Source organism: Microcebus murinus, chromosome 23 (assembly GCF_040939455.1).
Source record: "Microcebus murinus isolate Inina chromosome 23, M.murinus_Inina_mat1.0, whole genome shotgun sequence".
Classification (NCBI taxonomy): Eukaryota; Metazoa; Chordata; class Mammalia; order Primates; family Cheirogaleidae; genus Microcebus; species Microcebus murinus.
The window spans coordinates 4,871,100-4,943,188 of NC_134126.1; the positions used below are offsets into that span (position 1 = coordinate 4,871,100).

The 72,089-nt window shown below is 39.7% G+C and overlaps 3 pseudogenes; 2 read left to right on the forward strand and 1 right to left on the reverse strand.

The window, feature by feature from the left end:
- Positions 1–26,697: 26,697 nt before the first annotated feature.
- LOC142864007 (uncharacterized) lies at positions 26,698–26,835 on the forward strand (annotated as a pseudogene).
- A 6,021-nt stretch (positions 26,836–32,856) lies between these two features.
- On the reverse strand, positions 32,857–34,023 carry LOC105875403 (RNA-binding motif protein, X chromosome-like; annotated as a pseudogene).
- Positions 34,024–36,352: 2,329 nt separating this feature from the next.
- Positions 36,353–58,773, forward strand: LOC105875404 (heterogeneous nuclear ribonucleoprotein D0 pseudogene; annotated as a pseudogene).
- The last annotated feature ends 13,316 nt before the right edge of the window (positions 58,774–72,089 follow it).

Below are 72,089 nucleotides of genomic sequence, written 5' to 3' on the forward strand. Positions count from 1 at the left end.
GAGGAAAGGGGTGTGTGCTTTCATAGCGTGTGTGGTGCACACCACTGGGGGATTGGACACATCGGGGGAGGGGGGGGCAGGGGCAATATTTGTAACCCTAACAATATTTGTACCTCCATAATATGATGAAATAAAGGGAAAAAATAAATAAAGCTCTCTTAAAATAAAAACAAAAAATCCTCAGCCAGCGGGATGCCATCAGGGAGTGGAAAGATAACCTTAATAGTGACATTTAAAATGCCAATCATACGAACGATTTACTTCCTTTTATGAATGAGAACATATTCAAGGTCATGCTCTGAATAGTACCACTCTCTCATCCACTTGCTCTCCCGTCCGCCTGCTGACGTTGCAGGAAGTAGTTGGAGGTGCAGGTAGAGTGAGACGTAGGCTGTAACTTACGTTTCCTCTGCCACATCTCTTAGTACGCCGTCGTCAGTGATATGCCATTAGAAACTACAGCAATTGTGAATTATTTTTGTGCTTTTGGTGATGATTTTGTAGTTACTTCCATTTTCATTTCAGTTTTACCCATGGATGAAATTGGGGGGTCTCTTTTTTGGGGGGGCCTTGCGAGGCATGGGACTAACAGCAACCCACCCCCTGGGCTGCTCTTCCCTCTGTTCTGGCACTGGGCGCAGGGGAGCTCAGACTGGCAAAGCTCAAGGGGAGGCGAGACACATGGGCCTCCCGAGCACCCTCTTCCCTGGAGGCCAAAGGCTAGAGACTCAGTGCCCAGCTACACAGGACAAAGAAGCCTGTAACCTGTATACAGTGTGGCCACCACGGATGAATTTTTAATAATACAAGAGAGATAGATAAAGAAAGCTTAAGGTCCAGAAGAAGTGGCTCTCAACTGTAACCCCAGCAATTTGGGAGGCCAGCGAGGAAGGATTGCCTAGAGTTAGGGATTCAAGACCAGCCTAGGCAACATCGCAAGATGCCATCTCTACAAATAGTAGAAAAATTAGCCAGGTGTGGTGGTGCACAACAGTAGTCCTAGGTACTTGGGAGGCTGAGGTGGAAGGATCACCTGAGCCCAGGAGTTGGAGGTTGCAGCGAGCTGTGATGGTGCCACTGCACTCTAGCCTGGGCGACAGAGCAAGACCCTGTCTCTAAAAATATAAAATAAAATAAGGTTTTATTTTAAAGAAAGCTTAAAGAGGAAAAGTTTAAGAAGTGCATCTATATCATGGGGTTTTAAATATCTTTCTTTGTAATATCTCCTTTTTTCAAAGGAGGATTTTTGTAGAATTCTGATATTAAAAAACAGAGAAACATGAACCTGCTCTAATTCAGACTTGGGCAGGGGACTGTGCTGTCCACTTGAGCTCTTACTGCTCCCTTTGGTGACACCTGAGGCTCATCTACAGAGTCTCAGTGCTCCACGGACCATCGCTGGAACCAGCGACCTGATAGGAGAGCCACATGGTGCCATGACATCGGCAGTCCAGAGGACCAACCACATGCAGACCAGTGGTGATGCCAGTGGCACTAGCCATGATGTTATTGGTGTGATGTGGTACAAATTTACGTATTCTTAACTAACAAGAAGATTTATTTAATAACAGCACCTAATTGCTCACCTTAATATTGCCTACAGAGTAGAGATCAGGAATAAAATAGCACCACTTTTTAAAAACTGTAATGTTTTAAAATATTAGAGACCATATTTCTTTATTCTTATGAAAGAGTAATTGAATAAATATTTAAAAAACTGTTTTTATCATTCGCCACTACAAAGTTTTTATACTTGCATACACTTTAGATACACAGATACAATGTCTATAGTACTAGTTGTTTCATTTCTCCATAACTCTTTTAGGGGATCAAAATCTGGACATGCCTATTTGAATGTCTTGTGAGAGAAACAGAATATATAGGAATAACCTATTTCTATCATTTGAAGTACTTATTCTTAATCTACCCTATATTTATTACCCTTTTATTGAAGGCCTACATTCAATTGTTACCAAATTGCTTCAATGAGTTACCAAAAATAGATGTTATATTTTAAGTAATTTATAAAATTAACCACATACCAAAATGTATCAGGAAAGAAAAACTGTCACAGAAGGATGCATTTTAAAATAGAATCTTTCACATTTAGAAGTCAGCAGATTAGAAAAATAGTACTGAGTTCAGTATTCTCCATTATTTTTCTAAGATTTTTTTTCTAGAAACTATACAGTCAAAAACTTTGCAACAATGTCAACATGATTTTCAGTAGCTTTTTCCTCCTGTGATAGAACCTTCCTGTCACCTACTTCACACCACTCTCTGGGACGTGTAAGCAAGCCCCATGGAAAACAAAGATCTAGCCACGCTTTGTACTTTTCAGTTTTGTAATGTGACTGTTTCAGTACACATAAGATAAGAGACAAGAAGAAGAAGAAGATTATTTCACTCTTAGTTTAACCTTACTTAGAAAGTAGGCAGGAGTAGAAATCATAAATTATAAATAAAATTTTAAAAGCAGAAATTAATTCTGTCTACACACACCCAAATCTTCCTAAAAGTTCTCTCTCTCTCAAAGTAGGGTCTTGCTATTCTTTTTCCACATTCAATTTTCAAACGGCCAAAGTAAGACTTATTCACAGTGTGAAGAAAAAAAACCTTTAGAGAAGTGCCTTAAAGTCAGAAAATAGACTAAAGCTAGACAATAAGTACCTAAAAAGTAGATCCTGAATTTCCCTAGCAAAGTGAAAACTGAACAGTAAGTGCTCAATATATGCATTTGTTCAATTAATTCATTTTAAATATTTCCCTCTCTCATTGGCTTCATGACAACACATTGGATGAGAAAGAGAACACAAAACACTTAATCTAGCCTGAGCTTTTCTCCTCTTCCTTCTAAAAGATAAAGAAGCTTTCTTTCTCTTCCTTTTCCAAAAGGTAAAATTTCTCTTTCATCCTTAGAGTTATTGGAGAGATTCCTTTTTTTCATTTTTATTCATCTCTCGCTCTCTTCATGTGTTCTTGATGGATCATATACACATTACTCAACTCTTCATATGTACAGAGATAAACTTTAGAATAAGATGTAGACTATTTGTTTTGCTCCAATATTGGACTGTTAGCATTTTCAATATTTTTAATTATGTATTTAACTATATCCCAATTTATCCAAAAGGGGTTTGAAATTTCTTATCCTCCTGAGTCCTGTGTGTACCTGATTTAATGAATCATACCCAATACTTACCCAAGTACTATGGGGTTTAAAAACATGAAGAATGCATTGTCCCTGTACTCTAGGAACTAATAATCCAGAAGGAATAAAAAGGCATGAATATAAATCACTCTGAAGAGACAGATTCTGATAACTGATATAGAGTTACAGATAAAATGTACACTATAAGAGTACCAGGAAGGAAAGAATCATTCTACCAGTAAACGAGCTAAAACACATGGTCGTTCTGCTCTGTAACCCCGAGGGTTTGCCAGTACTGATCCATCTCAATGTTCCACATATATAACCAGATATAAATGTTTATTTATAAGGACATTTTTGAATCATCAAGATGTTAAATTACTTAATTTTATTTTTATACTAAAGTCAGAAAGAATACAGTTTTCAGGATTTCAATGTAATCAGGTTGAGATTATATTTTAGCTCGATTTTTACTTTCAGATGTACAAAAATGTCATTAACCAAAATACTTAATTCCCCGAGGACTCTGGATAAGATGAGTGTGGCTGTGAATTTTTATTTTCTCACTTTATACTTTAATTCTTTTCAACATCCTTTCTTTAAATAAGAATGCTCAATAAAATTACATGCATTGTTTAATAAAAATGAAGTACTTAGGTATAAGTCTAATAAAATATGTATAAGACCTATATGAGGGCCGGGCACGGTGGCTCACGCCTGTAATCCTAGCACTCTGGGAGGCCGAGGCGGGCGGATTGCTCAAGGTCAGGAGTTCAAAACCAGCCTGAGCGAGACTCCATCTCTACCATAAAAATAGAAAGAAATTAATTGGCCAACTAATATATATAATATAAAAATCAGCCGGGCATGGTGTCTCGTGCCTGTAGTCCCAGCTACTCGGAAGGCTGAGGCAGGAGGATTGCTTGAGCCCAGGAGTTTGAGGTTGCTGTGAGCTAGGCTGACGCCACGGCACTCACTCTAGCCTAGGCAAGAAAGCGAGACCCTGTCTCAAAAAAAAAAAAAAAAAAGACCTATATGAGGAAAACTATAAAACTCTAAAGAAATTAGGGGAAATAACATCAGCAAGATGGCAGAATAGGAGTTCTCTGGCTTCATTCTGCTACCGCCTACAGGAATCCCAATTAGTAGTTATCCATGGGCAAGAATACCATTGTGAATATTCCAACTTGGTAGTGAGGCTGAGACACCCTCTTGGACCACAGAACTGAGAAAAGCCATGGTCAGATGGTAAAGTAGTTCTTTCGGACTGTGGCTCTGCCCCTGTCCCAAGCTGGCACAGCACCACACAAAGAATTCCCCTGAACTCTACAGTGGAATACATGAGTTGGAGGTGGATATTCAGCTTCCACACTATTCTGGGACCCCTTGCATGATACTTGTGTCTTGTCACACGGGAAATATTGGGAGTATTCACAGGGCTAAACTACCTGGGGCCAGTTCAAAACAAAGAACAAGGTGGACCTCACAGTCACCAGCACATGGATCTTGGTGGTTGTTCTGTATTCCAGCCAACGGGTGTGCCAGCAGCATCACACTGCAGGAAATATGATCCTCTAGTCTTCCAGGCTCAAATCCCTAGCCAACTTCCCCATATAGCATGGTATTCTCATTAAGTCTTTCTCAGCTCAAGAGGCAACTTCAGGTCAGTGATTATTTGCAGACAGAGCAAGACAGAGGCCCCACCCAACCCTAGTAATGGAGAGGTGATCCAACTAACTTCTGGTGTTTGCATTAAGTCTTCTACATATCAGAAAGCAACTGGAGGTCAGCAATTACCTGTGGAAAGAACATCTGGCCCCACCCAACACTGGCAGTGAAGAAGTGATCAAACGAAGCCTTGGTGCTCTTGTTAAGCCTTCCCCAAGGAAAGAGGCAAATTATAGGTCAGGGATTAGCCGCAAAGGGAGCATCTGGCCCCATCCAACCCCAGCTGCTGAGTGATGACTCCACCAAACCTCAGTGCTCTGCCTAAACCTACCCTAGGCAAGGAGGCATGCCCAAGTCCACACATACCTGGTACACAGCCTCTGGCCCTACCCATCCTGTGTGGCTGAGGAGAAACCCCTGAGATTTCACTGAGTCTTGAAGCCCATCACACTACTGTGCCCAACTACAGATTCCAAACAATAGTGCCAACTAGCCAGGAAAGACACCTGCCTGACCAAAGACTATTGCAAAGACCAGCCAACAGGCCCACCTGAGGGTATAGGCCAGCCAGTGGTATCACTAGACTATAAAGCACAGCCAGCAGTACCATTAAACTTCAGAGCCCAAGAAGTGACTCAACCCTAGAGAATCTGACAGCAAGGTTTGCCTGTCCAAGGTTGCTACCAATCAGCCCATCCAGAATCCCAGGCTAGCCTAAACATTAAAAAATCAACCATCACCAAAGAACACCTGCAAATGTTGGAATAAGTGATCATCACCTCAAATGTGCAGGCATCAACATAAGGACACAAGGATTATGAAAAATTAGGGAAATATGACACCACCAAAAGAAACTAACAAAATTCCAGTAACAAACCCAGAAGAAAATGGAGATCTATAAAATAAAGGACAAAAAAATTAGAATAATCCTCTTAAAGAAGTTCAGGAAACTTCAATAAAATTAATATAGAAAATTAAATGAAATTTGGAAACTAATTTATGAACAAAATGAGAACTTTGACAAAGAAATAGAAACAATTAAAAAACAAGTAGAAATTCTATAGATAAAGAACACAATAAGTGAACTAAAAAGTTCAATAGGAAGCTTCACTGGGAGACTTGATCAAGCATAAGAAAGAATCAGTGATCTCAAGGACAGGACATATGAAATTATTCAAACAGAGGAGCAAAAGAAGAAAGAATCAAGAAGGCCTCCAGGAATTATGAAACATCATCAAGCCAATTAATCTTTGCATAATAGGATTTTCTGGAAAAGAGAGAAAAAGACCTAGAAAACATACTTAAGATAATGGCTGAAAATTTCCAAAATCTGGCAAAATATGACAATACCTAGGTACAAGAAGCTTAGAGATTGCCAATCAAATTCAACACAAACAGGAATTCACCAATATGTGTAATCAAATTACCAAAAATCAAAGACAACGAAAGAATGCTGAAGGAAACAACAGATAAGAAACACACCACATTCAAGTGAGCTCATCACAGCTTCAGCAGAACCTACTCGCAGGAGAGAGCATGAAGACATATCAAAGCATTTGCTGAAGGAAAAAAGGCTGCCAACCAAGAATCCCTTATACGACAAAGCTGTTCTTCAGAAATGAGAAAGAAATAACTTTCCCAGACAAACAAAATCTAAAGTAATTCATCACCACTAGTCCAGCTTTACAGGAAGTGCTAAAGTAAGTCTTTTAAGCCCAAATTAAGGACTATTAATTGAAAACAAAAAACATATGAAATTAATAAATTCAATGGTATAAGTAATACATAGTCATCTTCAGAGTTCTCTAATACTGTAAGAGTGATGTATAAAGCAATTTTATCCCTACTAGGAGGGTTAAAAGATAAAGCTATTAAAAACAATTACAGCTACAATACGTTGTTAAGGAATACAATTTGTGAAAATAAATGGAAATTTTGACATCAAAATCATAAAAGGTTGGGGCAGGGAGTGAAAATGTAAAGGTTTTGTATGTGAGTAAAGATGAGTTATCAGCTTAAAGTGCCTATTTTAAAAATAAATATTTTATGTAAGCCTCATGGTAACCACAAAAACCTATAGTAGTTGCATAAAATATAAAACTTATAGTAGTTGCATAAAATATAAAAAGAAACAGAAGAAAAAGAAAGGATTCAAAGCATACAACCACAGAAAACCAACAAACCAGGAAGTATCAAGAGAGGAAAAAGGAAACAGAGAACCTATGAAATAATCAGAAAATGAATTACAAAATGGCAGTAGTAAGTCCCTACCTATCAATAATTTTCTTGAATGTACATGGATTAAATTCTTCAATAAAAAGACGGAGTGGCTGAATGGATTTTAAAAATGCAATGCAACTATATGATGCCCACGAGAAACTCACTTTACTAGTAAGGAAACACATAGGCTATAAGAAAAGGAATAGAAAAAGATAGTCTGTGCAAATGGAAACAAAAAGACAGCAGGGTAGATATACTTACATCAGACAAAATAGACTTTAAGTCAAAAACTATAAAAAGAAACAAGAATTTCATTACAGAGTGATAAAGGGCTTTAATTAACTAACAAGACATAACCATTGTAAATATATATAGCTACCCAACCAACCTCAGAGCACCTAAATGCATTAAACAATCATTAAACAATCAGAAGGGAGTGAGAGACAGTACTAGAATAGTAGGGGAACTCAATACCACACTTTCAACAAAAGACACATTATCTAGACAGAAAATCCATAAAGAAACATTGGACTTGAATTCCACTTTAGAGCAAATGGACTTACATCATACAGAACATTCCATTCAATAGCAGCAGAATATACATTCTTCCCAAGTGTACACAGAACATTCTCGAGGATCTATCATATGGTAGGCACAAAACAAATTTTAACAGATTTAAGAGAATTAAAATCATATTGAGTATCTTTTCAGATCACAATGGCATGAAATTAGAAATCAATAGACAGAGAAATCTTGAAAAATACACAAATATGTTGAAATTAAACAATGTGTTCCTAAAAAACCAGTGGATCACAGAAAAAAATCAAAAAAGAAATACTTTGAAACAATTGAAAATGGAAACACAACATACCAAAACTTATGCAGCAAAAGGAGTCCTAAGAGGGAAATTTATAAGAATAAATATGAATGTCAAAAAGAAGAAATATCACAAATAAGCAATATAATGTTAGATCTGAAGAAATTAGTAAAAGAACAAACTAAACATAAAATATGCAGAAAAAGAAAATAACAAAAATCAGAGCAGAAATAAATAAAAGACTAGAAAAATAACACAAAAAAATCAATGAAATGAACAGTTAGTTTTTGAAAAGATAAATAAAACCAACAAACTGTTAGCTAGACTAGGAGAGAGACTATGCAAATAAATAAAATCAGAAATAAAATACAATACATTGCAATTGATACCATAGAAATACAAAGGATCATAAGAAAGTACTATGAAAAATTATATGTCAACAAATTGGATAATCTAGAAGAAATGGATAAATTCCTAGACATGTACACCTACCAAAACTGAATCATAAAGGAATAGAAAATCTGAACAGACCAATGATGGGTAAGGAGATTGAACTGGCTATTTAAGTCTCCCATCAAAGAAAATCTGAGGACTGGATGACTTCCCTGCTGAATTCTACCAAATATTTTAAAAAGAATTAATATCAATTCTCATCAAACTCTTCAAAAAATAATTGAAAATGAGGGAATACTTTCAAACTCATTTTATGACAAAGCTAGACAAAGACACTATAAAAACAATTACAGGCCAATATCCCTGAGAAACAAAGATGTAAAAATACTCAATAAAATACCAGCAAACCAAATTTAAGAACACATTAAAAGAGTAGGCCAGGCATGGTGGCTCATGCCTATAATTCTAGCACTCTGGGAGGCCAAAGCAGGAGTTGGAGACCAGCTTGAGCAAGAGTGAGACCCCATCTCTACTAAAAGCAGACAAATTTAGCCAGGTGTGGTGGTATGTGCCTGTTGTCCCAGCTACTTGGGAGGCTAAGGCAGGAGGGTCACTTGAGCCCAAGAGTTTGAGGTTTCCGTGAGTTAGGCTAACACCATGGCACTCTAAGCCAGGTGACAGAGCAAGACTCTTCTCAAAAAAAAAAAAAAGAAAAAATTAGCAAAAAGAATACATTAAAAGAATAATTCAACAAGATCAAGTGGGATTTATTCCCTGAATGTGAGGATGGTACAACATAAGCAAATCAATCAATACTATGCCCACATTAACAAAATAAAGGATGAAAATAATATGATCATCACTATAGATGCAGAAAAAGCATCTGACAAAATTCAACATCCTTTCATGATTAAAAAACTCTCAACAGACTAGGTATAAAAAGAGTGTACCTCAACACAACAAAGGCCATAGCTTACAAAATCATAGCTAATATTATTCTCAATAGTGAAAAGTTGAAAGCTTTCCCTCTAACAACAAAGACAAGATAAGAATGCCCACTCTCACCACTTTTTTTCAACATAGTACTGAAAGACCTAGACAGAGCAATTAGGCAAGAGAGAGAAATAAAAGGCAAAGAAAGAAGTGAAATTGTCTCTATTTGCTAACAATATGATCTTTTATATAGAAAACCCCAAAAACTCCACCAACAAACCGTTAGAACTCATAAATTCGGTAAAGTTGCATTATACAAAATAAACATACAAAAATTAGTAACATTTCTATATTCTAATAACAAACTATCTGAAAGAAAATTAAGAAAACAATCCCACTTACAATAGCAAAAAATGTTAAATATATGTAAGTGTAAATTTAACCAAGGAGGTAAAAGACCTCCAAACTATAAAATACTAATGAAAGAAATTTAAAAATATATAAATAAATGAAAAAATATCCCATGTTCATAGATTTGAAGAATTAATATTAAGAAAATATCCATAGTGCCCAAAGTGATCTACATATTCAATGCAATTCCTATCAAAATTTTAATGTTATTTTTTTACACAAAGAGAAAAAGCAATCTTTAAATTCATATGGAACCACAGAAGAGCCTGCATAGCCAAAACTATCTTGAACAAAAAGAACAAAGCTGTAGGCATCACACTCTCTGATTTCAAAACATATTATAAAATGATTGTAACCAAAATGTCATGGCACTGGCCTAAAAACAGGCACACAGACAATGGAATAGGATAGAAAACCCAGAAATAAATCCAAACATTTAAGGTCAACTGATTGTTGACAAAGATGCCAAGAACACACAATGGGGAAGGACAGTCTCTTTAATAAATAGTGTTGGCAAAACTGGATATCCACATGTAGAGGAATGAAATTAGACTCTTATCTTACCCCATATTAAAATAAATCCCAAATTGATTAAAGACTTAAATATAAGACCTTAAACTGTAAAACTACTAGTAAAAAACATAAGGGAAAAGCTTTATGACACTGGTGTAGGTAACAATTTTTTGTTTATGACCCTAAAAGCATAGGCAACAAAAGCAAAAATAGATAAATGGGATAAAATCAAACTGAACACCTTCTACATGGCAAAGGAAACAATTATCAAAGTGAAAAGACAATCTATAGAATAGAAGAATATTTTTGCAAACCATACATGTCCAAAACTTATAAAAAACTCAAACAACTCAATAGCAAGAAAACAAACTGATTTAAAAATGGGCAATGGGAGGGGGGCGGAGCAAGATGGCGGACGAATAACACCGCCAGACAGAGGGTCTCTGCAGAAAAGACCGATTCTAGCAGAAACTAGAGAAAAGAAGCAAGAAGACGAGCATACAGCGGACAAGGGCCGGAAGGAGGGGTACCTGAGACCCCGGGAGACTCCACGGGAGGAGGCTGCGGAGGAGAACCGGAGGCTGAGACCACCGGAGCAGCCCGGAGACCAGCGGCAAGGGTAGGTGGATCTGCTATTTCCCCTCCCCTGCATTCGGGACTGCTGGTGGGCTCCCCAGCGGGTGGAGAGACCTGCGGACATCAGCCCAGAGACTGCCGCCGCCTGCCAACGGTGAGCCTGTAGCAGACGTGGCACCAGGTTCCCAACTTCCTCCGGGCACCTCCGTGTGCACGGAGAGCCGCGCGGCAGGCGCCATATTGCCTCCTCCCCCCCTCCGCCGACCCTACCCGCGGCTGCCCAGAGAGACAATACAGCCACCAGCCGGAGGCACCTCCAGGGAACGGGACCTTCCCGTTTGGGACCCCGCCCGCCCTCCCAGGTGCTGCTGGCACCTTGTTCCCAGGAAAACGGTGCCGACTCAGAGGCTGAGAGACATAGACCCAGCTTGGGCTCCCTGTGGGTGAATTAGGACCGGAAACCCTCTCCCTGGTGGGAATACAGTTTGAACTCTGGGACCCAGAGGTCGGACCTGCAGACCAGATCCCCTGCACCGAGGGCTAGCATTGCCCGGGGCACAGAAGGATTATACGTGAACAGCCTACTGAGGTCTGTGTGCCTCCAGGGGCGGATCGGCATCCTAGAGGTCTGTGTGCCTCCAGGGGCGGATCGGGCGGAACGTCCCAGGAGGAGGCCGTCCCAGGAGGAGGCCGTGCGCCCAACCCAGGTGGCGTTCCTGTGCAGGGAACCTCCCCGCCGGCATCACAGTCCGGGGAGGCCTGGTGGCTTGTGGTCTGGCCTGCTGGCAGAGGCTCAGGAGTAGCTGCGGAGTTGGGGAGGGTGGAAAGAAGCGAGGCCTGCTGCAGACTGTGGGTCTCAGACAGCCCCACCCCCACACCCAGACTTTCTGGCTGAGCGGGACCATCCCAGCCCCGCCCTGACAGCAGAGAACAGAACTTTGACCCCTGCTAACGGCCTGAGGGCAGGCTTACCCAACCCAGTTCCGCCCAGAACGAGAGCTGATAACAGGACTCAAAATCAACACCATAGCCTGTTCCTCCAAGCAAACGCCACCTACTGACAGGGACAGCATCTTGCACAGCCTTTCCACGGCACCCACTGACTCAATATACAGGGAGTGGTCCAATTTCACCCACAGGCACCACCTAACGCCTCAGAAACTAAACAAGGTGTGTGAATACCCAAACAATAACCTAAGGAAAGAAACAACAACTGATCGACATGGGAAGAAATCAGCGAAAGAACTCAGGAAATATGAAGAACCAAACGGAAAACACACCCCCAAGGAGGAGCACCAGCCCCCTAGAAACGGACACCGACCAAAATCAGGCAACCAATATGACAGAAAAGGAATTTCGTATGTGGATCATAAGAACACTCACCCAGCTGCAACAACAACTCAATAACCAACACCAAGAAAACACAAAAAACCTCCAAGAAATGGAACAAAGGTTCAACAAAGAGATTGACACAGTGAAGAAAACTTTAACCGAAGTCCTGGAGATGAAGAATCAACTCAGAGAACTACAAAATACTGTGGAAAGTCTCAAGAACAGGGTGGATCAAGCAGAAGAAAGAATCTCAGAGCTTGAAGATAACACCTTCCAATTAAATAAATCAGTCACAGAAATACAGCAGAGAAACAAGAGAAAAGATCAAAGTCTACAAGAGCTGTGGGATTATGTGAAAAAACCTAACGTGAGGGTCATAGGTTTAGCCGAAGGGGAGGAAGACAGCACTCAAGGGCTGGACAAGCTTTTTGAAGATATAATAGAGGAAAATTTCCCAGGTCTTGCTCAAAATCTCGATATACAGGTTCAAGAAGCCCAGAGGACCCCTGGGAGATTCAATGCAAACAGGAAGACGTCACGTCATGCAGTCATCAGACTGACCAAAGTATCAACTAAAGAGACCCTTCTAAGAGCTGTAAGACAAAAGAAGCAAGTGACATACAAGGGAAAGCCAATTCGAATAACATCAGACTTCTCTAATGAGACTTTACAAGCAAGGAGAGACTGGGGCCCCATTCTCACTCTTTTGAAACAAAACAATGCCCAGCCTAGAATATTATTCCCTGCAAAACTAAGCTTCATATATGAAGGAGAAATAAAAACATTCGCAGACAAGCAAAGGCTCAGAGAATTCACCAAGACAAGACCAGCCCTACAAGAAGTACTTAAAACAGCGTTATGCACGGAACATCATAATAATAATCCACGGATATAAAAACAACCAAAACCCAAAGATATTAAAGGCCAGATATTACAATGGCTCAAGACACAAATCATAGCAACAACATCCAACCCAACAGAATGATCAGTAATCTACCTTACCTATCAGTTCTCTCAATAAATGTGAATGGCTTAAACTCTCCACTCAAGAGACATAGGCTGGCTGAATGGATAAGAAAATACAGGCCAAGTATATGCTGTCTTCAGGAAACACATTTAACCTGCAAGGATGCACATAGACTAAAAATAAAAGGGTGGAGATCAATATTCCAAGCAAATAGAAGCCAAAAGAAGGCTGGTGTGGCAGTTCTAATTTCAGACGATTTAGTTTTTAAACCAACAAAAGTAGTAAAAGACAAAGAGGGTCATTATATAATGGTGAAGGGCACAGTCCAACAAGAAGAGATAACAATTTTAAATATATATGCACCCAACTTAGGTGCACCCAGATTCATAAAGCAAACCTTACTGGAGCTAAGCAAATGGATTAATAGCAACTCCATAATCGCCGGGGATTTCAACACCCCACTGACGGCACGAGACAGATCCTCCAAACAGAAAATTAATAAAGAAATAATGGACTTAAACAAAACTCTAGAACAATTGGGTCTGACAGACATCTACAGAACATTCTACCCAAAATCCACTGAATATACGTTCTTCTCATCAGCTCACGGGACATTCTCTAAGATTGACCATATCCTAGGACACAAAGAAAATCTCAAGAAATTTAAAAAAATAGAAATCATACCATGTACCTTCTCAGATCACAGTGGAATAAAACTAGAAATCAACCCTAACAGAAACTCACATTTCTACACAAAAACGTGGAAATTAAACAACCTCCTACTAAATGATTACTTCGTAAATGAAGAAATCAAGACGGAAATAAAAAACTTCTATGAAGAAAACGACAATGGAGAGACAAGTTATCAACTCCTCTGGGACACAGCTAAAGCAGTTCTGAGAGGAAAGTTTATCTCCATAAATGCCTATAACCAAAAGGCAAGAAGATCACAAATAGACAATCTAATGAAACGACTCAAAGAGCTGGAAAAAGAAGAACAGACCAACCCCAAACCCAGCAGAAGAAGTGAAATCAACAAGATCAAATCAGAACTAAACGAAATTGAAAACAGGAAAGCTATTCAGGAGATTAATAAAACAAAAAGTTGGTTCTTTGAAAAAATAAACAAGATTGACACGCCGTTGGCTAAGCTAACGAAAAGCAGAAAAGAGAAATCTCTAATAAGCTCCATCAGGAATAAAAAAGGAGATATCACAACTGATCCCAAAGAGATACAAGATACAATTTATGAATACTACAAAAATCTTTATGCACACAAACTGGAAAATGTGGAGGAAATGGACAAATTTTTAGAAACACACAGCCTCCCTAGGCTCAACCAGGAAGAAATAGATTCCCTGAACAGACCAATCTCAACAGCTGAAATAGAAACAGCAATTAAAAATCTCCCTAAAAAGAAAAGCCCCGGTCCAGATGGCTTCACACCTGAATTTTACCATACTTACAAAGAAGAACTAGTACCTATCTTGCAGAAACTATTCCACAACATCGAGAAGAACGGAAACCTCCCCGACACCTTTTATGAAGCGAATATTACCCTGATACCAAAACCAGGAAAGGATGCAACAAAAAAAGAAAACTACAGACCAATATCCCTAATGAATATAGATGCAAAAATTTTCAACAAAATCTTAGCTAACCGAATACAGACACTTATCAAAAAAATAATCCACCACGACCAAGTGGGCTTCATCCCAGGGATGCAGGGATGGTTCAACATACGTAAATCTATAAATGCAATTCACCACATAAACAGAAGCAAAAATAAAGATCACATGATCCTTTCAATAGATGCAGAAAAAGCTTTTGACAAAATTCAACACCCTTTCATGATACGAACACTTAAGAAAATAGGCATAGAAGGGACATACCTAAAAATGATACAAGCCATATATGACAGACCCATAGCCAACATCATACTGAATGGGGAAAGATTGAAATCATTCCCACTTAGAACTGGAACCAGACAAGGCTGCCCACTATCTCCACTTCTGTTCAACATAGTGCTGGAAGTCTTGGCTACAGCAATCAGACAGGAAAATGGAATCAAAGGTATCCAAATAGGGGCAGAAGAGATCAAACTTTCACTGTTTGCTGATGATATGATATTGTATCTAGAAAACCCCAAGGATTCAACCAAGAAACTCCTGGAACTGATCAATGAATTTAGTAAAGTCTCAGGATACAAAATTAATACACAGAAATCAGAGGCATTCATATACGCCAACAACAATCTAATTGAGAACCAAATCAAAGACTCAATTCCCTTCACAATAGCAACAAAGAAATTAAAGTACCTAGGAATATATTTAACCAAAGAGGTAAAAGACCTCTACAGGGAGAACTATGAAACACTGAGGAAGGAAATAGCAGAGGATGTAAACAGATGGAAATCCATACCATGCTCGTGGATCGGCAGACTCAATATCATCAAAATGTCTATACTACCCAAACTGATCTACAGATTCAATGCAATACCTATTAAAATCCCATCAGCATTCTTCACAGATATAGAAAAAATAATTTTACGCTTCGTATGGAACCAAAGAAGACCCCGAATATCAAGAGCAATTCTAGGCAACAAAAACAAAATGGGAGGCATTAATATGCCAGATATCAAACTATACTACAAAGCTGTAGTAATTAAAACAATATGGTATTGGCACAAAAACAGGAATATTGACCAGTGGAACAGATGTGAGAATCCTGATATAAAACCATCCTCATATAGCCATCTCATCTTTGACAAAGCAGACAAAAACATACGCTGGGGAAAAGAATCCCTCTTCAATAAATGGTGCTGGGAAAACTGGATAGCCACCTGTAGAAGGCTAAAACAGGACCCACACCTTTCACCTCTCACAAAAACCAACTCACGCTGGATAACAGACTTAAACCTAAGATATGAAACTATTAGAACTCTAGAGGAAAAAGTTGGAAACACTCTCCTAGACATCGGCCTGGGCAAAGAGTTTATGAAGAAGTCCCCAAAGGCAATCACAGCAGCAACAAAAATAAATAAATGGGACATGATCAAACTACAAAGCTTCTGCACAGCCAAAGAAATAGTCATGAAAGTAAACAGACAGCCTACAGAATGGGAGAAAATTTTTGCATCCTATGCATCCGATAAGGGACTGATAACTAGAATATACTTAGAACTCACGAAAATTAGGAAGAAAAAATCAAATAACCCCATTAAAAAGTGGGCAAAGGACTTGAACAGAAATTTTTCTAAAGAAGACAGAAGAATGGCCAACAAACATATGAAGAAATGCTCAACATCTCTAATCATCAGGGAAATGCAAATCAAAACCACAATGAGATATCACTTAACCCCAGTGAGAATGGCCTTTATCAAAAAATCTCCAAACAATAAATGCTGGCGTGGTTGCGGAGAGAGAGGAACACTCCTACACTGCTGGTGGGACTGCAAACTAGTTCAACCTCTGTGGAAAGCAATATGGAGATACCTTAAAGCGATACAAGTGAATCTACCATTTGATCCAGCAATCCCATTGCTGGGCATCTACCCAAATGATCCAGTGACACTCTACAAAAAAGACACCTGCACTCGAATGTTTATAGCAGCACAATTCATAATTGCAAGGCTGTGGAAACAGCCCAAGTGCCCATCAATCAAAGAATGGATTAATAAAATGTGGTATATGTCCACCATGGAGTACTATTCAGCTCTAAGAAACAATGGTGATATAGCACACCTTATATTTTCCTGGTTAGAGCTGGAACCCATACTACTAAGTGAAGTATCCCAAGAATGGAAAAACAAGCACCAGATATATTCTCCAGCAAACTGGTATTAACTGAGTAGCACCTAAGTAGACACATAGGTGCTACAGTAATAGGGTATTGGGCAGGTGGGAGGGGGGAGGGGGGGCGGGTATATACATACATAGTGAGTGAGATGTGCACCATCTGAGGGATGGTCATGATGGAGACTCAGACTTTTGGGGGGAGGGGGGGAATGGGCATTTATTGAAACCTTAAAATCTGTACCCCCATAATATGCCAAAATAAAAAAAAAAAAAAAAAAAAAGAAATTAAAAAAAAAAAAAAAAAAAAATGGGCAATGGACCTGAACAGACATTTCTCAAAAAAAAAAAAAATATATATAAACATGGCTAATAGGTACATTAAAAATGCACAGCATAACTAATCATTAGGAATATGCATATTAAAACCACAATGAAATTTTGCCTTATACCTATTAGAATAGCTTTTATCAAAAAGATAAAAAATAACAAGTGTTAGCTGGTCTGGCAATGAACAGATGACTAAGTATGAAATGGCATGTGCAATTGCAGATGCCTTCAATCTCCCCAGCAGTCACTTAAGACCTATTACTGACAGCCCTGTCCTAGGAGCACAGCGTCCAAGAAATGCTCAGCTTGACTGCTCCAAATTAGAGACCTTGGGCATCGGCCAGCGAACACCATTCCGAATTGGAATCAAAGAATCACTTTGGCCTTTTCTCATTGACAAGAGATGGAGACAAACGGTCTTTCATTAGTTTATTTGTTGTGTGCGGGGTTTTTTTTTTTAATGAAAAGTATGTGGCACTTTTTAAAGAAAAAAGGAAATAGTTTTGTATGAGTACTCTTTAATTGTGATTTATGATCTTTCAGGTAAATGATACTCTTGCACTAGTGAAACTGTCTAAAGAAATGAAAGGGCAATGATGCCTTGTTTGCGGTAATGGTTTTTCTGTTTATCATTTTGTTTGTTCTGGCTAAACTTGCATTTTGAGTATAGTAAATTATGATTCTTAACTATTTGAAAGCCAGCATAAAACACATCTGCTGTAGACTTTTTTTTTTTTTTGGATGAGATGCATTGTTCATTCCCATAACCTCCATATTTTCAGGGTTTTTGAAACTATTGACCTTTTTATGTTGATTGTTTTAAAGTATGTGAAATAATATGAAAATCACTGTTCATTATTTGCTTTGCTTGAGCTCAGATCAAAATGTTTGAAGAGAGAAACTTTATTTTTGCAACTTAACATATGGTTTTTATGCTTGAGATATTTCAACATGTTATGTATATTAGAACTTCTATAGCTTGATGTATATTAGAACTTCTATAGCTTGATGCCTCCTGATTTTGTAGCAGTGTATGGTGAGCACTTGAGAGAGGGTGTGTGTGTACGTGTATTTTTTAAATATATAACTGTCCTTTTCACTGTGTCGCTATGTGATATTTCATATATGTGGTTATACTCATAATTATGGGCCTTGTAGTCTTTTGACCATTCATGAATAATAATAAATATATACTGCTGGCATGTAAAAAAAAAAAATAACAAGTGTTAGAAAGAATACAGAGAAAAGGAAACTCATACATTGTTCGTGGGAATGTAAATTAGTACAGTTATTATTAAAAAATGATAAGGAGTTTCCTCAAAAAACTAAAAATAGAACTACTGTATGATCCAGTAATCCCATTACTGTCTATATATCCAAAGGAGTTGGAATCAATATATCAAAGGGATATCCACATTCCCATGTTCATTGCTGCATTATTGAATGAATGGATAAAGAAAAGATGGTATACAGAAAGTCCCTGACTCAGGATGGTTTGACTTACAGTTCTTCAACGTTATGATGACATAACCCCATTGTAAGTCAAGGAGCATCTGGACTTAGAATTGTTCAACTTATAATTTTTCAACTTTATAATGTGTTTATTGGGTTATTAAATGCATTTTAGCTTACTATATTTTAACTTGCAATGGGTTTAGCAGGATGTAATTACACTGTAAGTTGAGGAACATCTGCATATACACATGGAATAATATTCAGCCTTACAAAGGAAGAAACTCCTGTCATTTGCAACAACATGGATGAATCTGAAGACATTATGCTAAGTGAAATAAGCCAGGCACAAAAAGACAAATACCACATGATCTCACTTATATTTGGAATCTAATATAGTTGAAGTCATAGAAGTGGAGAGTAGGATGATGGTTAACAGAAGCTGGGAGGAGAAGGAAAGGATGGAATAGAGGGATGTTGGTAAAAGGTATAAAGTTTCATAGACATAGGAGGAATAGATTTTGAGATCAATTGCACAGTAGGGTAACTATAGTCAATAATAATGTATATATATTTCAAAATATTAAGAGTAAATTTCAAATGTACCATAAAAAATGATAGATAAGCAAGGTGATGGATATGTTAACTAGTTTGATTTAATCATACCACATTATATACATATAGCAAAACATCATATTGTACCCATAAATATATATAATTATGATTTGTCAATCAAAAATAATATTAATAATTTTTTTAAAAAGAACAGAAACCAGGGAAGAACAAAATAAATGAAATAATATTCTATGTTCATGGCTAGAAAGACTCATATTATCAAGACGTCAGTTCTTTCCAACTTTATCTATGGATTCAGTGCAATCCCAACCCAAATCCCAGCAAGTTATTTTGTGGATATCAACAAACTGCTTCTAAATTTTATACAGAGAGGTGAAAGACCCAGAATAGCTAACACAATATTGAAGGAAAAGAACAGAGGACTGACACTACCTGACTTTAAGGTTTACTATAATGCTACAGTAATAAATAGAGTATGGTGTTGGGGAAAGAAAATACAAAGAGATCCATGGAACCTAATAGACAGCCCAGTAAGAGAGCCACATAAATAGTCAACTGATCTTTGACAAAGGAGCAAAGGCACACAATGAAGCAAAGGTAGTCTTGTCAACAAATGGTGCTGGAACAATTGCATATCCAAGATGAATCCAGACACAGACCTTACACCCTTTAGAAAATTAACCCCAAATCGATTATAGACCTAAATGTAAAAGGCAAAACTATAATAACTCTTAGAAGATAACATAAGAGAAAATCCAGATGACATTGCATTTCACAGTTATACTTTTTAGGTATAAAACCAAAAGTAAAATCTATGTTGCTATTTTGAAGGGACCCTAGGAATATATTTAACTAAGGAGGTAAAAGACCTCTACAGGGAGAACTATGAAACACTGAAGAAGGAAATAGCAGAGGACATAAATAAGTGGAAGAATATAGCATGCTCATGGCTCGGCAGAATCAACATTGTTAAAATGTCTATACTACCCAAAGTGACCTACAGAGTCAATGTAGTCCCTATCAAAATGCCACCATCATTTTTCACAGATATAGAAAAAATAATTTTATGCTTCGTATGGAACCAGAGAAGACCCTGTATAGCAAAATCAATCCTAGGCAATAAAAACAAAATAGGAGGTCAATCAATTTACCAGACTTCAAACTATACTACAAGGCTACAGTCATTAAAATAGCTTTGTATTGGCACAAGAACAGGGACATTGACCAGTGGAACAGAACCAAGAACCCAGATATAAAGCCATCCTCATATAGCCAACTAATCTTTGACAAAGCAGACAGAAACATACACTGGAGAAAAGAATCCTTATTCAGTAAATGGTGCTGGGAAAACTGGATAGCCACATGTAGAAGACTGAAACAAGACACACACCTTTCACCTCTCACCAAAATCAACTCATGCTGGGTAACAGACTTGAACCTTAGGTGTGAAACTATTAGAATTCTAGAGGAAAACGTTGGAAACAGTCTTCTAGACATTGGCCCAGGCAAAGAATTTATGAAGAAGACCCCAAAGGCAATCATAGCAGCAACAAAAATAAACAAATGGGCCCTGATCAAATTAAAAAGCTTCTGAACATCCAAAGAAATGGTCAAGAGAGCAAACAGACAACCCACAGAATGGGAGAAAATTTTCGCAAGCTACACATCCAATAAAGGGCTGATAAATAGAATCTATTTAGAACTCAGGAAAATCAGCAAGAAAAAATCAAACAACCGTATCAAAAAAATGGGCAAAGGACATGAACAGAAACTTTTCTAAAGAAGACAGAATAATGGCCAACAAACATATGAAAAAATGCTCAACATCTCTAATCATCAGGGAAATGCAAATCAAAACTGCAATGAGATATCACTTAACTCCAGTGAGAATGGCCTTTATCAAAAAGTCCCCAAACAATAAACGTTGGCATGGATGCAGAGAGATAGGAACACTCCTACACTGCTGGTGGGACTGCAAACTAGTGCAACCTCTATGGAAAGTAATATAGAGATATCTTAAAGTGATACAAGTAGATCTACCATTTGATCCAGCAATTCCACTACTGGGCATCACCCAAATGATCCAATGATACTCTTACAAATGGGACACCTCCACTCGAATATTCATAGCAGCACAGTTCACAATCGCAAAGGTATGGAAACAATCCAGGTGCCCATCAATAGATGAGTGGATTAATAAAATGTGGTATATGTATACCATCGAGTACTATTCAGCTTTAAGAAACAACGGTGATCTAGCACCTCTTGTATTTTCCTGGTTAGAGCTGGAACCCATTCTACTAAGTAAGTATCTCAAGACTGGAAAAACAAGCACCACATGTACTCACCAGCAAATTGGTATTAATGAATCAACACCTCAGTGGACATATAGGAATAACATTTATCAGGTGTCGGGCAGATGGGAGGGGCAAGTAGGGGATGGGTATACACAAACATAATGAGTGAGATGTGCAACCTTTGGGGGATGGTCATGCTTGAGGCTCTGACTCAAGGGAGGAGGGGAGGCATGGGCAATATATGTAACCTTAACACTTGTACCCCCAAAATAAAAAATTTTTTTTTAAACTGAAAGGTATAATCTATGAAAGAAAGAATTAGTAAACTGGAATCTACTGAAATTTGAAATGTATGCTCTGTGATAGTCACTGTCAAGAGAATAACAAGCAAGGCACAAACTGGGAGAAAATATTTGCAAAACACATATCTGATAAAAGATTGTTAGCCAAAATACAAAAAGAACTCTTAAATCTCCACAATAAGAAAGCAAATAATTAAATTAAAAGTGGACAAAAGATCTGTCCAAAAAAAAAAGATATATAGGTAGCAAATAAGTATATGACAAGATACTCAACATCATAGGTCCTTAGGGAATTGCAAATTAAAACAACAATAAGATACCTCTCTACACCTATTTAAATGGTGAAAATCCAAAATGAATGCTGCCAGAAATATGGAGCAAACAGGAACTCTCATTTATTGCTTGTGGGAATTCAAAATGTTAACATCCACTTTGGAAGAAAGTTTAGCAGTTCCTTACAAAACTAGCATACCTTTACCATACAATCCAACAATTGCACTTCTTGGTATTTATCCAAATGAGTTGAAAACTTATGTCCACAAAAAATCTGCTGTGGATGTTTATAGCAGCTTTATTCATAATTGCCAAAACTTGGAAGCAACCAAAATGTCCTCCAGTGGGTAAGTGGATAAATAAACTGTAGTATATGCAGACAATGGAATATTGTTCAGCACTGAAAAGAATGAGCTGTCAAGCCATGAAAAGACATGGGAGAATTTTAAATGCATACTACTACGTGAAAGAAGCCAATGTGAAAAAGGCAACACACTGTCCAATGCCAACTGTATGACATTCTGGAAAAGATAAAACTGTGGAGCCAGTAAAGAGATAAATGGTTACAAGAAGACAGAGGAGAAGAAGCGACAAACAAGTGAAGCAGAGAGGCTTTTTAGAGCAGTGAAACTACGCTGTATGATACTATACTAGTGGACACATTTCATTATACATTTCTCACCACCCTATAGAATGTACACCACCAAGAGTGAACTCTAATGTAAACTAGGCCCTCAAGTGATAATGATGTATCAATGCAGATTGCAACAATGTACCACTCTGGTATGGAATGTTGATAGTGGAAGAAACTACGCGTATGTGGAGGCAGGAGTTCACTGCTCAATTTTTGCTCTAAAAAATAAAATCTATTTGTTAAAAAGTATAAATAAATATGAAATATCGAATAATAAACCAACATGCCAAAACATAGGAAAGACATGTATCCTCAAAAGTACAAAACACTGCTGAGAGAAATTAACAAATACCTAAGAAAATGGAGAGATATAATATTTCATAAAGCAGAACACTCACTATTATTAACATTTCATCTTCTATGGAATCAGCCTAAGTGCCCATCAACCAAGGAGTGGATAAAGAAAATGTGGTGCATGTGTGTGTGTCTATGTGTGTGTGTGTATATATACACACACATATATGTAGAATACTACTCAGCCATAAAAAGGATGAAATAATTTCTTTTGCAGCAACTTGGATGGAACTAGAAGCCATTATCCTAAGTGAAATAACATAGGAATGAAAAACCAGATACCGTACATTCTCACATGTAAGTGGGAGCTAAGCTACAGGTAACCAGGGGCATACAGAGTAGTGCAATGAGCATTGGAGACTCAGAAGGGGGAAAAGCAGGAGGGAGGTGAGGGAAGAAAAACTACCCATCAGGTGCAATGCACACTATTTGGGTGATGGGTACACTAAAAACCCAGACATCACCACTATACAATTCATCATGTAACCAAAACCACTTGTAACTAAATCTATCAAAATATAATTTTTCTGAATGTACAAAAAATATAAGTAAACAGGCAGAGGCAAAAAAAAAAAAAATTTAAATTCCCCCTCACAACCAAAATCCCAGCATACTTTTGTGTAGATATTGACAAACTGGTTCCAGAATTCGTATAAACACGCAAAGAACTTAGAATAGCCACAATAACTTTTTTTAAAGAAGAAAAAAGTTGGAGGATTAATATTATGTGTTTTTTCAAGACCTATTATAAAGCTACAGTAACCAGAACAGTGTGGTATTGGCAGAAAGGGAGACAAATAAGTCAATGAAACAGATTGTAGAATCCAGAAACAGATCCCTTATATGGGGAACTGAATTTTGACAAATTTGATTTTATCAAAATTACAAACTTCGGTTCTTTGAAAGAGATGGCTAAGATAATGAAAAAGTCATAAACCAGGCAAAATTATTTGCATATGTCTGATGAAGGATTTGTATCCAGAATATATAAATACCAATTAAAACTCAATAATAAAAAACAAACAACCTAATTTTTTTTAATTGGAAAAGATTTGAATAGGCACTTCAACAAATAAGATGTATCAATGGAAATTAGCACATGAAAAGATGCTGAACATCATTAGTCATGTGCAAAATGCAAGACAGAACCACTGTTAAGATACCACTCCACACTTAATTAAAACGGCTAAAATTTTAAAAAGACTAACCATAACAAGTGTTAGCAACAATATGGAGGAAATGAAACTCACACACTGCTAGTGGAAATGTAAAATGGTACAACCACTTTGGAAAACAACTTGAAACTTTCAAAAAATATTAAGCCAACACATTTCATATGTTCTTGTCCATCCATTTCTAGGTAGTTATTCCAGAGAAATAAAAACATATGCTCTTATAAAAGCCTGTATGTACAGGAATATTCACAGCAGCTTTAGTTTCAAAGCTGAAAACTGGAAACAACCCAATGTCCATCAAAAAGTAAACAAATAAAGTGTGGTATATCCATAAACTGGAACACCACTCAGCAGTAAAAAAATGAATGACATGTTGATACCCACAACAACATGGATGAATATCAACACAATTATGCCAAATGAAAGAAGCCAGATGAAAAACAAGTACATACTATATGATTCCATTTATATGAAATCCTAGAAAATGCAAGCTAATCTAAAACAACAGAAAACAGATCTTTGGTTACTTGATATAAGGAGAAAAAAAGGTTTAAAAGGATCTCAAAAGGACACAAGGAAATGTTTGGTGTGGTGGATATATCTGCTACTTAATTGTCACTATCTTGATGATTTTACAGGTGCATATATGTGTCAACATGTATCTAGATATGTGTAATTTGTTGCATGTCAATTTTATGCCAAGCAAGCCATGAAAAATAATAACTACTGAAGCCTAATAACAAACAAAAAGTCTGCTCACTGCCCTTCTGGACCGCTCACTTATGCTGGTAGCAGCAGCCACCAACTTGCTGCAGCCTGTCATCGGAAAGCAGTGTGTGAGGCACTGCCATTTGTCCTCTCGCACCCACTGGCCCCTTAGGAGACTTCCCTGACACCCTTATACCAGCACTAAGTTTTTCACACACCTCTGGGATAGCATTCATCATTCTGAACTGCAATTATTTTCTTATATGTCAAATTTCACTGCAAATAATACACCTAATGCCTTGACCATCTTTATCCCCAGGTCTAACATGTCGCTTGGCTGAAGAATGAATTTCTAAATCAGGAAGCAAACTGTTACAATCTGTGTGTCTGTGCCGAGTTTTTCCTTCTAAGGTGTTGACATTCATGTTGGAGAGTTTACAGTTCTGAGAAATGTTTTTTTCCCCTTTGGCCCTCTGTAATAAGCTGTGCCAAAAATAAATTCAGAAGCTAAAAAATAAACTAAATCAGAATTTATGGGGTTATATATAAAACTCAGACTCCAGAAGATCTTTCACAGTCCCTCAGCTCAAAATAAAAAAAAAAAAATTTAACTTTTGACTCTGCTGATACTACAGTGTTCAACACACAGCATGGTTTAGAAAAGCCATAATCGACACTGGGTTCCAAACAGTCGTTCTTCCTCCTTGTGCAAATGGCCATAAGTGAGGACCATTTGACTCTGATGAAAACAAAGAGCAGGTGATTTTTTCACTCAGAAAATCACTGAGAGATATGGTTAAGCTGTGTGAGAGGAAGAACACAGAACTGGCAGGCTGCACAGGAGTTGGTAAAATACAAGAAGAACTCAGGTAGAATGTCCAAAAAGAGCTGGGAAAGGGCTCTTAGCTTAAAAATGGGGAGGAGTGATTTGCCTCGTAACCCGAAAGCACATTTGCCATGTTAGTGCCGTCTCTGTTCAATTCAGTTGAATAAACACCTCTGCAAGCACCAGCCTGTCCTTCATAAGCAGGCGAAGAAAAGTTTCACAGCAGCAGCCAGACAGGCAAGCATCTTTTTTTTTTCAGGCAAGCATCTTGGACAAGGAGAGATCATCTTCTGAAAAGATTGTTTTATACTTGCTTTGTATGATAACACACTCTATAATTTACGAAGTGTTTTAAAGGTTTAATTTCAAATGCTGTTTACCCTAAAGTCATGAGAAAGACAAGGCAGGTATGGATACCTCAATTCTACAGGGACTTGGACAGGTTAAGGATCATGCCTGAGGTCATACTGTTAAGTTGATGATTGAACCTGAAACACATCTGATTCTTAAACCTGTACTTTTTCCATTGTCTTCTTTCTCTTTATTCTTGCTGACCTTCAATACATTTAAGGATGTCGCCTTCTGGGGGGAAAAAAGCACCTTGCTTAACACGCTTCATTTTCTCCCCTATCTCTCTTTCCTCTCCTTGTCCACCTAGCTTCTTAAGAGAATTCCTTGTGATACAAGCACTCCTGCACCAGGCTCCCCACACACCACTCAATGAAATTGCTCTCTTGAAAGTCACCAGTAACTGCAAAATTACATTACCATTCTCAACTTCATTGTTCCTCTATCTTTCAGTGTTTGGCCCTTAACCATAAGTTCACTTTCTTAAAAAACTCAAAATCTAAGACATCAAGCAGGTAAAGGATTAGGAAAAATGAATTATTCAGGAGCTTTCTAGTCTTTGAATAACAGCAGTAAGTTATTTTTAAAGAACCTTAAAGAACCTTCTAGACAAGTGCTAGATGATTTCATATATTTGGTCTCATTTTATCGCTTCTCGGCGTTTTGGCTAAGATCAAGTGTAGTATTTGGTCTCATTTTATTTTCACAATAATCCTGTGAAGCAGACATTACCATTTCTGGTTTATACCTGAGAAATGTTAGGTTCAGAGAAATTAAAAACTAATCCAATGTAACAAAGTTGATAAGTGGCCCCTCTCCTGACCACAGTGCTCCTTCTGTCACAGTACAGCACCTCTCCTGTCCATTAACCTGTTAGAGGTAAGACACTTTGTATGTGTCACTTTTCCAGACAGTCAACAATTTTAAACAAAGGGTTTTTTATTTCAATAGATTTAGGGGGTACAAGTGTTTGTGTTACGTGAATGAATTGTATGATGCTCAGTCAGGGCTTTCAGTGTACCTGTCACCACAACAGTGTACAGAATACCCATTGGGTGACTTTTTACCCCTCACCTTCCTCCCACTCTCCTCCTTCTTAGTTTCCAATGTCCTTCACACCACTTTATGACCATATATATCCAACATTTAGCTCCTACCTACAAATGAGAACATATGGCATTTGTTTCTCCATTCTTGAAATACTCCACTTAGGATAATGGTCCCCCATTTCAAAAAATTTGCTGCAAAAGATCTTATTTTATTCCTTTTTATGGCTGAGTAGTACTCCATAGTATACATATACCACATTTTCTTTATCCGATCATCAATTGATGAGCACTTAAGTTGATTCTATATCTTTGCAATTGTGAATTGTGCTGTGATAAACATTTGGGTACAGGGTGTCTTTTTGATATAATGACTTCTTTTCCTTGGGTAGATATCCAGTAGTAGTGTTGCTGGACCAAATGGCAGGTCTACTTGTAGTTCCTTGAGGAATCTCCATACTGTTTTCCACAGGTGTTGCACTAACTTACATTCCTAGCACCAGTGCATAAGCATTCTCTTTTCACCACATCTGCACCAACATCTTTTTTTTTTTAACTTCTTAATATTGGCCATTCTGACAGGGGTAAGGTGATGTCTCATTGTGGCTTTAATTTTCATTTCCCTGATCATTAGTAATGTTGACCATTTTTTCATATATTTTTGCCCATTTGTCTATCTTCTTTTCAGAAGAGTTTGTTCACATCCTTTGTCCACATTTTAATGGGATTGTTTTTTTTCTTGCTGATTTGGTTGAGTTCCTTGTAGATTCTGGATATTAGTCTTTGTCAGATGTATAGTTTGAAAGTATTTTCTCCCATTCTGTAGGTTGTCTGTTTACTCTGTGGACTATTTCCTTCACTGTGCGGAATTTTTTTAGTTTAATTAAGTCCCATTCATCTATTTTGGTTGTTGCTGTATTTGCTTGTGGGAACTTAGTCAGAAATTCTTTGTTTAGGCCAATGTCCAAAAGAGTTTTTCTTACATTTTCTTGTAGAATACTTATGGTTTCAGGTCTTACAGTTAGGCCTTTAATCCATCTTGAGTTAATTTTTGTGTATGGTGAGAGATAGGGATCCAGGTTCACTCTTCTGCATGTGGCTGTGCGATTTTCCCAGCACCATTTATTGAGTAGAGCATCCTTTCCTCAGTATGTGTTTTTGTGTGTGTTGTCAAAAATCAGTTGGTTGTAGCTATGTGGTTTTATTTATGGGGTGTCTATTCTGTTCCAGTGATCTATATGTGTCTATCTTTATACCAATACCCTGCTGTTTGGGTTACTATAGCCTTGCAGTATAAATTGAAGTCAGGTAATGTGATGCCTCCAGTTTATTCCTTTTGCTTAGGATAGCTTCAGCTATTTGGTCTCTTTTTTGATCCATGTGAAATTTAGGATTGTTTTTTCCAGTTCTGTGAAAAATGATGTTGGCATTTTGTTGGGAATTGCACTGAATCTGTAAATCACTTTGGGCAGTAGAGACATTTTAACAACATTGATTCTTCTAATCCATGAGCATGGGATGTTTTTCTACTTGTTCATGTCAACTATGATTTCTTTCATCAGTGTTTTCTAGTTCTCCTTGTAGCTTTCACCACCTTGGCTAAGTATATTCCTAGGCACTTTATTTTCTTTGCAGCTATTATAAACGATATTAAGTTCTTGATTTGACTCATGGCTGTATTGTTATTAGTGTATAGAAATGATACTGATTTGTGCATGTTAATTTTGTAACCCAAGACTTTCCTGAATTTATTTATCAATTCTAGGAGTCTGTTAGAGGAATTTTTAGAATTTTCTAGATATAAGATCATATCATCAGCAAACAGGGATAGTTTAGCCTCCCCTTTTCTGATTTTGATGCTTTAGACAAAGGGTTTTTAAGTCAGTTTTTACAGCTACCATTCCAAAAATGTTTTCTTAAATATTAGATACGTAATTTAATATATTCTTAATGCCACAGTCATACTATAAACATATCTTGGTATAGTTTGTATAATAATAATGTTCTCTGCCCACTTCTTTGTATTTTTGCCTCCTCATTCAGTCTTAGACTCTTATGTCCTGCTGACATTTTGACTTTTCATAATTATTTCATATCACCTCTATTCCACACTGGTATTTAAAAAACAATTAACTGGAAAATAACATAGTCAAAGTATTAAGAGCTTCTTGAAAAATACAAGACAAATAATTTTTTCGCACAAGAACATCAAGAATACTGTGTTTGCTTTGCTTAGGAGCTGCTTTGAGACATACTTTTTGGCTTTTGAAGGTGTTTGGGGATTTTTTGTTTTAGGAAGAGGGATATTGCCCTGTTTGGTGTATTTGATTGGGGTATTAATGGTGTTTCACTAAAAAAGGATTGCAGGGGCAGATATTAATACAATTGGAAAACGTTGCATGCTGCTTTTTAGCCTTGGATATTCATAACACATTTTAGCATATTTTTTTAACTGTGAAAAATACCAGGGTATTTTATATTTATTCTATAGCTAAAGATGATAGATGCAGATAACAGATATAGAGATAGTTATAGATATCTTGGGAATAGAAGCCAATATATAGCTTATAGTCAGTAAATGCTAGCTATGAATTTATATTAAATAACCATTGAATAACAGATATTTAGAAAAAAACATTTTTAAGAAAAACAATGAAATAGAATAAAAACATTACTAGCCATCAAATTTTACCAGCTCACAGCGTTTTCACCATCTCGTTCAACATTTTCCATTATCATAATGATGCTATGATTGCTATTATTACAGGCCTCGGTGATCTGAATAACTGTAATAATATTAGTATGTGTAATAATACCAAGTGAATTGGAATGTTGGCTCTCCCACAGGAAAACTTTTTAAATATTCATGATCCTTAGAAATACATAGTAGACAAGTGGCAGAAGGGGAAAGGCAAGATAAGACAGGGAAAAAATGTATTCATCCAAGAAAGATTTGGATGCCATTTCACAAAGAGCAGCCATGTGGTTAGGGCGTTGGGACTTTGAGCCACGTGGTAGCAGCCAGGGGAGGGAGGCAGGAGACTGTCCTGCCTATGTGATGGTGCCCCAGTTAAAACTCTGGAAAGGTCTAATCTCTGAAAGAGATTAAATGAGCTTCCCTAGTTAGTAGTACTATTGAGTACTGTCACACATCAATGTGCTGGGCAGAGGAAGTAATGTTCAGGACTCCACAAGGAGAGTATGACTGGGAGCCTTGCATTTCGGTTCCTCCCAGACCTTAGTCTATGCATCTCTCCTTTTGACTGGGTCTGATTTGTATACTTTTCCTATAATAAAACTGTGATCATATGTACAGGCATACCTCACTTTATTGCACTTCACTTTATTTTGCTGTGAAGATATAGTGTTTTTTTACAAATGGAAGGTTTGTAGCAACCTGCACTGATCAAGTCTATCAGTGCCATTTTTCCAACAGCATGTGTTCACTTAATGTCTCTGTCTTACATGTTGGTAGTTTCAGCAATATTTCAAATTGTTTCCTTATTATTATATCTGCTGTGGTGATCTGTGGTCAGTGATCTTTAATGTTACCATTGTAAATGTTTGGGGGCACCATGAACCATGCCCATATAAAACAGCAAACTTAACTGATAAACATTATGTGTGCTCTGACTGCTCCACCAACTTGCCATTCCCTCAAACTTGCTCCCTCCTCAGGCCCCCTATTCCTTGAGACACAGCAATATTTAAATTAAGCTAATTAATAACCCTAAAATGGCCTCTAAGTGTTCAAGTGAAAGGAAGAGTTGTGTGTCTCCCACTTTATATTGAAAGCTAGAAATAATTATGCTTACTAAGGAAGGTAGGTCTAAAATCCAAGACAGGCAGCTAGGCCTCTTGAGCCAGTTAGCCAAGTTGTGAATGCAAAGGAAAAGTTCTTGAAGGAGAGAGAGGGGTCAAGATGGTGGAATAAAAGCAGCCCGCGCACGCCACTCTCACAAAGAGGACTGAAAGTGCCGAGTGAATATCCAACTTTAGATAGATCGTCTAAGAGACAGCATTGCAAATCAAGAGAGGTGACAGGAGACACCCAAAATGAAGGCAAGGGAAGAGAGGCAACGTGCTCTGCGGGATTGCAGGCACACAGGGACAGCAACTGCACGTGAGAGCGTATTGAAGCTCCACAGTCCCCCACAATCATTGCTATTCAAGCGGCAGTAGGGACACTCCACTGCAGAAAGCCACAGGACTGACGTGAGGAGCTAACTGGAGACTTGCAACAGCACTGCTTCAGAGAGAAGGCACAGCAGAGCTCCACTGGCTTGTGACCCTGGGTGCTGTGACTAGCACCATTTTGAGATCCCAGCCCCAGAGCACTGCCTTTACCTGGGAATCAGATCCATTGCTGCTGCCTCCCCATCTCCCCTGCCAGACCAGGAAAACAGTGAGGAGGCCAGGCACTCTCATGAGTCCTGTGGGTGGTATCCAAGTACCACCGCTGCCACCAGAGGACCTGGGTGGGGCTGCACTCAAGCTGGTGCTAGTCAACAAATGTTTCTGCCCATGGATCTGAGCACAGCAGCTCTCAAGCTGGAATGGGCTGACAACTGCCACTGCCCATTGACATGGGCAGGGCTACACTCAAGCTGGCACAAGTCAATAAACAACTCTGCCCACATATCTGAGTGAGGCAATGCTAAAGCTGACACAGGCCTATAATCACCATGGCTGGCAGAACTAGGTGTGGAATTTACTCACTCTGCGATGGAGGGACAGCCAGGGACAACCATGGGAGAACAGTGAGACAGGAGACACAGGACAGCCACAGTGTTAACACTGACAGTGCATCCGCCCATCTCAGGATGGGTCAATCCTCCAGAGTAGGACACAAATGCATCAACCGGGGACCTCTTCTTCTTTGCAATAAGTAGGAAAGTTCCCAGCAGAGGAAAATAGGTGACCACAAGCTTATCGGTCTTCAGCTAAGAGAAGAGGTTTCAGATGAGAAGGAACCAGAATAAGAAGTCGGGCAATATGAAAAACAAGCTATTTTGACACCCCTAAAGGATTACAATCGATTCCAGCAACAGATCATAACCTAAATAAAATTATTTTTGTTTTGTTTTGTTTTGGCCAAAATTTTTATTTAGTATTCTGTAGTTGTTTAACACACACTTTAAATGGTTTTACTGGGGGAGGAGAAAGGGGAGGTTCTTGCAGATTCCCAAGGAAATGTCAGAAAGGCAAAATATGGCCAGCATTATCCATTTGTTTTGGGTTTACTGGGTGCACAGCATTTTCCTTACATAGGCATTTGATCTCAGGTTTTTCATACTGAGAACATTTTGATTTCAATTTGAAGACACCCTGAAATCCTAGAAATAGTACCCAACCACCCTCTAATAGCTACTTGTTTGTATAGGCAGAAGGATTCATCTCTCCATTTTAGATGGCTAGATGTTTGTGGAAGATCTCAGAATTGCTTGCCTCATTTACTGGGAAAAATCAGATAGGAAGTGGCCTTTAGGGACACTTTTACTTGGAAAATTGCAACACTAGTACAACAAGTCTTACACATTTAACATTTGCTTGTTGAAAGCAATGTCATAAAGTCAAATAAAATTTAACATGTTTTACTTTTTTCCTCACAAGAACATAAAAATTATGGAGGGGAACTTAACAGGAAATTTTAAAAAGGTAACACAATTTTTCCTTTTAGTAGTGCTTGGGTAGTTATGATAATAGTTTCCACCTTTTGTTTCTTTGAACAGGGATTTTGGTTTAAAGTTTTGTTTGTTTCTAGTGTCTGCTTCTGCCTCCCCCTCTATCAGATCAGCTTCTTCTACGGCCACCACCTCTTGGTGCTCCACAGCTTGAACTGCTGTAGGAATCACGTGGAGGAGGGTACCCCCTTTCCACAGAAGGGGAAGCCCTCTTTCTTGTCTGCCAATCCGATCACGACAACTTCAGTAGAGATCACTTCGGCTGCTTGAGTAACTATCTCGACTTCCACCATATCCGTCAGGTGAGCTGCTGTAATCGTCAGAGCGACTGCTTCCACCATAAGATGGTGGGGCCTCGTGTAGGTGGAGCACTACGTGAGCTGCCACAACTCTCATGTGAATCTCTGTGGGAGCCTCCACTTGGATGATCTGAATAGTCACCATCACAGCCATATCCATCTCTATCACCATAGCCTCTTGATGGAGAGTCATCACGTGAACTGGAATGACCATAATCACGGTAAGTATAATCTCTTGGTCATGGTACATAATCTGTGGTATCATGAGAACTTGGATAATCTCTCCTTGAATAGCTGTCTTTAGTAGAATATCCATCATCTTTTGGGGACAAATGAACATCTCTACAAGAGGGCAGGGGTTCCCTTCGAGGTGGGCCTCCATAACTATCTCTTCCACGTGATACAGGAGCTCTTCCTCCCATTCCACTTCTGCTTCAAACTGGTCCTGAAGGGGCAGATCTTTTAGGAGGAGGACCCCCACTTTGTGGTGGTGGTCCTCTTTTTACTAGGAGTGGTCCCCTGGAAAAACTCATGTTAAAATCCATGGAATAGCCACCATCATCCATGTGCCCTCCCCGTGAGGAAGGTCCCCTGGTTCCTTCACTTCCTCCTCTTCCACCCCTAAGACCTCCTGGAGGGCCTCTGCTTCTTGGAGGTGGTCCACGTCTACCACTTTCAAATGATGGTTTGGTGGCTTGTTCCACTTTGATGGCTTTTCCATCTAAAGACTGTCCATTCATGTCTCGGGCTGCATCCTTAGCATCTTCTGGGCTTTCAAAGGTGACAAAAGCAAATCCTCTTGATTTGTTGGTTTCTCTGTCTTTCATTAAGAGTACTTCCACTATTCGTCCATATTTGCCAAATACCGCTTCAAAGGCTTTCTCATTTGTTTCTGTATTAAGCCCACCAATGAAGAGCTTTCCTGGGCCATCTGCTTCAACCATTTTTCCCCCAGTGAGTTGAAGGCGTGACAATGGTTTCCAGCTCCTACGAGCTCGCTGACAGGGATTCCTAGCAGCTCAGCACAAGCGGCAGCTGCCGGGCTCAAGGACGGAACACAGAAGCCACTAGCACTACTGCGCAATGAAAGGTAAAGAAAATTTTTTAAATGTCAGAGATGGAATTCAGAATATTGATGGCAAATAAGGTGAATGGGATTGAAGAGAAAGTTGAAAACCAAAACCAAGAAACAAAAAAAAATATTTCAGGACATGAAAGAAAATATGAACAAGTAACTAAAGAGATAGAAAACATAAAAAAAGATATAATAGAACTTAAAGAAATGAAAGAATCATTTATGGAATTTAAAAATACAGCGGAAATCTTCAACAACAGGCGAGACCAAATGAAAGAATTTCAGATCTTGAAGACAAGGCTTTCAAACTAACTCAATAAGTCAAAGATGCAGAAAAAAAGAATAAAGAAGAATGAACAGTCACACAAAGAAATATAGGACTATGCAAAGCAAGCCAATATAAGAATTATAGGTATCCCTTAAGGGGAAAAGAAAAAGAAAAAGGCACGAAAAACCTATTCAAGAAAATTATGCAAGAGAACTTCTCTAGTATCACCAGAGGTTCAGATATCCAGATACAAGATGGTCATCGAACACCAGGAAGATTCATAACAAATAGTACATCTCTAAGACACATAGTCATCAACTTGGCCAAATTCAAAATGAAAAAGAAAATTCTATATGTTGCAAGATGAAAACAACAAAGGAAACCCCATCAGGCAAACAGCAGACTTCTCAGAAGAGGCCTTACATGCTTATAAGAAGGGATAAGGGCCCATTTTTAGTTTTTTAAACATATCAATTGCCAGCCAAGAATTGTATATCCTGCAAAACTAAGTTTCAAAAATGATGGAGAAATTAAGACTTTTCTAAACAAGTAAACATTAAGGGATTTTGTCACTACTGTGTTTCCCTGAAAATAAGACCTACCCATAAAATAAGCCCTGGCAGGATTTCTAAGCATTTGCACAATATAAACCCTACCCCAAAAATCAGACCTAGTGATGGGCGTGGGTACGCAGCATATCTGCCCAACCCATGCATTTTATCACGGAGAGGTAAATAAGATGAGCAGCCCTCCTCATCTGCCCCATGAGAGCTCTATTGCTCAACATGAGAGATTGGGGTCAATGGTTCTAAAGGAAACAGAGTCGCAAGAAATTCAGGATGGAATTCAGGGTTTGGAGAGTTATGATGATGTTCCAGAAGAAGACGACTTAACAATATTTGAATAAATGTACATTATTGTACTGTACTTAAAAAATAATATATCCCCTGAAAATAAGCCCTAGGGTGTCTTCTTGAGGAAAAATAAATATATGACCCTGTCTTATTTTCTGGGAAACATGGTACCTAGACCTGCTCTACAATAAATGCTCAAAACTGCACTATATTAATACATAGAACAGACAATAGATACCATCCAGTGTAAAAACACCCAAAAGGTAAGCTCATAGCTCTTATAAAACACTAGCATAAGATGGAAAACAAAACAACAAGGCATCACCCAACACAATGAATATAACAGATTTGCACATATCAATACTAATACTGAATGTGAAGAGTCCTAATGCTCCACTGAAAAAACATAGACTGGCTAAATGGATAAAAAGTTACAACTCAAATACATGTTGTCTCCAAGAAATACATCTAACTCACAAAAACTCACACAGTTTCAAAGTAAAAGGATGGAAAAAATATTCCACACAGATGGAAAACCAAAGTGAGCAAGTATAGCCATTCTCATTTCAAATAAAATTCACTTTAAATTAACAATGGAAGGAAAAAAAAACAGAGATGGTCATTATATAATGATAAATGTAGCCACTTCACAAGAAGACATAACAATTTTAAATATATATGCAGCTAACATAGGAGGTCTCAGATTAATGAAACAAATTCTACTATATCTAATTAAAGAAATAGGGTGTGGAGCAGGATGGCAGATGAGAAACACTGCCAGTCAGAATGTCTCTGCAAAAGTGACAGATTTTAGAAGACAGTAGAAGAAATAAGCAAACAGACAAGCATACATCAGATGAGGGTCAGAAGGAGGGGTACCTGGGACCTCAAGAGACTCCATAGGAGGAGGTTGTGGAGGAGAACTGGAAGAAGTTAACTCCCAAGAAGCTTGGAGACCAGCAGCAAGAGTAGGTGGAGAGGTTAACTTTCCCCTCCCCTGCATCTCGGACTACTGGTGGGCTTCCCAGCAGTTGAAGAGTCCTGCAGACACCAGCCCAGAGATGGCCACTGCCAGTATGCGGTAAGCCTGTAGTAGACATGGCACCAGACTCCCAGCTTCCTCAGGGCACCTCCATGTGCACAGACCCGAGCCACTCAGCAGGCACCATATTACTAAATTCTCCCCTCCCCCTTCCCTATCTGTGGCTGCCAAGATAGACAATACAACCACCACCCTGGGGCATCTCAGGGAATGGGACCTTCCCTTTTGGGGCCCTACAGCTGACTGAGGGGTACCCAGACTGTGAGCTCTCTACCTGCCAGCCCAACATAATGAACAGAAATCTGCCCAACTTATCAGTAATCTCAATAAATATGAATGGCTTGAACTCCCCACTCAAGAGACATAGGCTGGCCGAATGGATAAAAAAATACAAGCCAAGTATCTGCTGCCTTCAGGAAACACATCTAATCTGCAAGGATGAAGTTAGACTAAAGGTAAAAGAGTGGAGAACAATATTTCAAGAAAACATAAGCCAAAAGAAAGCTAGCGTTGTGGTGCTGATCACAGATTACTTAGTTTTTAAATCAACAAAAGTAATAAAAGACAAAGAAGGTCACTATATAATGGTGAAGGGTACAGTTCAACAAGAAGACATAACAATTCTAAAAATGTATACACCCAACCTAGGTGCACCCAGATTCATAAAGCAAACTCTACTTGATCTAAACACATGGATAAACAACAACACCATAACAGCTGGAGACTTTAACACCCCACTGACAGCACAGGACAGATCCTCCAAACAGAAAATTAACAAAGAAATAATGGACTTAAACAGAACTCTAGAACAAATGGACTCGACTGACATTTACAGGACATTCTACACTAAAACCACTGAATAGACATTGTTCTCATCAGCTCAGGTGTCATTCTCTAAGATTGTCCATATCCTAGGACACAACGCATGTCTCAAACAATTTTAAAAAAACAGAAATTATACCATGTATCATTTCAGATCACAATGGAATAACTGTAGAAATCAACCCTAACAGGAACTCTCATTTCTACACAACGTCATGAAAACTAAACCACCTTCTGCTGAATGATGACTTCATAAACGAGGAAATCAAGATGGAAATCAAAAGATTCTTTGAACAAAATGACAAAGGTGACACAACTTATCAAAACCTGTGGGACACAGCTAAAGCAGTCCTGAGGGGAAAGTTTATTTCCATAAATGCCTATATCCAAAAGTCAAAAAGATCGCAGATAGACAACCTAATGAATTGTCTCAAAGAGCTGGAAAAAGAAGAATAGATTGACCCCAAACCCAGCAGAAGAAGTGAAATCATTAAGAACAAATTGAAACTAAACAAAATTGACAACAGGGAAACTATACTAAAGATTAATAAAACGAAAAGTTGGTACTTTGAAAGAATAAACAAAATTGATACACTTTTGGCTAGACTAACAAAAAGCCAAAAAGAAAAATCTCTAATAAGCTCCATCAGGAACAATAAAGGAGAAATTATAACAGATTCCATGGAGATACAAGATATAATTTATGAATACTACAAGAACCTCTATGCACACAAACTGGAAAATGTGGAAGAAATGGACAATTTCTTAGAAACACACAGCCTTCCTAGGCTAAACAAGAAAGATTTAGAATTCCTGAATAGACCAATATCAAGTACTGAAATTATAACAGCAATAAAAACCTTCCTAAAAAGAAAAGTCCTGGCCGGGTGCGGTGGTTCACACCTGTAATCCTAGCACTCTGGGAGGCGGAGGCAGACAGATTGCTCGAGGTCAGGGGTTTGAAACCAGGCTGAGCAAGAGCAAGACTCCGTCTCTATTATAAATAGAAAGAAATTAATTGTCCAACTAATACATACATAAAAAATTAGCCAGGCATGGTGGCACATGCCTGTAGTCCCAGCTACTCAGGAGGCTGAGGCAGCAGGATTGCTTGAGCCCAGAAGTTTGAGGTTGCTGTGAGCTAGGCTATGCCACGGCACTCACACTAGCCTAGGAAACAGAGCAAGACTCTGTCTCTAAAAAAAAAAAAAAAAAAGAAAAGTCCTGGACCAGATGGTTTCACACCGGAATTTTACCACACCTACAAAGAACTGGCGCCTATCCTGCAGAAATTATTCCACAACATTGAGAAGGATGGAATCATCCTCAACACATTTTATGAAGTGAACATAACCCTGCTACCAAAACTAGGAAAGGATGCAACAAAGAAAGAAAACTACAGACCAATATCCCTAATGAATATAGATGCAAAAATTCTCAACAAAATCCTAGCCAATTGAATTCAGGTGCTTGTCAAGAAAATAATCCATCACACCAAGTGGGATTCATCCCAAGATGCAGGGGTGGTTCAATATATGCAAATCTATAAATATAATTCACCATATAAACAGAAGCAAAAACAAAGACCACATGATCCTCTCAATAGACATAGAAAAAGCATTTGAAAAAATTCAACACCCTTTTATGATAAGAACGCTCAACAAAATAAGCATAGTTGGGAATTACCTAAAAATGATACAAGTCTTATATGACAAACCCACAGCCAATATCATACTGAATGGGGAAAAATTGGAAGTATTCCCACTTAGAACTGTAACAACGCAAGGTTTCCCACTATCTCCACTTCTCTTCAACATAGTGCTGGAAGTCCTTACTACAGCAATCAGACAAGAGAGCAGAATAAAGGGCATCCAAAAGGGAGCAGAAATCAAACTTTCATTCTTTGTTGATGACATGATATTACACCTAGAAAACCCCAAGGATTCAACCAAGAGTGTCCTTGAATTAATAAATGAATTTAGTTAAGTCTCAGGAAACAAAATCAATACACAGAAATAGAGGCATTCATACACACCAACAACAGTAAAAGTGAGAACCAAATCAAAGACTCAATTCCCTTCAAAATAGCAACAAAAAAAATAAAGTACCTAGGAATATATTTAACTAAGGAGGTAAAAGACCTCTACAGGAAGAACTATGAAACACTGAAGAAGGAAATAGCAGAGGACATAAATAAGTGGAAGAATATAGCATGCTCATGGCTCGGCAGAATCAACATTGTTAAAATGTCTATACTACCCAAAGTGACCTACAGAGTCAATGTAGTCCCTATCAAAATGCCACCATCATTTTTCACAGATATAGAAAAAATAATTTTATGCTTCGTATGGAACCAGAGAAGACCCTGTATAGCAAAATCAATCCTAGGCAATAAAAACAAAATAGGAGGTATCAATTTACCAGACTTCAAACTATACTACAAGACTACAGTCATTAAAATAGCTTTGTATTGGCACAAGAACAGGAACATTGACCAGAACCAAGAACCCAGATATAAAGCCATCCTCATATAGCCAACTAATCTTTGACAAAGCAGACAGAAACATACACTGGAGAAAAGAATCCTTATTCAGTAAATGGTGCTGGGAAAACTGGATAGCCACATGTAGAAGACTGAAACAAGACACACACCTTTCACCTCTCACCAAAATCAACTTATGCTGGGTAACAGACTTGAACCTTAGGTGTGAAACTACTAGAATTCTAGAGGAAAACGTTGGAAATAGTCTTCTAGACATTGGCTCAGGCAAAGAATTTATGAAGAAGACCCCAAAGGCAATCATAGCAGCAACAAAAATAAACAAATGGGCCCTGATCAAATTAAAAAGCTTCTGAACATCCAAAGAAATGGTCAAGAGAGCAAACAGACAACCCACAGAATGGGAGAAAATTTTCGCAAGCTACACATCCAATAAAGGGCTGATAAATAGAATCTGCTTAGAACTCAGGAAAATCAGCAAGAAAAAATCAAACAACCGTATCAAAAATAGGCAAAGGACATGAACAGAAACTTTTCTAAAGAAGACAGAATAATGGCCAACAAACACATGAAAAAATGTTCAACATCTCTAATCATCAGGGAAATGCAAATCAAAACTGCAATGAAATATCACCTATCTCCAGTAAGAATGGCCTTTATCAAAAAGTCCCAAAACAATAAATGTTGGCATGGATGTGGAGAGATAGGAACACTCTTACACTGCTTGTGGGACTGCAAACTAGTTCAATCTCTATGGAAAGTAATATAGAGATATCTTAAAGCGATACAAGTAGATCTACCATTTGATCCAGCAATTCCACTACTGAGCATCTACCCAAAAGATGAAATGGCACTCTACAAAAAGACACCTGTACTCGAATATTCATAGCAGCACAGTTCACAATTGCAAAGGTATGGAAACAACCCAAGTGCCCATCAATACATGAGTGGATTAATAAACTGTGGTATATGTATACCATCGAGTACTATTCAGCTTTAAGAAACAATGGTGATATAGCACCTCTTGTATTTTCCTGAATAAAGCTGGAACCCATTCCATTTCTACTTGAAGTATCTCAAGAATGGAAAAACAAGCACCACATGTACTCACCAGCAAATTGGCATTAATGGATCAACACCTAAGTGGACATATAAGAATAAGATTTATCGGATGTCAGGCAGGTGGGAGGGGTGAGGAGGGGATGGGTATATACAAACATAATGAGTGAGATGTGCAACATTTGGGTGATGGTCATGCTTAAAGCTCTGACTCTAGGGGGGAGAGGGGGCATGGGCAATATACGTAACCCTAACATTTGTACCCTTATAATATGCTGAAATTTAAAAAATTAAAAATACAATAATAATTAAAGAAATAAATAGTAGCATCATAATTGCAGTGGACTTCAACACACCACTGAAAAAACTAAATACATCACCAAAGCAGAAAACCAACAACACTGGACTTAAATAAGACTCTAGAACAAATGGACCTAATAGACTTTTACAGAACACTCTAACACAAAAATATATAATATACAATCTTCTCATCAGCAAATAGGACATTTTCCAACATTGTTTATATTTTAGGCCACAAAATAAGTCTCAGCAAATTCAGAAAAATCAAAATCATGCCATGTATCTTTTCAGTCCATAGTGCAATAATACTGGAAATCAATTCCAAGAGAAACTCTTAATCCATACAAAGCCATGGAAATTAAATAGCCTGCTGTTGAACAATACTTGCATCAATGATAAACTTATGATGGAAATCAAAACATTCTTTGGGCCAAATGAAAAAGGGCACACAAGCTTTCAAAATCTATGACATACAGTAAAAGCAGTGCTAAAAGGAAAGTTCATAGCCTTAAATGTTCACATTAAAAATACAAAAGGATCACAAATTAACAACTTAATGTCATACTTCAAGGAACTAGAAAAAAAGAACAAACCAAAACCAAAGGTAACAGGAGGAAAGAAATAACAAAGCTTGGAGCAGAACTATTAATAATTGAAATGAAAATCAAAAAGACAATACAAATAATTAAAGAGACAAACAGCCAGTTCTTTGAATAGATAAACAAAATCAGTAGACCACAGACAAATTAACCAGAAATAGAAAAGGAAGAAATCAAATAACCTCAATCAGAAATTAAAAAGTAAAAATTACAATTGATACCACAGAAATAAAAAATATCATCCATGAATACTATGAAAATCTCTATACACATTGACTAGGAAACCTAGAGGAAATGGTTAAATTCCTGGAACACACAACCTCCCAAGGCTGAATCAGGAAAATTAGAAATCCTACCCAGACCAATAACAAGCAGCAAGATTCAGGCAGTAATAAAAAATATCCCAATTAAAAAGCCCCAGACCAAAAGGTGACACAGCTGAATTCTACCAGATCTATGAAGAAAAACTTGATCCTATCCTACAGAAATTATTTCCCAACATTGAGAAAGAGAGATTTTTCCCTAACACATGCTATAAAGCCAGTATCACCTTGATATCAAAGCCAGGAAAGCACACACACACAAAAAAAATCACAGACCAATATCCCTTTTGAACACTGATGCAAAAATCACAAACAAAATACTGGCCAACCAAACTCAACATCACATCAAAAAAGTAATACACCATAATCAACTGGGCCTCATCCCAGGGATGCAAGGATGATTCAATATCAATGTGATTCACCAGATAAAGAGAAGCAAAAACAAGGATCATATGATCACCTCAATAGATGCAGAAAAGGCATCCGATAAATCTAGCACCCTTTCATGATAAAAGCCCTCAACAAATGAGGCATAGAAGGAACATACCTCAAAATTATAAAATACATATATGATAAATGCACAGCCAACATCATAATGAATGAAGAAGTGTTGAAAGCATTCCCCTTAAAAACTGGAACAAGATAAGGGTGCCCACTGTTACCACTTCTATTTAACATAGTATCAGAAGTTCTAGACAGAGCAATTAGGCAAGAAAAAGAAATAAAGGGTATCAAAGCTGGGAAAAAGGAGATCAAACTATCCCTGTTAGCCAAAGATATGATCTTGTACCTAGAAAATCGTAAAGACTCCAGGAAAAAGCTCCTAGAATTGACAAATTCAGCACAGTCTCATGTCACAAAATCAACATACACAAATCAATAGCATTTCTATATACTAATAACGGTCAATCTGAGAGTCTAGTCAAGGACTTAATGCCATTTACAGTAGCTACAAAGAAAATAAAATATTTAGGAATATACTTAAGGAGGTGAAAGATCTCTATACTAAGAAATACATAACACTAATGAAAGAAATCATAGATGACACAAACAAATGGAGAAATATCCCATGCTCATGGATTGGAAGAATCAACATTGTTAAAATGTCCATACTGACCAAAATGATTTACAGATTCAATACAATTCCCATAAAATTACCAAAGTCTTATTACACATATTTAGGGAAAAAAATCCTCAGCTTCATATTGAACCAAAAAGAGCCTAAACAGCCAAAGCAATCTTAAGCAAAAAGAACAAACCTGGAGGAATTACATTATTTGACTTTGAATTAGACTACAAGTCTATAACATGGCACTGATATAAAAGTAGGAACATATACCAATGTAACAGAATAGTGAACCAAGAAATAAAGCGATATAATTATCACCAACTGATCTTTGAGAAAGCAGATAAAAACATATATTGGGGAAAGGCTACTCTATTCATTAAAAGATACTGGGAAAATTGGGTAGCCACATACAGAAGAATGAAACAGGACCACTATCTCTTACCATATACAAATATTAATTCAACATGGATTAAAGTCTTAAATGTAAGGCCTGAAACCATAAAAATTCTAGAAAAAAAAGTAGGAAAAACCTCTTCTAAACATAGCTGTAAGCAAAGAATTTATAACCAGGACCCCAAAGGCAAATACAGCAATAACAAAAAATAAATAGAACTTAATTAAATTAAAAATCTTCTGCACAGCAAAGCATATTAGTTTGTCTTGTCTTTCTTCTGGTAGGATTGGTTGTTGTTTCTCATCTTTTGTGGTGATAGATTGGTGTTATATAACAGGTTACATAACAGGGTAGGTTATATGACAGTTTCCTTACTATACATTTGTCTTCCCCAGAATTTTTCATGAACCTCCACCCATGTTATGCTACTTAGATGGTAATGAGCTCTAGATTAGTTAAAGGGTACTAGGAACTTTTTACTATGTGTGTGCCCACCAGGGAACAGTTTCTACCTGCAATTTGGTTCTTAATTGCAATATGGTTACCACTCTCAACCTTAGCCACTTCCTTGCCACATGTTTACCCTCCACCAGACCTAATAATGTGACACAGGACTAATATCCAAAACCTACAAGGAAGTCAAACAAATCATCAGGAAAAAAAACAAACAACTTCATCAAACAGTGTGCAAAAGACATGAACAGAATTCAAAAAGATAGACAAATGAAAAACAGACATATGAAAAAATGTCCAACATCACTAATCATCATGGAAATGGAAATTAAAATCACAGTTAGATACCAACTTACCCCTGTCAAAATGACCATAATTAAAAGGTCAAAAAACATGTTAGAAATGACAACCAAAATTTTTTTAAAAAATCAAAAAACAACAGATGCTGGCATGGGTGCACAGAGAAATGAACACTTATAAAGTTGGTGAGACTGCAAACTGCTACAGCCCCTATGGAAAATAGTATGAAGATTTCTCAAAGAGGTAAAAGTAGACTTATCATTCGATCCAGCAATCCCATCACTGGATATGTACCCAAAGGAAAGGAAATGCTTTAATCAAAGAGACAACTGCACTCAAAAGTTTATCACAGCATAATTCATGATTACAAAGATATGGAATGAGCCCATAAATTCTTAAGTGGATAAAGAAAATGTGATTTATATTAATATAGTCACACACACACACACACACACACACACACACCACGAAGTATTATTCACCCACATAAAGGAATGAAATAATGTCTTTCACAGCAACTTGGATGAAACTAGAGACCATTACCCTAAGTGAAGTATATCAGGAATGGAAAAACAAACATCACATGTTCTCACTAATAAGTGGTAGCTAAACAATGGGTATATGCAAGCAGAAATAGATGTAAAGGACATTGGAAACTAAGAAAGGGATGGGGAGGAGGGTGAGGGATGAAAACTTACCTAATGATGCAATGAACACTGTCCTGGTGACAGGCACACTGAAAGTCCTGACTTAAACATTATACAGTGTATCCATGTAACAAAGACATTTGCACCCCATTAATATTTTGAAATAAAAAAGAAAAGAAAAGTCCTTGAAGGAAATTTAAAGTGCAACTTAAATGGACACATGAATGATGAGAAAGTCAGGGATTCTGGAGATGAGATAGTAGACCAGAGATACCAGCCACTAGATCATCTCAGAAAGAAGGAAAAGTGTTAGGTGAAAAAGAGAAAACAAACAAACAAATATAGGGTATAATTATGAGAGGAAAAGTGTCAGAACCTACCAAAGATTCCATAGGAAGAAGTTGCAGAACAGAACAAGGAGCAAGATGTCAGCAGAGATTTACCCCCAAGAGGCTTGGAGTCCAGTGAGAAAGGTAAGTGAAGCAGGTTGTTTCTTCCTCCCCCATATCACTGGAAGTCAGTGGCTCCCGAGCTGGTGGAGAGCTTTCTACCCTCACAAGCCCCAAAGCTGCTGCCACCAGTGAACTGGGAGCTTATTGAGGACAAAATGCCAAGCTGTCAGCTCCCTTGGGGTTGCTTCCTGCAGACCCAAGTCAAGAGAGTAGGTGCCATATTGCTTATCCACCCACTGTGTGCCTTTCTCCTCCTCAAGGGGCTTCAGCCCCTAAGTTTTCATTGCACTCATTCCCACACAAACACTTCCCAACTCTGGCCCAGACTGTGGGAGCCACAGAGGTCTGATGGGTTCTGAGGGATTTACATGACCACAGGGTCTGGACATTCCAGGTGGACTGCCTTCTTGAAAGGGGGACAGAGACAACCAGAGTGCTAGTTTTCCTCCATTTAGACTCTTTTCCTCCTCTTCGGCTCCCCCAGCCATGGCTGCCAAGAGAGATGACTGAGCCAGGGCTCACAGAACTGCTCTTGCTCTCTATTGGTCCATCCGCCACACCAAGACTTCCACAGAAAGTGGGGCTCAAACCTTTCCTCTTAAAGAACTGCAGAGGACTAAGGGGTGCTCACACTGTGAGCTGCCTGCTAACTGCCCATCTGGTGCTGCTTGCCTGGCTGCTCGATCAAGGAGGGCATACCCCAAAGCAGAAGGACATCAAACCTCCTTGAACACCCCACAGTCAAGTTGGGACCGACACTCTTCTCCCTGACATGGTAAGGTATTGGACTTTGGAAACCCAAGGACAGGCCTGCAGGCCATATACTGTACCCCCCAGGACTTGATCATGCTGCTCAGGGACAAGGAAGGGAGATTTGTGCACTACCCTAAGGAGGCCAGAAAGCCACATGGGCAGAACTGAAAAGAGGCCACAATGTGGCCCCAGCCACAGCACACCTGTGGGGGAGCTCTGCTAGTTTGACCTCCTGCCTGCTGGCAGACACCTGGGGGAGTCTACAGAGCAGGGGAGGGAGTAGAAGAGCAAAACCTGCTCCTGACAGTCAGATTGTGAATCTCAGATGGCCCCTCCCCCAAAAGCAGACTTTGGCTTGGTGAGGCCATTTCAGTCACCCCCACACTCCCACCCCACCCCCGTGGCCTGGGAGCAGATCTTTGACCCCTGCCAACACAACTACCTTACCAACTTTTGTGGAGCCTGAGGGCAGGCTCATCTGACCCATCCCAGCCTCAATCCCCCACACACCTCTGCTATGGCAGAGAATATGGACTCACCTAGAAGTTCCAGGGCCCACCCACCATCTGGAGCATTTGAACACTACCCTTAAGGAACCAAAGCCAGTTACAGGTCTCAACAACAATACGGCAGACTGTTCTTTCTGACAAGTGCCACCTACTGATAGGGAGGTAAATTCACACAGCCCCTTACATCATTTACTGACTCAATCAAACAGAGTGTGGTTATTCTTACCAAAAAGCATCACCTACTGTTCCAAATATTAAACTGGGTATGCAAATACAATTCACACTGTTAAAAAGACCACAGGGCTGGGAATGGAGAAAGGATTTCAAAGACGTCCATCCTCCCTCATCAAAGACAGGGAATCTTTCCACATACATAGCTCAGCACTGCGACAGCCTATAAACAACAACCAACTAAGAAAATCACCACACTAAGGATATCTATAACTATATTCACCCAGAACCTAGACCACCATGAAAGCACCACAAGCAAAACCAAATATCCTTACCTAACATATGCTGCAAATGCACCATTAAAAGTGAGGGTGGGGGAAGGCACCATCTAAACAAAAGAAAATCCAAAAATAAGAAGCAATGGCTACTACAGATGAGAAGGAATCAGCAAAAGAATTCCAGAAGTATGAAAAATCAGAATGCAAAGACACCCCTAAAAGGGAACACCATACCTCTAGCAATGGATATCAACAAAAATGAAAATATTTACATGACAGATAAAGAATTTCAAATATGGATTATAAGGAAGCTCAATAAAATTCAAGAGAAAATGGAAAATCAACTCAAAAAAACCAAAAAACAATTCAGGAAATGAAAGAAAAAATTCACTAAGGAGATTGACATATTTGTAAAAAACCAAATAGAATTTCTGGAAATGAAAATTTCTCTTAAGGAAATACGAAACACAGTGGAAAACTTTAAGAATAGACTAGACCAGGCAGAAGAAAGAACCCAAGAGCTTAAAGATAATACTATCAAATTGACTCAGTCAGTCAAAAATAAAGAACAAGAGAATTAAGATGAAAAAACAAAGAAACATGGGATAATGTAAAACAGCCAAATACAAGAATCATACACATCCCTGAGCAGAAAACACACATGGGCTAGAAAACCTATTTGAGGGAATAATTGAGGAAAACTTCCCTGGTCTTGCAGATATTTAGACATCGAAGTACAAGAAGCTCAAGAACACCTGGGAAATTCATTGCAAAGAAGCAATCACCAAGACACATACTCATCAGACTGGCCAAAGTCAACAGGAAGAAGGAACTCCTGCCAGCCATGAGGTGAAAATATCAAGTAACTTACAAAAATAACTGATCAGGCTAACTACAGACTTCTCAACTGAGACATTACAAGACAGAAGGAATTGAGGCCTCATTTTCTGCCTTCTTAAACACAACCACCAGCCTAGAATTTTGTATCATGAAAAACTAAGTTTCATAACTGAAGGAGAAATAAAGACTTTACCAGATAAGCAAACACTGAGAGAATTTGTGAAGACCAGACCTGCACTGCTGGAAATACTCAGAATAACATTATATGTGGATCAGCACAAGAGACACTTATCAGTGTAAAACCACACAAAATCAAAAGCTCAGAACTCATATAAAACAATAGCACAAGAGGAGAAACAAAGAAATAAGGTACTACCCAACAGGATGAACAGAAGAATATCCCAATTCTATCAATTCAGTATCCCAATCTATATCAATTCTAAAAAAATGGTCTGAATGCCCCACACAAGAGACAGAAGCTGCTTGAATGTCTAAAAACATACAACCCACTGTGTGCTGTCTCCAGGAAACGTATCTAACAAACAAGGACTCATATAGACTCAAGGTGAAGGGATGGAAAAAATTACTCCATGCAAATTGAAACCAAGAGAAAGCAAGTGTAGCCAGCCATTCTCATATCAGATAAAATTGACTTTAAATCAACAATAGTATAGAAAGAGAAAGACAGTCAGCATATAATGGTAAAGAAAGCAATTCAACAAGAAAACATAACAATCCTAAATATTTATGCACCTAACACAGAAGCACTCAGATTCATAAAGCAAATGCTACTAGATCTAAGCAAAGAGATTAACAGCAGCTTGTAATTGCTAGGGACTTCACACCCCAGTACACAACTGGACAGATCACTGGCAGAAAATAAATAAACACTGGACTTAAATGGACGCTAGAATAAATGGGCCTAATGGACATTTACAGAATATTTTACCCAAAAAAACTACTGATATACATTCTTCTTGTCAGCACATGGAACATTCTCCAAGACAGATCACACCTTAGTCTATAAAACATGTCTCACGAAATTCAAAAAAATAGAAATCATATCATGTATCTTTTCAGACCACAGTGAAATAAAACTAGAAGTCAATTCCAATTGAAACACACAATTCTACACAAAGTCAAGGAAATTAAATAACCTGCTGCTAAATTATTATTGGGGCAATAATGAAATTAAGATGGAAATCAAAGATTTCCTAAGCTGAAGAACAAATAGAACACAAGCTATCAAAATCTATGGGGTTTAGCAAAAACAATTTAAAGGGAAAATTCATAGACTTAAATCCCTAAATTGAAAAGACAGAATAATCACAAATCCACAATCTAATGACATGACTCAAAGAACTAGAAAAGGAAGAACAAACCAAATCCAAAACCAGCAGAAGAAAAGAAATAACTAACACTACAGCAGAACTAAATGAAATGGGGAAAAAAAATACAAAAGATCAATAAAATGAAGTTGGTTCTTTGAAAAGATAAATAAAATTAACAAATTGCTAGATTAACCAGGAATAGAAGAGAAAGGACCCAAGTAAGCTCAAGTGGAAATGAAAAGTGAAATGTTACAACTGATACCACAGAAATACAAAATATCATCTGTGAATACCATGAAAATATCTACACACAAAACGTGAACATGTAGAGGAAATGAACAAATTCCTGTAAACAAAAAACCTCCCAGGACTCAATGAGGAAGAAATAGAACTCATGAGCAGATCAATAAAAAGCAATAATATTGAAGCAGTACTAAAAAAATCTACCAGGGGGGTGGAGCAAGATGTCGGACGAGAAACACCGCCAGAGTGTCTCTGCAGAAAAGACAGATTCTAGCAGAAATTAGAAAAAAGAAGCAAGAAGACAAGCATACAGCGGACGAGGGCCGGAAGGAGGTGTACCTAAGACCCCGGGAGACTCCACAGGATGAGGCTGCGGAGGAGAACTGGAGGCTGAGACCACCAGAGCAGCCCGGAGACCAGTGGCAAGGGTAGGTGGATTTGCTGTTTCCCCTCCCCTGCATTTGGGACTGCTGGAGGGCTCCCCAGCGGGTGGAGAGACCTGCGGATGCCAGCCCAGAGACAACCGCCGCCAGCCAGCGGTGAGCCTGTAGCAGACGTGGCACCAGGTTCCCAACTTCGTCCGGGCACCTCCATGTGCACAGACCTGAGCCGCGCGGCAGGCGCCATATTGCCTCCTCCTCCCCTCTGCCGACCCTACCCGCGGCTGCCTAGAGAGACAATACAGCCACCAGCCAGAGGCACCTCCAAGGAACGGGACCTTCCCTTTTGGGACCCTACAACTGACTCAGGGGAACTCAGACTGTGAGCTCCCTACCCACCAGCCCTCCTAGGTGCTGCTGGCACAGTGTTCCCGGGAGAAAGGTGCCAACTCAGAGGCTGAGAGACATAGACCCAGCTTGGGCTCCCTGTGGGTGAATTGGGACCGGAAATCCTCTCCCTGGTGAGGATACAGTTTGAACTCTGGGACCCAGAGGTCGGACCTGCAGACCAGATCCCCCGCACCAAGGTCTAGCATTACCCGGGGCACAGAAGGGTTATACGTGAACAGCCTACTGAGGAGTCCGTGCCTCCAGGGGCGGATCAGCGTCGTAGAGGGCAACCCTCCTCCCAGGAGTAGGCCGTGCGCCCAACCCAGGTGGCATTCCTGTGCAGGGAACCTCCCCGCCGGCTTCACAGTCCGGGGAGGCCGGTGGCTTGTGGTCTGGCCTGCAGGAAGAGGCCCAGGAGTAGCTGCGGAGTTGGGGAGGGTGGAAAGAAGCGAGGCCCACTCCAGACTGCGGGTCTCAGACAGCCCCACCCCCACACGCAGACTTTCTGGCTGAGCGGGGCAATTCCAGCCCCACCCTGACAGCTTTTCCTGGAAGCAGAGAACAGAACTTTGACCCCTGCTAACTGCCTGAGGGCAGGCTTACAAAACCCAGCTCCGCCCAGAACAAAAGCTGATAACAGGACACAAAATCAAGAGCATAGCCTGTTCCTCCTAGCAAACGACACCTAGTGACAGGGACGGCATCTTGCACAGCCTTTCCACGGCACCCACCGACTCAATATACAGGGAGTGGTTGAATCTCACCCACAGACACCACCTAACGGCTCAGAAACTAAACAAGGTGTGTGAATACCTAAACAAAAACCTAAAGGAAAGAAACAACAACTGATCGACATAGGAGGAAGTCAGTGAAAGAACTCAGGAAACATGAAGAACCAAACAGAAAACCCACCCCCAAAGAGGAGCAACAGCCCCCTAGAAACGGACACCAAACAAAATCAGGCAACCAATATGACAGAAGAATTTCGTATGTGGATCATAAGAACATTCACCGAGCTGCAACAACAACTCAATAACCAACACAAAGAAACCACAAAAAGCCTCCAGGATATGGAAAAGGAAATAGACACAATAAAGAAAAGTTTAACCGAACTCCTGGAAATGAATAATCAATTCAAGGAACTACAAAATACAGTTGAAAGTCTCAAGAACAGGGTAGATCAAACAGAAGACAGAATCTCAGAGCTTGAAGATAACACCCTCCAATTAAATAAATCAGTCATAGAAATATAGCAGAGAAACAAGAGAAAAGAGCAAAGCCTACAAGAGCTGTGGGATTATGTGAAGAAACCTAATGTGAGGGTCATAGGGTTACCAGAAGGGGAAGAACACAACACTCAAGGGTTGGACAAGATGTTTGAAGATATAATAGAGGAAAATTTCCCAGGCCTTGCTCAAAATCTCGATATACAAGTTCAAGAAGCTCAGAGGACCCATGGGAGATTCAATGCAAGCAGGAAGACGTCACGACATTCAGTCATCAGACTGACCAAAGTATCAACTAAAGAGGCCCTTCTAAGAGCTGTAAGACAAAAGAAGCAAGTAACATACAAGGGAAAGCCAATTCAAATAACATCAGACTTCTCTAATGAGACTTTACAAGCAAGGAGAGACTGGGGCCCCATTCTCACTCTTCTGAAACAAAACAATTCCCACCCTAGAATCTTATTCCCTGCAAACCTAAGCCTCATATATGAAGGAGAAATAAAAACATTCTCAAACAAGCAAAGGCTCAGAGAATTCACTAAGACAGGACCAGCCCTACAAGAAGTACTTAAAACAGCGTTACGTACGGAACATCAAAATAATAACCCACGAATATAAAAACAACCAAAACCCAAAGATATTAAAGGCCAGATATTACAATGGCTCAAGACAGAAATCATAGCAACAACATCCAACCCAACAGAATGACCAGTAATCTACCTTACCTATCAGTTCTCTCAATAAATGTGAATGGCTTAAACTCTCCACTCAAGAGACATAGGCTGGCTGAATGGGTAAGAAAATACAGGCCAAGTATATGCTGTCTTCAGGAAACACATCTAACCTGCAAGGATGCATATAGACTAAAAATAAAAGGGTGGAGATCAATATTCCAAGCAAATAGAAGCCAAAAGAAGGCTGGTGTGGCAGTTCTAATTTCAGACGATTTAGTTTTTAAACCAACAAAAGTAGTGAAAGACAAAGAGGGTCATTATATAATGGTGAAGGGCACAGTTCAACAAGAAGAGATAGCAATTTTAAATATATATGCACCCAACTTAGGTGCACCCAGTTTCATAGACCACACCTTACTGGATCTAAGCAAATGGATTAATAGCAACTCCATAATCACCGGAGATTTCAACACCCCACTGATGGCATGAGACAGATCCTCCAAACAGAAAATTAATAAAGAAATAATGGACTTAAACAAAACTCTAGAACAATTGGGTCTGACTTACATTTACAGAACATTCTACCCAAAATCCAGTGAATATATGTTCTTCTCATCAGATCACGGGACATTCTCTAAGATTGACCATATCCTAGGACACAAAGTAAATCTCAAGAAATTTAAAAAAATACAAATCATACCATGTACCTTCTCAGATCACAGTGGAATAAAAGCAGAAATCAACCCTAACAGAAACTCACATTTCTACACAAAAACGTGGAAATTAAACAACCTCCTACTAAATGGTTACTTCATAAATGAAGAAATCAAGATGGAAATAAAAAGTTCTATGAAGAAAACGACAATGGAGAGACAAGTTATCAACTCCTCTGGGACACAGCTAAAGCAGTTCTGAGAGAAAAGTTTATCTCCATAAATGCCTATAACCAAAAGACAAGAAGATCACAAATAGACAATCTAATGAAACAACTCAAAGAGCTGGAAAAAGAAAAACATACCAACCCCAAACCCAGCAGAAGAAGTGAAATCAACAAGATCAAGTCAGAACTAAACGAAATTGAAAACAGGGAAGCTATTCAGGAGATTAATAAAACAAAAAGACGCTTGTTTGAAAAAATAAACAAAATTGACACACCACTGGCTAAGCTAACGAAAAGCAGAAAAGAGAAATCTCTAATAAGCTCCATCAGGAATAAAAAAGGAGATATCACAACTGATCCCAAAGAGATACAAGATACAATGTATGAATACTACAAAAATCTTTATGCACACAAACTGGAAAATGTGGAGGAAATGGACAAATTTCTAGAAACACACAGCCTCCCTAGGCTCAACCAGGAAGAAATAGATTCCCTGAACAGACCAATCTCAACAGCTGAAATAGAAACAGCAATTAAAAATCTCCCTAAAAACAAAAGTCCCGGTCCAGATGGCTTCACACCCGAATTTTACCACACTTACAAAGAAGAACTAGTACCTATCTTGCAGAAACTATTCCACAACATTTAGAAGAACGGAAACCTCCCCGACACCTTTTATGAAGCAAATATTACTCTGATACCAAAACCAGGAAAAGATGCAACAAAAAAAGAAAACTACAGACCAATATCTCTAATGGATATAGATGCAAAAATTCTCAACAAAATCTTAGCTAACCGAATCCAGACACTTATCAAAAAAATAATCCACCACGACCAAGTGGGCTTCATCCCAGGGATGCAGGGATGGTTCAACATACGTAAATCTATAAATGCAATTCACCACATAAACCGAAGCAAAAACAAAGACCATATGATTCATTCAATAGATGCAGAAAAAGCTTTTGACAAAATTCAACACCCTTTCAAGATACAAACACTGAAGAAAATAGGCATAGAAGGGACATACCTAAAAATGATACAAGCCATATATGACAGACCCATAGCCAACATCATAATGAATGGGGAAAAATTGAAAGCATTCTCATTTAGAACTGGAACCAGACATGGCTGCCCACTATCTCCACTTCTGTTCAACACAGTGCTGGAAGTCTTGGCTACAGCAATCAGACAGGAAAATGGAATCAAAGGTATCCAAATAGGGGCAAAAGAGATCAAACTTTCACTGTTTGCTGATGATGTGATATTGTATCTAGAAAACCCCAAAGATTCAACCAAGAAACTTCTGGAACTGATCAATGAATTTAGTAAAGTCTCAGGATACAAAATCAATACACAGAAATCAGAGCCATTCATATACGCCAACAACAGTCTAATTGAGAACCAAATCAAAGACTCAATTCCCTTCACAATAGCAACAAAGAAATTAAAGGACCTAGGAATATACTTAACCAAGGACGTAAAAGACCTCTACAGGGAGAACTATGAAATACTTAAGAAGGAAATAGAGGATGTAAACAGATGGAAATCCATACCATGCTCGTGGATCGGCAGACTCAATATCATTAAAATGTCTATACTACCCAAACTGATCTACAGATTCAATGCAATACCTATTAAAATCCCATCAGCATTCTCCACAGATATAGAAAAATTAATTTTACGCTTTGTATGGAACCAAAGAAGACCCCGAATATCAAAAGCAATTCTAGGCAACAAAAACAAAATGGGAATCATTAATATGCCAGATATCAAACTATACTACAAAGCTGTAGTAATTAAATCAATATGGTATTGGCACAAAAATAGGAATATTGACCAGTGGAACAGATGTGCGAATCCTAATATAAAACCATCCTCATATAGCCATCTAATCTTTGACAAAGCAGACAAAAACATACGCTGGGGAAAAGAATCCCTTTTCAATAAATGGTGCTGGGAAAACTGGATAGCCACCTGTAGAAGGCTAAAACAGGACCCACACCTTTCACCTCTCACAAAAACCAACTCACGCTGGATAACAGACTTAAACCTAAGGTATGAAACTATTAGAACTCTAGAGGAAAAAGTTGGAAACACTCTCCTAGACATCGGCCTGGGCAAAGAGTTTATGAAGAAGTCCCCAAAGGCAATCACAGCAGCAACAAAAATAAATAAATGGGACATGATCAAACTACAAAGCTTCTGCACAGCCAAAGAAATAGTCATGAAAGTAAATAGACAACCTACAGAATGGGAGAAAATTTTTACATCCTATGAATCCGATAAGGGATTGATAACTACAATATACTTAGAACTCACAAAAATCAGCAAGAAAAAGTCAAATAACCCCATTAAAAAGTGGGCAAAGGACTTGAACAGAAATTTTTCTAAAGAAGACAGAAGAATGGCCAACAAACATATGAAAAAATGCTCAACATCTCTAATCATCAGGGAAATGCAAATCAAAACCACAATGAGATATCACTTAACTCCAGTGAGAATGGCCTTTATCAAAAAATCTCCAAACAATAAATGGTGGCGTGGTTGCTGAGAGAGAGGAACACTCCTACACTGCTGGCGGGACTGCAAACTAGTTCAACCTCTGTGGAAAGCAATATGGAGATACCTTAAAGCGATACAAGTGAATCTACCATTTGATCCAGCAATCCCATTGCTGGGCATCTACCCAAAAGATCCAATGACACTCTACAAAAAAGACACCTGCACTCGAATGTTTATAGCAGCACAATTCATAATTGCAAGGCTGTGGAAACAGCCTAAGTGCCCATCAATCCAAGAATGGATTAATAAAATGTGGTATATGTATACCATGGAGTACTATTCAGCTCTAAGAAACAAAGGTGATATAGCACATCTTATATTTTCCGTGTTAGAGCTGGAACCCATACTACTAAGTGAAGTATCCCAAGAATGGAAAAACAAGCACCAGATATATTCTCCAGCAAACTGGTATTAACTGAGTAGCACCTAAGTGGACACATAGTTACTACAGTAATAGGGTATTGGGCAGGTAGGAGGAGGGAGGGGGGCGGGTATATACATACATAATGAGTGAGAGGTGCACCATCTGGGGGATGGTCATGATGGAGACTCAGACTTGTGGGGGGAGGGGGAAATGGGCTTTTATTGAAACCTTAAAATCTGTACCCCCATAATATGCTGAAATAAAAAAAAAAAAATCTTCTGGCCGGGCGCAGTAGCTCATACCTGTAATCCTAGCACTCTGGGAGGCTGCAGCGGGTGGATTCCTCAAGGTCTAGAATTAGAAACCAGCCTGAGCAAGAGCGAGACCCCATCTCTACTATAAATAGAAAGAAATTAATTGGCCAACTAATATATATAGACAAAAATGAGCCGGGCATGGTGGTGCATGCCTGTAGTCCCAGGTACTTGGGAGGCTGAGGCAGGAGGATCACTTAAGCCCAGGAGTTTGAGGTTGCTGTGAGTTAGGCTGATGCCACGGCACTCACTCTAGCCTGGGCAACAAAGTGAGATTCTGTCTCAAAAAAATCTTCCAACAAAACCCCCAACCAGATGGATTCACAGCCGATTTTACCGGACCTACAAAGAAAAGCTGGCACCCATACAGCAGAAACTATTCCATAACATTGAGAAGGAGGAAATCCCCCCAAACTCATTCTATGAAGCCAATATCACCTTGATACCAAAGCCAGGAAAGGATACAACAAAAAAGAAAACTAAAGACCAATATCCCTTGTAAATACAGGTGCAAAAATCCACAATAAAATACTAGCAAACCAAATTCTACAATACATCAAAAAAATAATCCACCATGACCAATTGGACTTCATACCAGGAATGCAAAGATGGTTCAACATATGCAAATCAATAAATGTGATTCACCACATAAACAAAAACAAACACCACATGACAATCTCTATAGATGCAGAAAAACAATTCAACAAAATCCAGCACCCCTTTGTGATAAAAAAAAAAAGAAAAAAAACAACTCAACAAATTAGGCATAGATCATAAAAGCATATATGACATACCCACAGTCAACATCATACTGAATGGGGAAAAATTGAAAGCCTTCCCACTAAGAACTGGAGCAAGACAAGAGTGCCCACTATCTCCACTTCTGTTCAGTATAGTTCTGGAAGTCCTTGCCAGAGCAATCAGGCAAGAGAAAGAAAGAAACGGTATCCAAATTGGGAAAGAGGAGGTCAAACTATCACTTTTTGCTGATAATATTCTCTTATATCTAGAAAACCCCAAAGATTCCACCAAAAGACCCCTGGAATTGATAGACAAATCCAACAAAATCTCAAGTTACAAAAATCAATGTACACAAATCAGTAGCATTCCTACACCTGCGGGAGCGGGAGGAGAGGCGGGCGGAGGTGCAGGAGCCTTCGCGGCTGCCAGCCCTGGTGCTTGGCGAGCGGGCGCGGGCACACGGCAGAGGCGGCGGTAGCGCCTGCCGAAGGAGCAGTTCCGCCGGGCGGGCAGGAGGAGCCTCGGGGGCGGGCTGGGGGGGGAGGGGTGGGGGAGGGGCGGGAAGGAGGGGCTGCGTCGGGGGAGGGGAGGGCAGGGGGGCAGGCAGGAGGGGCCATGGTGGGGGAAGGGCGGGCAGGAGGGGCGGTGGCGGGGGAGGGGCGGGCAGGAGGAGCCAAGGGGGGCGGAGGGGCCGTGGTGGGGGAAGGGCGGGCAGGAGGGGCGGTGGCGGGGGAGGGGCGGGCAGGAGGGGCCAAGGGCGGGCAGGAGGGGCCAAGGGCGGGCAGGAGGGGCCAAGGGCGGGCAGGAGGGGCCAAGGGCGGGCAGGAGGGGCCAAGGGCGGGCAGGAGGGGCCAAGGGCGGGCAGGCGGGGCCAAGGGCGGGCAGGAGGGGCAGGCAGCGGCGGCGGCGCAGAGGGCTGCAGCTCAGAGTCGGAAGGGCGAGGATGGACGCCAGCAAGAACGGGGAGGACGAAGGCCATTCCAACTGCTCCCCACGACACTCTGAAGCAGCCACGGCACAGCGGGAAGAATGGAAAGTGTTTATAGGAGGCCTTAGCTGGGACACTACAAAGAAAGATCTGAAGGACTACCTTTCCAAATTTGGTGAAGTTGTAGACTGCACTCTGAAGTTAGATCCTATCACAGGGCGATCAAGGGGTGTCGGCTTTGTGCTGTTTGAAGAGTCGGAGAGTGTAGATAAGGTCATGGATCAGAAAGAACATAAATTGACTGGGAAAGTGATTGATCCTAAAAGGGCCAAAGCAATGAAAACAAAATAGCCGCTTAAAAACATTTTTGTTGGTGGCCTTTCTCCAGATACACCTGAAGAGAAAGTAAGGGAATACCTTGGTGGTTTTGGTGAGGTGGAATCCATAGAGCTCCCCGTGGACAACAAGACCAATAAGAGGCGTGGATTCTGCTTCATTACCTTTAAGAAGAAGAACCAGTGAAGAAGATAATGGAAAAGAAATACCACAATGTTGGTCTTAGTAAATGTGAAATGAAAGTAGCCATGTCAAAGGAACAGCACCAGCAACAGCAGCAGTGGGGCTCTAGAGAAGGATTTGCAGGAAGAGCCCATGGAAGAGGTGATGGCCAGCACAGTGGTTATGGGAATGTATCCAGGTAAGGTGGTCATCAAAATAGCTACAAACCATACTAAATTATTCCATTTGCAACTTATCCCCAAAAGGTGGTGAATGCAGTATTTTCCAATTTAAATATTCATTTGAAGGTAGCTCCTGCCACCTGCTAATAGCAAGCAGTGCAAACTAAATATTTTGTATCAAGTCCCCGAATGGAAGTATGACGTTGGGTCCCTCTGAAGTTTAATTCTGAGTTCTCATTAAAAGAAATTTGCTTTCATTGTTTTATTTCTTAATTGTTATGCTTCAGAATCAATTTGTGTTTTATGCCCTTCCCTCCCAGTATTGTAGAGCAAGTCTTGTGTTAAAAGCCCAGTGTGACAGTGTCATGATGTAGTAGTGTCTGTTTTTTTAAATAAATCCTTTTGTATAAAAAAAAGTGTCCACACTAACCAAAGTGATTTACAGATTCAATGCCATCCCCATCAAAGTACCAACATCATATTTCACAGATCTACAAAAAGTAATTCTACGCTTGGTTTGGAACCATAAAAGACCCCAAACAGCCAAAGCAATCTTAAGTAAAAGAAACAAATCAGGAAGCATCACACTATCAGAGTTCAAACTATACAACAAGGCTCTAGTAACCAAAATGTTGGCACAAAAATAGAGACACAGACCAATGGAACAGAACATACAACCCAGATATGAAACCATCCACATATAGCCAACTGATCTTTGACAAATCAGACGACAAAAGAACCCCTATTCAATAAATGGTGCTTAGAAAATTGGATAGCCACATGCAGAAGAATGAAATAGGATGCATATCTCTCACCACTCACAAAAATTAATTCAAGATGGATAAAAGACTTAACTGTAAGTCATGAAACCATAAGAATTCTAGAGGAAAATGTTGGAAAAACTCTTCTAGATATCAGCCTTTATGAAGAAGACCCCAATGGCAATAACAGCAACAAGAAAAAAAAATTAAAAAGCTTCTGCACAGCCAATGAAATAATTAACAGAGCAAATAGACAATATACTGAATGGAAGAATATATTTGCAAGACATATATCTGATAAACAGCTAATAAACAGAATCTATAAAGAACTCAAACAAATCAGCAAGAAATAAACAACCCCATTAAAAAGTGGAAAAAAAGCCATGAATGAACAGAAGCTTTTCAGAAGACGATAGAAAAATGGTAAATAAGTATATGAAAAATGCTCAACATCATTAATCATCAGGGAAATGCAAATTAAAGCCAAAATGAGATATCACCTTACCCGAGTTAGAATGGCTTTTATTAAAAAGTCCAAAGACAATAGATGCTGGTGTGGATGCAGAGAGAAAGGAATGCTTATGCACTGTTTGTGGGACTGCAAATTAGTTCAACCTATATGGAAAACAGTATGGAGATTACTCAAAGAACTGAAAGTAGATCTACCATTTGATCCAGCAATCCCACTACTGGGTATCTACCCAAAGGAAAAGAAGTCATTCTATTGAAGACACTTGCAATTTGCAGCACAATTCACAATTGCAAAGATGTGGAATTAACCCAAGTACCTGTCAATACATGAGTAGATTAATAAAATGTGGTATATGTATACTATGGAATACTACACATGCATGAAGATGGATGGATTAAGGCCTTTTGCAACAATTTGGATGGAACTGAAGACCATTATCCTAAGTGAAGTATCTATAGAATGGAAAACTAACCACCCATACTTGCTATTAAATTGTAACCAATGCATGGAGCACATGTGGACACAGAGGGAAGTAAAACTCAGTGGAAATCAATCGGGAGAAGGGAATGAGAGTATGGGTGAAAACCTACCTAACAGGTACAACGAACACTATCTGTGTGATGGGTACACTATGACCATGACTCAAGCATAACAAAACTGACACGTCAGAAATATTTGTATACCCATAATATTTTTAAATGAAAAAAAGGAAATGAAGAAAATGAAACAGCTTTATTGTGAAGGATTGAGTGGTCTGGATAGAAGTTCAAACCAGCTATAACAGTCCCATAAGGCAAAGCCTAGTCCAGAGCAAGTCTCAACTTCTTCAATTCTATGAAGGCTGAGAGAGATGAGGAAGTTACAAAAAGAATTTTAAAGCTAGTAGAAGTTGGCTCATGAGATTTTCAAGTAAAGAAGCCATCTCCATAACATAAAAGTGCAAGGTGAAGCTGCAAGTACTGGTGTAGAAATGCAGTAAGTTATCCAGAAGATCTAGCTAAGATCATTGGTGAAGGTGGCTATACCAGACAACAGCTTACCAATGTAGATGAAACAGCTTCTATTGGCAAAAAGATGCCATCTAGGACTTTCATAGCTAGAGAGGAGAAGTGAGTGCCTGGCCTTAAAGCTCCAAAGGACAGGCCGACTCTTCTGTTAGAGGCTAATGCAACTGGTGGCTTAAAGTTGAAGCCAATGTTGACTTGCCATTCTGAAAATTATAGAGCCCTTAAGAGTTATGTTAGATCTATTCTGCCTGAGCTCTAGAAGCGGAACAACACAGCCTGCATATCGGTTTTACAGCAGCATTTACTGAATATTTTAAGCCCACTATTGAGGCCTACTGCTCAGAAAAAGAAAATATTTCAAAATGCTACTGCTCATTGACAATGCACCTGCTCACACAAAAGCTCTGATGGATATATACAAGGGGATGAATAGTGCTGCCTGCCTGCTAACATACATACAGCCCATGGATCAAGGAGTAATTTTGACTTTCAAATCTTATTATTTAAGAATTATATTTCATAAGGGTATAGCTGCCATAGACTGTAATTTCTCTGATGGATCTGGGCAAAGTAAATCGAAAGCCTTCTGAAATGAATTCATCATTCTATTAATAAATGCCATAAAGAATATTCATGATTCATGAGAGGTAGTTAAAATATCAACACTAACAGGAATCTGGAAGAAGTTGATTCCAATCCTCCTGGATGACTTTGAGGGGTTCAAGACCTCAGTGAGGAAGCCGCTGCAGGTGTGGTGGAAACAGCGAGAGAACTAGAAGTAGAAGTGGAGCCTGAAGACGCGGCTGAATTGCTGCAGCTCATGATAATACTTGAATGGAAGAGGAGTAGCTTCTTATGGATGAGCCAAGAAAGTGGTTTCTTAAATGTAATATAAACCTGGTAAGGTGCTGTAAAAACATTGTTGAAATGACAACAAAGGATTTAGAATATTATATAAACCTACTTTGGTGAAGAGCAGTGGGGTGAGAGAACTGTCTCCAGTTTTAAAAGAAGCTCTGCTGTGGGTAAAATGCTGTCAGTCAGCCTCACAAGCTACAGAGAAATCTTTCATGAAAGGAAGAGTCGATTGATGTGGCAGACTGCATTGCTGTCTTGTGTCACGAAACTGCCACAGCCACCCCACCTTCAGCAGCCACCACCGTGGCCAGTCAGCACCATCAACATGGAAGCAAGCCCTCCACCAGCAAAAACATTATGACCTGCTGAAGGCGCTGATGATCATTAGCATATTTTAGCAATAAAGCATTTTTAAATTAAGATATGTACATTGTTTTTAGACATAACGCTATTGCATACTTAAAAGACTACAGTATAGCGTAGACATAACTTGCATATACTCTGGGCAGCAGTGGTCAGAAACCAAACCCGGACACACCCTAAGTATGCCTGTGTAGCACTTTCCCAAGTTCTGTGAGTTCTTCTAGCAAATGATCCACCCTGATGCGGCAGCAGAAAGCCCCAAGTCACACCCGCTCGCCAGAAGCCAGGGCGGCCCGAGGACCCGAAGCTGCGGCTGGCTTTGAGGTGAGAGGAGTCTCCTGGAGGACTGTGCCTCTAAGAGATGTCATTGAAGCCACATAAAAACTGATGAGATTGGGACTATTTGTTATTCCTGTTTTACAGGGAAGGAAACTGAGGCATTAAGAGTCACTCAGCTGTAAAGTGGGTAAAGCCCAATTTCAACCCTGGCAGCTCTGGCTCCAAACTCCAGTTTTATCCTCACTATGATACTCCACCATGAATATTTTTTCAATCTTCTGTTTCTCATCTACATCTACTTGGAGAGCAGTATTTTTTAGCAATTACATTTTATTGCATCTCTATACATCATTCAACTTAACTTTTCAGGGAAGCAATGTCCTCTTCTTTATGCATTTACATTTCATCAGTTTATGTAATATTTAAATAAGTTGCATCATTTCAGGTGCAACTGGCATAAGCAGATTTTGGGAAAAACACAATGTTTTCTCTAAGCAGGCAAACCAAATGAGGAAAGCAAATAATCAAAGCTTGCTAGACAGCAGTCTGCTAGCCGTGAGTGTGCAGTGTCTGCAGGCGTTAGACTTACGTGCAGTAAGATTTACAGAGGGAATAAAAAGCATCAGTGAAACAGGAGGTGCTAGGTTAAGAGAGGTCCTGACGTGTAAAGAGGAAATCTGCAATGACCACAACCTTCTATTGATCCTTTCCGCTAGCTTAATTCAATGAGCCTTTCTCACTCACAATAGTATTTGTTCCTTTGATTCTTCTCTATTATCACAGCTCAATAAAGCCCCTTTCCAAGGCCGGGCGCGGTGGCTCACGCCTGTAATCCTAGCACTCTGGGAGGCCGAGGCGGGCGGATTGCTCGAGGTTGGGAGTTCGAAACCATCCTGAGCGAGACCCCGTCTCTACTAAAAATAGAAAGAAATTAATTGACCAACTAAAAATATATATACAAAAAATTAGCCGGGCATTGTGGCGCATGCCTGTAGTCCCAGCTACTTGGGAGGCTGAGGCAGCAGGATTGCTTGAGCCCAGGAGTTTGAGGTTGCTGTGAGCTACGCTGACGCCACGGCACTCACTCTAGCCAGGGCAACAAAAGTGAGACTCTGTCTCAAAAAAAAATAAAATAAAATAAAGCCCCTTTCCAGATTCACATTCACCCAATATTGATTGAGAACCTATCATTTATTTATTTATGCACTACTCTATCAGCAAGCACCACAATCTGACCAATATTATGACAGGCGCTTTCATATATATGACTGTCATCAGACCCATTTAATAGCTGTGGCGTTACAGAGATGCCAGGGAGCTTATGAATTTGTGTCCTCTAGTTTCCCACCCACACCCTCCTCTAAGATCGCCTACCTGCTTACCCACCACAGATCTCAATTATTCAGCAATGTTGTCACTAGCTCTCTGGAATCTGCAGGCCTCTATCCTTTCACCTCACTGGCCTTATCCAACCCTAGGAAATGTCCTGGGTTTCGAAGGGCAAAGATGTATGAAATCACTAGTCACCTGGAGAAGGCTACTGCTGGTTTTTAGCTATTGAGCATTGCTGGAGAAAACTTCAACATGCTCAAGCTATCTGAATAATTCCTGAATTTCTCCAACTGAAAGAAATCATTTCTTCTGATGAATTACCATAATGTTTTATAATTTTCCTTTAGCACTTTTTTTGGTATTTTGTGCATATATTACCTTCCCTTTGAAATAATAGACTCCTTAAAGCTACTGTCTTATCCATTCCTTCAATAAATATTTAACTCATAAAGTTCCCTGTCTATTGATATCACTCCATTAGTACCAATAATAATAAAGACATAAGTAAAGGGCTCTACAATTTGTTGTTATAAATTCACAAGCACTATCACATTCATATCATATTCTAGTCCCATTTCAACTACCCCTTTATTGAGTTTGGTGGGTTGTATTAGTGTTTAATGTATTTGCTGCCCTTCCCTAAAGAATTACCTGTCCCCAGCCCAGGGACAGTGGGCTTGTCCAGGGGACTGCAGCACCCTTCTAGGAGTAAGGATCGTGCATCCTGTGTTTTTCAAACCAGGATTGGCCACTGACATGCTTTGGCCAATGAAGTGTGGGCTGTAGCGACCTACTTCTACGCAAAAACTTTAAAACCGAGCTCACAGACTCCCACAGCATTCCTTTCCCTCAGTCATAAGACAGGAAGTATCCCAGAGTTTGCTCTGTCGGTCTGTGTCACAGAGTGAAGTGACACGGCTATGACCCCAAGCAGACCCAGGAGTGACATGGCTGAGCGAGAAACAAACTTTTCGCTTTCTTAAACCAATGAGATTTGGGAGTTGTTTGTTACTGCAACATTACACATTCTATTCTAATAGACACTAGCGATATTAATATTATTCCTTTTTAAAAATGAATGAATGGATGGCCAATCTGATGTTGCAGTGAAAACTGGGCACTAGGTAGAGCATCAAGGTTGTTTGCTAATTGCACTTCCAGATTTTGTCCTCATCTGTGTGGCCTTGATTAAATTACCTGCAGGGACACATGGGGTGCTCCTGCTTTGCACTGTCCTGCTCTATCAGTGTGCTCTGAGAACTGCTGCGGTAATGTTTTTTGGGAATTGTACAAAAATCCTACCCAAAAAATGGGCTGTAAACCCTTGAAAAAAGGAGGCAGGTTCCCATTAGACTTTAAGTGGCATATTTGCATTATTTTATCAATAAAGATATAAAATCAGGTAGGAATTTCTTTGTCATAATTTAAAGATAAAGTAAATGTAGTTGCACCTCTGCTTTCCAGAATCAATACAAGCAGAGTCACTAGAGTGTTAATGATTTAGTTAAGCTTGCTATCCACCTAACTAGCCCATTTTAAATTTTCCCTTTTTCTTGATTTATTCCTCAGGTGGTAAAATCAAACTGCTCTAAAATATAACTAGCACTTAAGTTTTTTGACAGAACAGAAAGCTAAAAGAAGACTATAACCAGGATTTTTTCTAAATTTCAAATGCACACTCATTAATATTCAGTATCACAAAGACTAACAATGATCCAGAGACCCTCTCCTCTCCCTGCACACTTTCAGAGCAACGTTTTTCTCTGAATCCACAAGTATGGGATCCGCCTTGTCTGCAAGATCTTTATACCAGTCCGCAGTTCATGGCAGTGCCCCTCGTGTTCACAGGATGGGTTTGCTCCCTTCCAGGTGCCCCACAGAGCTGCTGGAGACAGACTGTGGAGCGAGGTCTAACCCTGGCCAGCACCACATCCTGTTTCGAGTTTCCCTTGTGTGTTTCATGTCCTTATTAATCTCTAATGAGACATTTAAAAGGCATCTGGTCAGGTTCATAACCTACATTAATTCTAAGTTTGCAATTTGGCACAAGTTGTCTTAGAATTTAATCATCTTTAAATAAGGAATGGCATTTTTAGAAGCCCAAAAAGGAAGAGAGGGAATCAGGGAGGCCTTTTATGAGCCCCTTATACATGAGTGCTTTTCGCGGAGCACCCTTTCATAGACTGTAGGGAATAGGAAGAGATGGAGTGATTGTTTTCCATGAAACATGGGCTTAATCCTCATGGGGAGAAATTTTTGACTAAAAGCAACTGGTTCCTTTACAAGTTTAATCGCTGAAAATATATCCGTTAATTATTTTGCTGACCCGGCTTTACCTGACCGTTCCATCTCTTCGAGCTGATTCCCGGTGAGACCTGAGGGTCTCAGTTGAGAGGCCACTGGGTGTGCCGCAGACGGAAGTCAAGACTCGCAGGTACTTCTGCTCCTCAAGGCTGAAGGGAGGCCGCCGACAACGCCTTTGTTTGTAGAGCTAACCTCACTGGTGATGCGCAGCCTTTCGGAATGCCTCTAGAGCAGCATGCTCAGTGGTGGTGGTGATGATGATGATGGTTTTAATGGAATCTACTGTCTCAGTTCTTCAGGATAACACTTACTTGATTTATTCAAGTTTTCATTACTGTGGCAGCCAGCTTCACGATGGCCCCAACAATCTCTGCCCCCGGTTTTGCCTCTTATGGCTCCGACCCAAGCCGTGTGTATCCCCCACAAGGCACGCAGCAGATGTGTGACCACTAGGGTGCTGCAGGAATGACTTCCACGCTTCCATGAAAGACATGAAGGCTTCCCCTTGTCTTCTTAGATTGCTCGATCTGGAGGAAGCTAGCTGCCACATCATGAGGACACTCAGACGACGCTAGAATGAGGCTCATGTCGTGAGGAAGTAAGGCCTCCTGCGTCAGACCTCTGCCTGCTTCAGACTTGCAGGCTTTGGGGTAGTTTGTGATGCAGCAGTAGAAAACTAATGCAATTACCAATATAAAGATGATTGGCCAGGGTTGCAACATAATATTTGGCCACTGAGTAAACACTCCAGACCTGAAATTATTTGTGGTGGAGAGCCCTATGTCTTCCCTTTCTTGATTACTGGTATCATCTATCTTTTTTAGCACTCTAACAAAATCCCTGAGTTTCTCCTCTAAGCCTATAAAGATAATTAGAAAAGTGAGCTGTGAGGACAAAGTTAAGGTGTTGATAGTGTTCTGTTAAAAACAAAGAAAAGAAAAAAGACCGACACAAGATCAAAATTGAATTGTTTTTCGTCCAATTGGTATGTGAAACCCTTCCAAAACATAATGTATTTGGAAAGAGCATGAATCAGAAATGAATATTCTATGTGTACTTCAAAAGCCATTTAATCCTTTATCATAATTTTACCACATGAAGCCAATGCTGGAATTTGCTTTCATCTTACTCCTATAGCCAAGGGAACAAAAAACCAGGTACATATTCCATGGACAAAAATTCTTTATACTAAAGGAATTGTATTTATTCTTCTTACTGAAAGTATAATTGGAAATGTTTAGGTTTGAGGACATTCTAAGAGTCTCTCCAAAAATCACTAGGTGTGAAGTTCAAGTAAACTGTGATTAGTCCTCTTTACTAATCTCACTCATTAGCCCTAATTTGTTATTTCCACTCCCAAACTCCATCAGTGTTTGTGGCTCAAGTCCTCCAGATCCTAGGCTTTTCTTTTCCTAGAATCTCCACCACAAAGAATGTGACAGAAGATAAGAGGCAGCTGAGGTTGCATGGCCTGGCAAGACCTCCTGAGCTTTCCTGGTGTTGGCGTCCCGGGACTCTAATCTGAGACTCTGACTCTTCTCCTCCGCACACCGTCCAGTTGGTGTCTCAGGCTCCATTCTGATCTCTCTTCAGACTCTATTCTAGTGGCTCTTAAACTTTCACACATGTATCTCATGCTTGGCACAGTCTGCACACTGCAGGCACCCAATCGCCACTTTCTAATGAATTGTTTAAGTCGCATGGCACAATGGGACCAAGGCAGGTTCTAGTCAGAAGGATGGTCTCCACGCATTCTAAGCCGCTGCTGTTCCCAGTGTGCTCTGAGGGTCAGCAGCCCCGGCATCACCGGGAGCTTCTACAATGAGAAACACAGAATGTCAGCCCCACCTCAGACCCACAGGTGCACAAAGTCCCCAGGGAATCAGAAAGTGCACTAAAGTTTAAGGAGCAGTGCACAAAAGCACACTTCAGAGCAGCTGCCCTGACTGACCCTGGTCATCCTACGCAACAGATGCCGACAGACGCCATCTCCTCACAACATATGGCACACGCAGCGAAAGGACACCTACATGTCAAAAATCATGTTGATCAGATTAGTTTATCCTGGAGGACATAAACCTAATGTTTTTGGTTTGTGCACTGAGTCAAAACACTGTGTTCTCTGACGGCTGTTTCACAGTCAACATGGCTCTAGTAGGGAGCAAAGCCCCCAAATCAAGAACTATCAGCATTTCTTTTGTCAAGGAAATAGGTTTCTCTCCATCAAAACAGAATCATCCACACTTTAAGTAGGACACACTTCAGAACAATTGTCAATATATGCACATATTTTCTACAATGCATGCAGTGAGGCAAAATGGAAGACGTGGCAATCAGTTTGTTTTTTGGTTCTGTCATTGTGTACACCTAGATAATTCCTCAAACCTGTGACCCTGTATCTGCATCTATAAAATATAGATAAGAATCCCTTCCTCATAAGATTACTGTGAAGATTAAAATAATATATATACAGTTCCTGGCACGTAAGAGGCACCTGATAAAGGGTAGCTATTCATAAATATGATTATTTTGTTTAATATTCTCAGAATGTTCATTAGCTCCTTTTAAACCTGTGCCCAACCTCAGAGAACAGCTTTGGCTAATCTCATAAATCACCAAAATTTAACCTAGGCACCAACTCTATAAATACTTTAATAGCCTCTTCATGCTCATCTCTTTTGATGTGTACTATACCCTATAAACATTTCTGTCATAGCACTTAGTCTTTATTTTACTTCTTTTTTAACATGTCTTTCTCCTCTCTACATGCAGTCCATTCTCTAAAATCAGGAAAGAATTTTTCTTTGGAAAAACCAAAAAAAAATTGTATCTAACACAATTATGATATATATTAAGTACTCAATATGTGATGGAGAAATAAGTTAATGAACAAATATCAAACCCTCCAGAAAATTCCTTTAGCACTGGTCAACAACTTCCTATTGCTTTGTCTTTGATCAGAAATCACTACCGGGATCAAGATGGCGAGCGAGAAACACCGCCAGACAGAGTGTCTCTGGAGAAAAGACAGATTATAGCATAAATTAGAAAAAAGAAGCAAGAAGACAAGCATACAGCAGACGAGGGCTGGAAGGAGGGGTACCTGAGACCCCGGGAGACTCCAAGGGAGGAGGCTGCGGAGGAGAACTGGAACCTGAGACCGCCGGAGCAGCCTGGAGACCAGCAGCAAGGGTAGGTGAGTTTGCCGTTTCCCCTCCCCTGCATTTGGGACTGCTTGTGGGCTCCCCAGCGGGTGGAGAGACCAGCAGACACCAGCCCAGAGACGGCCGCCGCCAGCTAGCGGTGAGCCTATAGTGGACAGGGCACCAGGCTCAAACTGCCTCCGGGCACCTCTATGTGCACAGACCCGAGCCACACGGCAGGCACCATATTGCATCCTCCTCCCCTCCACAGATCCTACCCACGCTGCCCAGAGAGACAATATAGCCACCAGCCAGAGGAACCTCCAGGGAATGGGACCTTTCCTTTTGGGACCCTACAGCTGACTCAGGGGAACTCAGACTATGAGCTCCCTACCCACTAGCCCTCCCAGGTGCTGCTGGCATGATGTTCCCAGGAGAACGGTGCAGACTCAGAGGCTGAAAGACATAGACCCAGCTTAGACTCCCTGTGGGTGAACTGGGACTGGAACTCCTCTCCCTGTTGGGGATACAATTTGAACTCTGGGACCCAGAGGTCGGACCTGAAGACCAGATCCCGTGCACCGAGGTCTAGCATTGCCTGGGGCACAGAAGGGATATACATGAACAGCCTACTGAGGTGTATGTGCCTTCAGGGGCAGATCAGCATCCTAGAGGGCAACCCTCCTCCCAAAGGAGGCCGTACGCCGAGCCCAGGTGGCGTTTCTGCGCAGGGAACCTCCCCGCAGGCATCACAGTCCGGGGGGCCTGGTGGCATGTGGTCTGGCCTGTTGGCAGAGGCCCAGGAGTAGCTGCGGAGTTGGGGAGGGTGGAAAGAAGCGAGGCCTACTCCAGACTGCGGGTCTCAGACAGCCCCACCCCCACACGCAGACTTTCTGACTGAGCGGGATTCCAGCCCCGCCCTGACAGCTTTTCCTAGAGAACAGAACTTTGACCCCTGCTAACGACATTGGTGGTGCCTGAGGGCAGGCTTACCCAACCCAGCTCCGCCCAAAACAAGACCTGATAACAGGACACAAAATCAACAGCATAGCCTGTTCCTCCAAGCAAGCACCACCTACTGAGAGGAACAGCATCCTGCACAGCATTTTCACGGCACCCTCTGACTCATTATACAGGGAGTGGTCGAATCTCACCCACAGACACCACCTAACAGCTCAGAAAGTAAACAAGGTGTGTGAATACCCAAACAAAAACATAAAGGAAAGAAACAACAACTGACCGACATGGGAAGAAATCAGCGAAGGAACTCTGGAAATATGAAGAACCAAATGGAAAACACACCCCCAAAGAGGAGCACCAGCCCCCTAGAAATGGACACCAACCAAAATGAGGCAACCAAAATGACAAAAGAGGAATTTCATATGTGGATCATAAGACCACTCACTGAGCTGCAACAACAACTCAATAACCAACACAAAGAAACCACAAAAAGCCTCCAGGACCTAGAACAAAAGTTCACTAAAGAAATAGACACAATGAAGAAAAGTTTAACCGAACTCCGAGAAATGAAGAATCAATTCCGGGAACTACAAAATACAGTGGAAAGTCTCAAGAACAGGGTAGATCAAACAGAAGAAAGAATCTCAGAGATTGAAGATAACATCCTCCAACTAAATAAAACTGTCACAGAGATAGAGCAGAGAAACAAGAGAAAAGAGCAAAGCCTACAAGAGATGTGAGATTATGTGAAGAAACCTAATGTGAGGGTCATGGGGTTACCAGAAGGGGAAGAAGACAACACTCAAGGGTTGGACAAGCTATTTGAAGATATAATAGAGGAAAATTTCCCAGGCCTTGCTCAAAATCTCGATATACAAGTTCAAGAAGCTCAGAGGACCCCTGGGAGATTCAATGCAAGCAGGAAGACGTCACGACATTCAGTCATCAGACTGACCAAAATATCAACTAAAGAGGCCCTTCTAAGAGCTGTAAGAAGAAAGAGGCAAGTGACATACAAGGGAAAGCCAATTCGAATAACACTAGACTTCTCTAATGAAACTTTATAAGCAAGGAGAGACTGGGGCCACATTCTCACTCTTCTGAAACAAAACAATGCCCACCTTAGAATCTTATTCCCTGCAAAACTAACGTTCTTATATGAAGGAGAAAGAAAGACATTCTCAGACAAGCAAAGTGTCAGAGAATTCACCAAGACAAGACCAGCCCTACAAGAAGTACTCAAAACAGTGTTACGCATGGAACACTATAATAAAAACTCATGAATATAAAAACAACCGAAACACAAAGGTTAAGGCCAGATAATAAAATGGCTCAAGAGAGAAATCAAAGCAACAACATCCAACCCAACAGAATGAACAGTAATCGACCTTACCCATCAGTTCTCTTAATAAATGTGAATGGCTTAAACTCTCCACTCAAGAGACATAGGCTGGCTGAATAGATAAGAAAATACAGGCCAAGTATATGCTGTCTTCAGGAAACACATCTAACCTGCAAGGATGCACATAGACTAAAAGTAAAAGGGTGGAGATCAGTATTCCAGGCAAGTGGAAGCCAAAAGAAGGCTTGCTTGGCAGTTGTTATTTGAGACGATTTAGTTTTTAAACCAACAAAAGTAGTGAAAGACAAAGAGGGTCATTTTATAATGGTGAAGGGAACACTTCAACAAGAAGTGATAACAATTTTAAATATATATGCACCCAACTTAGGTGCACCCAGTTTCATAAAGCAAACCTTACTGGATCTAAGCAAATGGATTAATAGCAACTTCATAATCACCAGAGATTTCAACACCCCACTGACGGCACAAGACAGATCTTCCAAATAGAAAATTAATAAAGAAATAATGGACTTAAACAAAACCCTGGAACAATTGGGTCTGACTGACATCTACAGGACATTCTACCCAAAAGCCACTGAATATACGTTCTTCTCATCAGCTCAGGGGACATTCTCTAAGATTGACCATATCCAAGGACACAAAGTAAATCTCAAGAAATTTAAAAAAATAGAAATCATACCATGTACCTTCTCAGATCACAGTGGAATAAAACTAGAAATCAACCCTAATAGAAACTCACATTTCTAC